At 38.5% G+C, this 65,007-nt stretch overlaps 2 protein-coding genes across 5 annotated transcripts; one reads left to right on the top strand and one right to left on the bottom strand.

Moving 5' to 3' along the window:
- Positions 1 to 5,797: 5,797 nt before the first annotated feature.
- Positions 5,798 to 15,752, bottom strand: commd6 (COMM domain containing 6). 3 transcript variants are annotated; one of them, XM_012956969.2, is made up of 8 exons: positions 15,664 to 15,752; positions 15,138 to 15,257; positions 14,444 to 14,502; positions 12,704 to 12,769; positions 11,778 to 11,854; positions 9,347 to 9,506; positions 7,935 to 8,087; positions 6,391 to 6,848 (listed from the first exon to the last, which is right to left on the bottom strand). In XM_012956969.2, the coding sequence occupies exons 2-8, from the start codon at positions 15,187 to 15,189 to the stop codon at positions 6,798 to 6,800; spliced, it is 618 nt and encodes a 205-aa protein (XP_012812423.1). In that variant the 5' UTR covers positions 15,190 to 15,257; positions 15,664 to 15,752; the 3' UTR covers positions 6,391 to 6,797.
- uchl3 (ubiquitin C-terminal hydrolase L3) lies at positions 15,520 to 47,972 on the top strand. 2 transcript variants are annotated; one of them, NM_001017120.2, is made up of 9 exons: positions 15,520 to 15,874; positions 15,962 to 15,973; positions 21,737 to 21,865; positions 24,927 to 25,083; positions 27,650 to 27,735; positions 28,189 to 28,236; positions 43,300 to 43,375; positions 46,185 to 46,243; positions 47,637 to 47,972. In NM_001017120.2, exons 1-9 carry the CDS (start codon positions 15,833 to 15,835, stop codon positions 47,718 to 47,720), a joined length of 693 nt encoding a protein of 230 aa, NP_001017120.1. In that variant the 5' UTR covers positions 15,520 to 15,832; the 3' UTR covers positions 47,721 to 47,972. The 2 variants fall into 2 exon arrangements, with proteins under 2 accessions (NP_001017120.1, XP_031751859.1); XM_031895999.1 differs by lacking the exons at positions 15,520 to 15,874; positions 15,962 to 15,973 and adding an exon at positions 15,975 to 16,054 and having other exon boundaries at positions 47,637 to 47,874.
- The last annotated feature ends 17,035 nt before the right edge of the window (positions 47,973 to 65,007 follow it).

The following is a 65,007-nucleotide window of genomic DNA, read 5'->3' as shown; positions in this document are numbered from 1 at the left end:
ATAATATATGCTTCTCTTGCCCTCTAGATAGTATACTGTGAAAAAGACAAAATACTGTATTTTTGTCTTACATAATTATTTCCATTATTTAAAGAATATGGAGCACCAATTACCTGAGTTGTTAGGGGGCATATGATACGCTATCTACTTCTAATCACTGGGTTATAGCTATCTGTACAGCAGACATTAAAATATATTCATATAGCTGAATGCAAAGGCCTGCTTAAAAACCTGCAGGAGGCAAGGGAAAGTAATGGGATACCAAAACTAATCTTGTTCACTAAACTATGTACATTGTTTCAGGCAGGCACACATTAAATCAGAGGGATCTGGGTTCAAGGGTCAGAGGCAAAAGGTGACAGAGAAGACAGATGGAACCAGATTGAAGGGACAAGGTTGGGGTAGACAGAAAAGGTACAGAAACCTTTCAAAACCTGACTCTAAAGATTTTGACAAAGCCCTGGGGTTGTCTAAGACTAGCCACTTAATTATCCTGACTGAGCAAGTTGGTTATAACCTAGCTCCTTTAACTAGCGCATTTGGTCACCTTCAAAGGTGATGTTCACCTGAGCAGCCCCTGTCACAAAAAAACATTCTTGTAATTCGTCTTCATTACATAAAATGTTTAGTCTTAAAGCTACAGACCAGGATCAGTGTTGCTGACAGGCTCTCTCTTCTCTGCACTCTGCTCTCAGCAGGGGATTTCCCAGACAAGTACTTCATCTGTGATACAGTTGGCTGGCAAGATTCAGTGAAGCCAATCAACGAAATGGAAATGAAGCAGGAGAAGGAAGGCATGGGCATTAACTAGTTCACAACTTCCTGTTTTGGGCAGAATGCAAGTAGGAGTCCATCCCTTCAGAAGAAAGAGGAAAGAGCCTGTCAGCAGCACTGATCCTGGTCTATAGCTTCAAACTAAATATTTTAAATAATAAAGAGGAATTACAAAAATAAGTTAATATCCCCTTAGTGTCCCATTCCTAGCAACTTTGAAACTGGTCTTCATCATTTCTTTTTTTTTTTTTTTTAATTATTTGCGTTTCTTCTACATTTCCCAGCTTTCAAATGGGGGTAACTGACCCCATCAGCCAAACAACTATTGCTCTGTGAGGTTACCCTTTTATTTCTATTGTTACTTTTTATTCCTTATCTTTCTATTCAGCCCTTCTCCTATTCATATTCCAGCTAGTCTCTCGTTCTATCCACTGCCTGGTTGCTAAGAAAAACAAGGCCCTAGCAACCAGACAGCTGCTGAAATTCCATATTGGAAAGCTGTAGAGCATAAAGCTAAATATCAGAAAAACCATAAAACAAAAATTAAAACCAGTTGCAATTGTCTTAGAATATCAATATCTAGTTCAAACTTAAAGTTAATTTAAAGGTGAACAACACCTTTAGGGTAATAAGCAAGGCTGTCCTGTCACACAGCATCCCACACTTCATTCTGACAATTGCTGGTGACAGTTTGCTAGCATTCTTTATACCACCCTAGCCTGAATTCATTAGAGCATTAATTCAACAAATATACACCAAAAAACACACAATAAAGTATTACACCACCGCCATTCTAAACTCCCCATCTGTGTTATTCAGATAAAGTCTTCCAGTGTCCTGTGCTTGGGTTCTCTAGCTCACTGTGCACATACCTACCTTTTTATTCTTCATTGGCAGTAGAATGTGGTAAGATTGTTGGCAGCTGTATTCTTACTGAGACAAATCATGAACATTTGTTTCCAGGCCGTACCATATGGAACTTTTAAGACAATTCAGGGCACAAATCCCAGCTACAATTTGTATTAATACTTTGCACTGCTGTATACATAGCTGGAACTGCTGTTTCTTGTGTTCTACTGTGTCAGTCTAAAATGCAAACATCTAAAAAATTATATATTTATACTTTTTATGTAAAGGGAAGACTGTCAAGCAAAATATCCTGACTCTCCTTTTGTATCCATCAGGTTTGGAAACCAGGTTTCTTGCATGACAAAAGCCTACACACCTTCCTAAACTTGCCTCAGTTTACAGCAGAAAAAAAAAGTTTTATTTCACAATTTCATTTGGTTTTATCCAGTTCTGCTGCATCTTTCTCATTATGTGTCACAGATTTGAGTTTCTTGGTGACACTCTATTAAAACACACTAAGGGGCAGATTTATCAATTTGTTAGTTTGGAACTTAATACAAAAAATTCACCCGAGTTTGAGTAAAAGCTTATTAATCAAATGGTGAGCTCTAGCTTTCACCCACTGAAAATCCCATAGAAAGTGTTCATACCAACATGTTCATGTTAGTGCATTTTGATTGTATATAGTTATTACTTTAGAGGTTTTCTAAATTTCAGTATCATTCAAATAATCTGATCAAGTTCTCATTACACAGCAGTACATAAGGCTTATGTTCTTTTCACTGTTTATACTGTATCAGTTTTTCCCTGTGTACTGTAGGCAAACAGACAGAGAGATTCATGTTCAGAGGAAATAAACATTATAGCATAAGGCAAAGATGGAACCCCTATGATTAGGTGTCTAAGGGATTATGGTATTCCAATAAAGCTAATTTTCAATAAACAGTAACAATGGAACCCCCTTTGAATATTTTTTTCCAAAGATCTCTGCTGAGTTGTCTGAATGGAATGCAATGAAGCGTGCTCATTGGCTAATGGGGTCCATGTAGCATTTAACAATGTGATTGCGCTCAGTGACCCCTGTTTTATTTCCACTGATAGCCCTTAAATACAACAATGCGACATAAAGGGGTGAATGCAATGGTAGCCTTGCAGTTGGTTCAAAGGGTTTAATACAGAACTGATTATACATGACATCTTGGACTATGACCTCTTTTTTGAGTATAACATTTACTCTTCTGAAATTCAGCAGGATATGTTATTAAATTATATCAGACAAGTGAAAAACAGAATGGTGTGGCATACAAACACAGGACCATTCTGCTGTATGTAGCTTGTAATACCGAATCTTACGATCTGTATAACAATATAGAGAAGCTTTAAACATTCTGCTACAATGTCAGATTGTGGCCCTGCTCAGGGAAATGGTTTGGACAAGCACAATTTCAGGTTAAGTGCTACTGCCTAGTGCTTCTAAATGTTATGCTTGGCCTCAGATTTGCTACATTCCAATTTGCTATATTGTTGGAATATTTGTATCAATAAAAAAAAAATTCACCTGAGAGGGCAACTGTATATAACCATTTAATAAGCTATACTATTATTACTCCGATCGTGTAATCTTGTACTTTTTCTCTGAATGTGTATTCTGTTCAAAACAGCACAATATTGACATAAATGCCTGGTTGTAAAATACACAAAAGAAGGCCTGTTGTTGGGTGCATTCATGCTTATCATGTGATTCATGTGACCTCCACTTTTTTTTTCTTCAAAGTTTCAGATATTAACTCTTTGCAAGCCAGAAACCATTAATACTGAACTTCCCCTTGTCATTTACAAGTAATTTTATTTATCCACCTGAATTAAAAGATGTGCTCTGTATGCAGAAGAAAGAGTCTGTGCTTTACAGCCTCACAGGCAGCAGCATAGAGGCAAAACAGTGTTCAATATTTTGTAATATATATCCATATTAGCTTTCTATGTTCCACTTTTTTATGAGGTGTACAGTAGATTACTATGTGTTACAGCTCCTGGGCAAACTTAGTGCCTTTTATTACATAACCTCAATTACATTTTAAGAGAAAGTATAGTTCTTGACAGAACTGGCTGTAAGTTACCCATTCTGCAAAAATGTAGCTCCCCGTAATAGTGTGTGCTACTGTCAGTTTCAGATCTACTTTTCCTATATAAGTGCTTTTGAGCTAGAAAGCATCACATTATGTTTTCCTCAGCCAGCAGCTCCCAATACTAAAATACTTTTGATGAGCTCTGTGTCTAGCTTTTTGGTGTCCCTTGCCTTGTCTCTTTGAAGCAAGGTGTTGCCCAATCCAGCCTGATTTATAAACAATCATAGTTTTATCAATTCACATGGTAACTATAACTGTGAGAGTTATATATCACAGGAAAGCATGTGCTCTACTAAACTACAGTTTATCATCCTAAATTATATCAGGTAGTGTTTGCAGAGAATGATACATAAAGCATTGATAAAGCATTTGAAAATATGGGCACATAAAAACAACCAGCCTTGTACAAATGTTCTAGGTCAGTGCTGTCTAACTACAGTGGTACCGAGGGCTGTCATTTTTCTGGCCTACATGGTGAAGGGCTGCTAATGGAAGTCATGTACTTTGAAGGATTAGTTTTGAAGGCCAGTTAATCTCAGTACTGATACCATATCAATCTTACACAAAGGTGGGGAACCACCAGTTGGACAGCAATTTTCTTGGTATATCAGTCAGCCCTAAATCTTAAAGAATGGCTCCAAAATAAAGCTAAGAGTGTTAAATTAAACTAATGATAGGAAGCAGTAAGAGGTCATTACTAAGACTATCATAATTGTGGATGTGAGACAGAAGTGGACAAGAACATAAATTGAATGATCTTAATTAGAAGTTATAAATCCCATAAATCTAATAAATCCAATACATCCTATAAACCCTCTCACAGAGATGGAGACTTTTCCAGTTGTGTACTCTGCATAACACAATAATTTATGAGGGAAGCGTACTGTTCTTAACTCTTAGCAACTGAATACAACTTCATTAGTTGTAGTATTAGGTGTAGTTGTAGTTATAGTTTTTACTGTATGTATACTTCCTTATTGGGATATATCAATTTATTATAGTAAAAATATTGCTCTATATTTTTGGTGAAGCAAAATTTCTTAATGATACAGCTTGACTATGTTCAATCAATCCTTAGATGGATGCGACCCCTAGGATCTCAGTAGTGTCAGTTTATACGCGTTTTGCACGTTTGAACTTACGCGTGATTAGTATACGCGTATAAATATATGTATACATAACAAATTTCTTAAGCAACAATATTAAATTATATCATATTTTATCATATGTTGACCAATACTGAATGTATAAGTTTTCAACGGCTGTTATTATTTGTACTGCAGATTATTTTTCTGCATAATGTAAATATTAATGTTTGAAAATATTTTAATGCCTAGGCTAGCATTACATCTGCTCTTTGCTATAAGTTGTGTACATGCCCACAGGCACAGTAGCCACTTTAAAATTCCAAAATAGTTTGGATCTGATTGGATGTCATCCTTATGCTTAATTTGCTTGTCTGTCTGGTTCCAGTTCCTGACTTATTTTGACTTTGTTTGTGTAGTTCCTACTGGCACTTCATTTTGGCTTCCTTCAGTTTTGTTACTCACTGTCCAGCTGTCAGGCCTGATCTCACTCACTTTACAGCCACTTGTCCTGACCTAGACTAAACTTACTTCAAGGCACTCCTGCTACAGGTGTCCTCTGTGGGAAGAGGTGAAAAAGCAGACAATCCCAGCATTGTACTCTAGCAAATCACTATGACAGCACGTTTTCATTTGATAACCCTGATGGAAGTCCTGATCCAATAAGTGAAGCTCTTTGAGATATCTGTAAGACCTGTGAGTGCGGACTCTCTCTACAGCTACTCATATATATATATATATATCTATATTATCCATCTGTCATCCATCTGTCATCCATCTGTCACACACACACACGCACGCACGCACGCACATTTTCCCACACATAATACTGATGGATTGTTTATTTACATTGTATATTTATGTGACTGCATATAAAAGAAATATCTGAAACATTTGTGGTTTAAAGAAACCATTTCCTTTTAAAAGATTCTTGATGTAAAATAATTACTCAAATTCAACCACTTTTTTTTTTTTTAAAGAAACGGCTTTTCATAGGAGTTTATAACCACACAAGCCTTATTAACTTAAACATCAGTACCCAACTAAACTTAGGGTTAAACATAATCACAATACTTGTAACAACCTGTTGAATTAATCTTAAAGAGATTGTTCCTCCATTTACTAACGTTAAGAGTTGAATTGTCATATATACAGGTAAAAACAAAGGCGGCCGATCAAAATTTTCAGTCCTGCCTTATAGACGAGACGACCAATATCCTAGGCTTTTACTAATATTGGTCGCCTCATCTCCCACCATACATGCACCGCTTTTTTTGTATGATATTGGTGCATGTATGGCCACCTTTAGGCATCTACACATGCTTAATTGATTCTCCCAGTATGCTTGCCTTATAAATACACCACAGCTTGCCATGCATGTGCATGTATTTTAAAATGGTTGATTTAAAAGCCAAATGTGTTTTAGTTCTATGCACCAAGTTGGGTATGGCACCCACGATTTACCCATGTACAGATACCACAAGAGTTTTGCTGGTAAAGTACATTTAAAACCATAAGAATATAATACCGGTTAAAGAATAACCTTAACAATATAATTTGAGTACACTGTTAAAGGAATTTATTGAGACACTTGTTAATAAAGAAATAATTTCAAGCAACTCCCCACCGTTAGGATGCAGAGAATAGTGGGACACGCATAGCTGTCCTATAGCTCAGCGGTTTCAAGACAATCCAAACCACAGCTTTCTTTCTCTGTACATATACAGGCTACTACAGAAATTATTAATATTTGCTGCTTCTTCAGATCAGTGGAGCTTACAGCTGGTAACCAACCAGTGTCCAACACTTGTTTTTGCAGTTTATGATGAATTCAGAAATTGCTATCTAAAGTTGCCAGTATAAGAATATAATAGCTCTCTTTAGGATCGAGGCACTTCGGCAGAGAAATAGCAAACTGGATTGGAAAAGGCAGGAACCTCCGTTTGCCGCCTTGCTGTCAAGTTCATACTGTTTCAAGAACAGAAGACATTTCTTTGACTTGCTTGTGGAAGTTCTGAAATGAAGAGGAAGGACAAATGAGTCCATAGATACAATTCAAACATTGTGTCCCAAGATCAACCCTTGCCTAATACTATCTTAATATTAGTAATCTTTGGCTCTAAAGCTGTTGCACAACAGAGGTAGGTTCTTATTGGTGTGTTGCAAGATGTTGTCTAGAAACAGCAGGAGAGCCTTATAATGCTCTTACCTTTCAAATACTTTTGTAATACGCTCTAAAATTTACCACCTTTATTGCTTATTTTTTTTTCTCGAACCCTTAAGGTGTATAAAGTCCTTGTCTTTGCCCTAAAACAATCATTTAAAAGTTTTTTTCCCCCATTAAACATACTTTTCCTTTGTTTTATAAACAGGGTAATCTGTTCAGAGCTCCCTATGTACCTTTGAGCTAGCTAACAAACCACTCCCATCTCTAAGCAGCTGCTTTTGAAGGGCTCATTATCAGAAGGCTGGTAATTAAAATGTAGTTTTACCAGTCCCTCCTGTGCTCTGCCAAACCAGGAAGTGACAGGAAGTACTGAAGTGAAACTGGTTTCATTTAGTTTAGTGCCAGAACAAAAAACAGACATTTTTTAAAGCAGTATGCAAAAAGTATGTTCAGTAAATGCCCAGTTCACTCAGATTATGTTTAAAGGTCTATACTGTTTCCTTAAATATTCTACAAAGAAAAAGGTGTGCAGCAAAATTTGGGCTGGAGATAATATATGCCGCTTTATTGTACAGTCTTTTTTCATTGGAATGAAGTAAAATGAACTAAAATGTTAATTTTATGTGAAACAGGTCTGTATACTTTAAAGGAAAACTAAACCTTAAAAATGAATATGGCTAAAAATGCCATATTTTATATACCAAACTTAGTGCACCAGCCTAAAGGTTTTATCTCTGTGGCAGTAATGATCCAGGTCTTCAAGGTTGTCACAGGAGCTCTCAATTTTGGATTTTGGTAGAAGTGTTAGTGACACTTACATGCTCAGTGAGCTCTGGGCAGCTGATAAGAAGCCAAGCTTAGGGGCCTTGCAAATTATTGAGCAGAACATGAGGTTTGTCTGTCATATAAATATAAAAATGGATTTGTACACACCTGAAACTCTGGAATAGTCAACTCGAAAACCTTGCTTGTAATCTGGCCAGAATAATCTGCAACTTTTAACTCTATGGTGACGTAAGGATGGTTCAGGGAGCGACAACTATCAGAACTCACAGCCATTCCAATTTTCCACTGGAAGTCTACAAGCTGCAAAACACATTAGATCATAAATGAATGCTTATATATTTTATAGATCTAGGTTATAGGCTATATATGTAGGTTTTAGGTGCTCAGTCAGTGTGGTGCATGAGATAACTACAGGTGCAGAAAGACACATTCTCCTCCTGTTTCAGCTGGTGGAGAAGCACCTGAACCCCCAGACACTTCTCTTTCATGTAAATAGGAAATGCATGACAGCAGAAGCACTAGTGCTTTACAGTCCTAAATCACTGATAAGAGAATTTTCGGGCTACAAAATGCCAGACTGGCACTGTTGTGCTTTTCTCATTCCAGTTATTTGGAGGCAGCACTAGCAGTTTAAGGCACTTCTCTGAAGGGTGAACTAATGCCCTTGAAGAATTGCCCTTTATGCAAAATGAACACAATATGAAATTAAAGACGATTCTTATGGTTATCTAATGTGTTAAATTAGAGAGTTTAGCTTAACAGAACAGCCAACTCTAAATGACTGACTAGAGCGGTGAATGTGTTGGAATCATGGTTGTCAATGATACTAGATAATTTCTGAGCCTTAGTGGTACAGTATTTTGCATTTAAGCTATTTCATCATGTACAATCCACAGGAAAAAAAGCTTTAGATGTTACGTATGGTATACTAAAAAAGTGCTGCAAACATAACATTTTGAACTTTATTACAGACATAGCACAATTTAGTTTAAAGAAGCTGGCTGTCAGTTGTCTAAAGGGTACCTGAAGAATACAAGCCAATAGATCTAATGCCCTATGCTGAACTGGAAGAATTATCCCAGTTACACTTTTTTTTGTAATTCCATGAATTATTTTATTGTGGAAGACGTTTTAAAAGCCGATTATGAACAATGCCTTTAAGAGGGGCTTGGATGATTTATTGGACTAGTATATCCAAGGCTATTGTGATACTAAAATCTACAATTTGCACTGATGTCGGTATACATGGTTTATGTATGCAAGTGTATAGATAGGTTGAACTTGATGGACTTCGGTCTTTTTTTCAACCCAACTTATAACTATGCATCTATGTCTGTGTAAAAAAAAAAAAAAATTATATTTCTGGAAGTTCAGAGTCATAGTTCAGAGGTTTACATACCTTTTCTACATAAGCCCAGCTGAATGAGCCTACGTCAAAAAGATGGGCGAGTGAGAGAGCAAATAACTCATACATAGTCTACCAAACAAGGACACGTGTGCTATATAAATAACGAATACTAAGAATTAAAACACAAAGTCAAAGTTAGTGTTTTGTTTACCTCTCCAGATGGTAGCAGATCTCTACTCTTTTCAAGCTCAGACAAGCGCTTTCCCTCTTCATTCCATACATGTCGAATGACTTGCAGAATCTGCTTTGGTAGTTTGCTGATTAACCGGCTCAGCAGCTCCTCACAAGTCACTTTATACTTTGCTGCTGTGCTGTTAATTTGATAGGGACATAATACTTTATTCTAATATGCAAAGTCAATATTCTTTAAGAAAAAACATATACAGATATAACGTTCTATGATTAGACTACAAAATGTTGAAACAGAATTAAAGACAACAAAAATGATGTTTCCCGTAAATATCAATTTTAGTACAGGTATGGGATCCCTTATCCGGAAACCCGTTATCCAGAAAGCTCCGAGTTACGGAATGCCCGTCTCCCACAGACTCCATTTTAATCAAATAATTCAGAATTTTAAAACTGATTTCCTTTTTCTCTGTAGTAATAAAACAGTACCTTGTAATTGATCCCAACTAAGATATAAATAATCCTTATTGGATGCAAAACAATCCCATAGGGTTTAATAAATGTTTTATTGATTCTTTAGTAGACTTAATTTATAGAGATCCAAATTACGGAAAGACCCCTTATCCGGAATACCCTTGGTCCCGAGCATTCTGGATAACGGCTCCTATACCGGTGTGATGCAGGCAGTGGTCTGTTTCATTTTGTTTTGGAATTGTGTATCTTTTTGTTTAGCAGCCTTCCAATTACAATGTAAATAACTAGTTTTAAGGCTTACTTTCTGTATACACTAAGCAGCAGTTGAAGTTAAAACCAGTATAGAAAATGAATAAGATAAGATAAACAGGTCAATCTATAACATACTAAATTGTCTACTAAATTGTCCTACTGCACAAAATAGTTTTTATATATGTATAATTAAAGTGACCCATACGGTTTGCACTTTTCTGAACTAAGAGGGACAACTCTATGTGTCACATTAATAAGCTAAAGGGTGTTTGCCACTGAACCGACCCTTTTAAAAACATATACAGGTATGGGACCTGTTGTCCAGAATGCTCAGGACCTTGGGTTTTCCAGTTAAGGAATCGTTACATATTTTGGATCTCCATTTGTTAACTCTACTAAAAAAAAAAAAAAAAAAATAAAAAATAAAATGATGAATAACTTAAACATGAAATAAACCCAAAAGGATTGTTTTTCCTCCAATAAGGATTAATTATATCCTGGTTGCGGTTAAGTACAAGATTCTGCTTTATTTATTTTAGAGAAAAAGTATAGTTTTTTTTTCAAATTGAATTATTTGATTAAAATAAAGTTTATGTAAGATGGCCTTCCCCTAATTCGAACATTTCTGGATAACGGGTTTCTGGATAATGGATCCCATACCTCTACATCATTGTCCATTTCAGTTCTTTGCAATGCTTATTTTGGTGTTGTAAAGAAAAATGATTCATAACCATAACACTGACATTACTAGGAAAATTCTCATTCATCAGCTATTATCCATAACAAAAAGGATATTGGCCATTCTTAAACTACATGTGCAAAAGGGACCTCTACATATATTTCTTTTGCAAAAGTGTAACATAAGATTCAGTGTTTTTTCTACATTGCAAAGGCTTAAATCTGGTGAAACTTGTTTGTGAAAATCAGCCCATCATTGCAGTGACTTGTTATTAATGTTGCAATAATAATCACTCAAAACCCACTGGTAGGATGTATTTTATGCCTCACAGACAGAAAATCCTGCCCAACATGTCTGCTGGTATTATGACCCAAGGATTGCACAATGCAATTAAGATAATATGATGCAAGGGAGTTGAGGAGCACATTTAGGCTAATAGCCCATGGGGTTGTTTTCTCCACTTTGTAGATACACTGGCATATATATGCCAGCAGAGAAAATGACACATGTGCCATTAGCTTTAAGGTTATTGTGGAAATGCTACAGATCTGGGCAAACAGCTGCAACAAACAATAAAAAAAAGGAGTATACATTCACTGGCCATGCTCATTAATCATTACTGTCTCATTAAGTGCAGAGATTACACAGCCACCAAGCTCAGCCTAGTCTATCACAAAGAAGCACAAAATAGCAACAAATGAAATAAATCAATGACATATGAAAATAAAAAATAAAATGTGAACCATAATTTAAAGTGAAATATTGTGGTCTGGTTTCAATTATTGCAGCAATACCTCCCAATCATACTGCCCACACATCAGGTAGGAAAACAAACGGGTCAAATGGACCCTGCCCTATTTTTTTTCAATTGGTTTTTATCAAAAGTGATGCTTTTCAATACACCCAAGTAGTATAAATATAGGCTGAACCGATTTAACACATTGATAAACTAGTTTTTAGCACGTAAATAAAGCCAATTGCATTTTGCATGTATTTACAGAATGTAACTGCACAACAAGTAGTTTTTGACAGAAAAGTAAAATACCACCTAAAAAGCGTGGTTATCCATCTAATGATTTTTCTAAGTTCATCCTCACTTATTGGAACACCAGCTGCTTGAAAACTCTGTAAAACAAAGTAAATAAGTAAATAATATGGAAATAAGATAAGTGAAGGCAGCTGCACAATAAGGCTGGGTGTACATGGGGAGTTGGCTCTGCCTGCATTTTTTTAGGCTAAAGCTGGCCATACACGCACCGATAATATTGTACGAAACCTCGTTTCGTACGATATTCGGTGCGTGTACGGCAAGTCAGCGAGTCGACAGATATATCGCAGGAAGCTGCTGATATCGGTCGACTCGCCGATCGGGCCAGTTAAAAGATTTTGATCAGGCGCCATAGAAGGCGCCTGACCAAAATCTGCCTTCAGCGCTGAATCGGCAGAAGGAGGTAGAAATCCTATTGTTTCTACCTCCTTATCTTCCTGTTTCAGCCCTGAAGGTTAGTGGCGGATCTGACGATCTTTCGTGCGACCGATGGTCGCTCGAAAGATTGTCAGATCGCCACGTGTGTGGCCACCTTAAGAGAAACAAATCTGCTCCTTTTTTCCAGCTCTGTTGATCTGCTTTCACTTGTGTGCGGTGCACAAGCTTTTGTGTTTTTCAGGTCGCATTCAGCTCCACTGTGTATGCCTGCACACAACAGGAAAGCTGTACTTTTTAATTGCAAGAGTCAAGATTCCAGATGCAGGGGCAAGATGCAAAGTGCAATCATGGGCAAATTGCGCCAATATTGCACATTGCACCATAGCACCTTATAGAAACTTATATTATAAGACAAAAAGAAGTTTTATATTAAAGGAATATTGCAAAAACAAGTATTATCGGATTACATTTTGTACAAAGAAAAATGGAGACGTGCCACTCTAGTAAATTTCATTTCATAACAAAGCATAAAAAAATTGTGTGCCTACCTGAAAAATCGCCTGACAGTCTACACCGGATCTCTGCCTTTGAAGGTGCTGAACACTTTGCTGGCACTTTATCATTATAAAGATAAAAAATAAATAGGTCACAAAAAAATGATACATTTATATAAATATGCCCATCTTTCTTTATTAAGCAGGAGTTGGTCAGAATGTAGATCTGATCAGCACACAGGCAGAAATAATAATACGACACTTTTTTAAGCCTACCCCCAAAGAAACAAAAGCATGCATTGCAACTTTTTAATGTTTATAATTACTATTAGTTACACTTGTATAATTGGATTTGTAAACTTTCTAAAATATCAATATTTTGATACATAAAATGTATCAAACATTCTTAACATGGTATTGTTAGGATACCCAAGGACATCCCATATCGAAATATATTCTCTGTAATGTACCGTATATCAACAAGAAAAAAAAATAGACAGGCACAGGGGACAGGAAAAATCAAATGTCAAATTAAAAACATGCAAGAGTGCCATCTTGTGTTCATAAGACTTACTGAAGGCTAGATAACCTCTCAGTCACAATTTAAACTGTTCTAGAACTGTATCCAGGAGCAAAATTACTTCTCAAAGGTCAGAGAAATCCGTGTTCCCAATACAGCCACAATAGGAATTTTGAGAGCTACCACATGCTTGAAACCTTAATGGTTTTGTGAGTTCAGGATTTATGTACTGTTGTCTTAAAGAATTGGCAGAAAGCAGGGAAACACAGGAATGTTGTTCCAGCTGCACTAAAAGGTGACTATAGACACTGCTTACCAATAAGAGCAATGACACATGGGCTACTTCAGGCCCTTTCCAGTCTACTTAAACATGGCACCAAAGAATTTGAATCAGACCCCATAGAGTTAAATAAAAATTACATGACAAGCACTCATGTCAGTAAGCTGCAAACTCATACAGATGCTTTTAAAGGCTACAACCACCTAACAAGCACTGACACAAACACTTGTCATGTGCTTAACGAGAGTCTATAGATGGTAACTGTTAAACTGAAGAAGCTGCTTGGATGAGTAGTGAAACATCTTCAATGATTACTTAACAAGTCCAGTTGCTTTAGATTTATTTATTCTAGATATACCATGACCTGGATGAATGAAAATCTTCATAGTTAGATTTGGTGCACCATATGATGCCTGTATAGAAAATGAATATAATTGTTTTTTGCAGATTTATTTTGCAGCAAGAAGTTTATTTCAGAAAAAGTAGGATTGAGTCTGACTGACTGAATAAGTCAAAGTGATCTTATGGTTGTCCCCTCCTTCTTGGCTGTAAATATGTATATTAGTATTAAAGTTATAGGTCTGATGTATGAGCAGTTAATTACCTTTGGTCTGATAACATTTCAAGGTTATGCATTTATGTTACTGCACATAAAAAGGGCTAAGACACACAGGGCTACTAGTAGCAGCTACTTGTTGTGGCTAATAAAACAGACAATGCTGATGATTTACTGATAATTATCTCTACATGTGTTTAGCAGATGGAATTCTCAGCATTGTCTATGGCAGGGGATTTTCTGGAGTTTAGTAGCTGTGACAAGTAGCTGCTACTAAGTAGCTCTGTGTGTCTTCACCCTAATGTAAAGTAGTTAGACTTCCTATGAATGACTACGTGGACTCACTGATTTTCATATAAAAGGCTTTCTTGATAAGAGTATTCTGGTAAATCTTCACATAGCTTATAACAGAAATAAAATCAAGGTGGTCAGACATACCAGTTCAGCAAAGAGATCCGGTGGTACTATTTTAATCAAATCATCAGTCTTCTCAAAACCTGAAAGCAACAAAAATACAACCATATTTATATGCACTAGCACATAGCCACCAACATATTGCCAATTATGCCATATTTAGCTCGGTAAAGAGATCAGGCGGCACTATTTTAATCAAGTAATCAGCTGAGCTTTCATGCCCCAAAACTCTCATATTCCTTAGCTCTTCTAAAATTTCTATTTTTTCCATACCAAGGCCTAAACAAAAATAGATTTAAATAATAAAAGATTTGTTTCTATTCAGAAATCTAACTCGATTTGAAAGGTAATTTGTGTGAATAAAGGTGTTGTATCACAACTACAGAATAAATGAATGGGTTCGACAACCTCTTACTATTTTCCTTTCCCACTGTTTATTCAGTATTTTTGCATCTTCATTAATGTCAATAATTGTTCAAACATAAAAAGTTAGATCTCTAGTAATCAGCCTACAGTTATTAAAACCCTTGAGATTACAGGTCCCATATAGCTGGGCTGAAGCCTTCTGTGCAATCACTGTAGCCTACCCCCCATATCAGTGCAGCTATACATATCGTACAGCAGATAAACAGGTAACATGCTGGGTAAAACAATAAATAATCATTTATACAATAAATAAATGGACTAGCAAAACAAACCCACACTCCCCGCTTCTTACCGAAGGCTTCCAGCTCTCTATCAAACATCCCTGCCTCTAAGTGAGCAGCCATTCAGTCCCGGCAGCTGAGGAGCGCTTCCGCACGATCACGTGATCCGTGAGTAGCAAAACAAGCGCCATCTGTATTGTGGGCAAAGCCATTTATCAATTTCCACATGAAGTAATAGTCGATCTTCCACCTCGACTCCCCGGCATATTACGACTTACAATTTTCATCTCCCACTAGCGCCGATGTGTGGAAGAGGTTGAGGTTATAGGCCACCAAGAGATAACGAAGCAGAAGTTAAAATGCCTGTACATTACTTCTGTCACTGGGCTCTCCCTTTTGCCCTTTTTTTATCGCACGCGTTGCACACTATGACTCTGGAAGGTTCCAATTTGGAGCCGGTAGTGGGGAGGTCTTAGGTGTCTGCGACCACAGTAGTAACCGCTTAAAACGAAAATGTTATTCTTTTACATTTTCGAATGTTTATTCTGAGAATATATGGTATGCTCTGCTCCCCTTATAAGTAATAACAAAACTCACTCATAACATGAAACTCGCAGCTCCTGTTCTCCCCCTGTCTGCAAGTTGGCTCGCCCGCAGGTCAAGTTTAGCAGACGGAAGACTGGCTGCTTGTGTCAGATCTGGGTTACAGCCTGAGCGCTTATAGTAACATCTATAGACCTATACAGCCCTATAGCTCCAAGCCATCATGCAATCCCTGCGCTGGCTGCCCTTGGAAGCCAATCCCGATGTAAGTGATGCCATTCAGTGTGACTGTTTATTACACATTCATTTGCTTGAACCGACCATTGACATGTTCTCTTCTTATTCTTTGCAGTTAATGAACCAGGTGAGTGCGCTTTGGGTATCTACGAAGAGCCCACTTACAGTTTACACTGCTGGAGTATATAGGCAGGTTTGAAGCAAGATTGTAAGTATATTCTCCTTGGCTGGAAGCCAGATGGTTTCAGCTGGCATTTGCTTATGTCCATTTATATATACCACTGCAGACCCACAATCCAATATGATTTTTAAAATATTCAGCCAGGGCCATATTTGCCAGTGTTTTCACTCATGCCTAGGTTTTTGGACCGGTCTCCTCACTGTATTACAGGCTGCCCATGCCCAAATGCCCATTGGGTTCTACGTGAGAACTGACAGTTTTCTACTTATAACTAATACTAATATGCAGTTTCCAGTTTAATACCCTCTATTTGTAGAGGACAGAATTCCTTTTACAAGGCAACATTTAGTCAAATAAGGGATAGTTGGCTTTATGTTTTTGCCAACATGTTTAGTGATAAAAATTGTTTTAAAAGTAGAATGTTTTATACAAGTTGTTTGATTCCAAACTGCATGAATATCAGATTTATGTTTAGATACATCTAACTGGTCAAACTGTAGTACAAATATGCTTTAGTTGATTGCCCAAAAGGCAAAAAAGGTTTTCTGATCACTTTCATGAAAATATGTATCCAGGTCATCGCTAACCAAAAACTATGTGGGCTTAAATATCTGCAATGACATTTATAAAGATAACGGCCATCCTTCTGTGTTGCCATATTTTACACTTATCAAACCAGCTGAAATTGTTGGTAACAAATCTTCCTTAAGGCATATTCATAAAAAAATAAAGTGAAAATGTCACAGCTGTCTATTCTGTTGTGTAAGATTTTTTTAGGGTCACAAGTATCAAAATATGAATAAAGCAAATTCTATTTTTACACGTTGATAAGTATTCCATTAAAAAATCCTGTACAATTGAACAGAGAGCTGGAGAATTTTCCCTCTGGTAAACTTTGATCAACTCTCTTTCCACTCTTTCATAAAGACACCCCCTTATGCAGCCAACTTTAAGGTATCATCCAGTTTTACAGTGTAATATTTAAAGATTAAGTCCGCAAAATAATCAAAAATATTAAAAATATAAAGCTTTATTGTAATCCATTAAAAAGTCATACCCCATGTATGTAGCCTAACGCGTTTCATGCTAATCTAGCACTTAATCATAGGCTCACCGAAGCTCTGTTTATATAACTATATATACATGGTGAAACATACACCCACTACTACAAACATTTCATCCAGTTAACTCCATCAGGTACAAAATCGGTTATACAGAAGTTAAGATAACATATCACAGGGTTATATAGTAAAAATACATATGTTTCAGAGTAAAAAAATATATATTTTCACACAAAGCAAGTAACATCAAAAGTACAATTCAAACTTAAAGGAATATGTGTGTGTAAATAAAAGAATCCAATATACTTCTCGCTTGTGGAGGGTCTCCTACCAGTTTTTACCTGTTCTATCACTTGTACTGAAAAAAATCTTTTATCACTATTATTGCACTCTGCAAAATGTCTTGTGACATTGCTCTTGCATTCATAATTAGTATTACTAATTTGACCCATGTGTTCTCTTACTCTGTCTTTCAGGGCTCGCATTGTGCACCCCACTTATTGTTTTTACAATACATGGGTTTTAGTTTAACAGTTGACCACAATGATTGGTTTTAAGCTCAAGTGGGTGTATGTTTCACCATGTATATGTAGTTGTATAAACAGAACTTTGGTGAGCCTATGATTAAGTGCTAGATAAGCTTGAAATGTGTTAGGCTACATACATGGGGTATGACTTTTTAATGGATTACAATAAAGCTTTACATTTTTAATGTTTTTTATTTTTTTGCGGACTAAATCTTTAAATATTACATTGTTTCCCTCTTTTGGTCACTAGAGGGTTTTGTCTGCAATGTGAATAATATCAACTTGATTTTTTTACTTAAATTTTTCTTTTCCTAGTTTGGCTATTTTTTTTTTTTTTTTTTGCATCATCCAGTTTAAAACACAGTTGTTGCTGCTGAAGTAAAACTTAAATTTTTGCTAGCAACTGTGTGTCTGTGGATAGTAAGACTAATAATTCATCAGCTTTTGTAGGACTGTGGGTTTGGTATCACTTCACAATTTGTTGTAAAAATGTAATGCAAATTAGAATTGGATACACAAAAAATATTGTTGCATTTAAGTTATAGCTTTTGTGTTGACAACGGATCAGAGAGGTCCCAAAACATTGTCTTCATTTGTGTGAGGTGTGAGTCAATAAATCTTACTTTTTTCACCACATATAACTTCACTGCAATATGTTTGCACGTCAAACTACAAAACGTTAACAATTTGTCTAGAGCATACCATGCTTCTGTTAATCTGCAAGTTAGAATTGTGTCACGGGATGACCATCTTGCCATTTTGCAGGCCCAGACTGGGATACAAAATAGGCCCTGGCATTTCAAGTACACAGAGAGCCAAACAGCCAACCACCAGCCCAATACAAGTGACTGGCATTTGCCACCAGCCCCTCTGGCATTTGCCAAAATCCATATATTGCCTGTCTGGGCCTGCAATGTTGTCACTGAAACACAACTTCCAGCACAGTATGACTGTAATGGTCAGAGCTGCTATTTAGCAGCAGAGCAAGATTATGCTAGTTTTGGTAACCTAGTAATACAATGTCCTCTATTGCCAGGTAATTTACTCTTCCTAGTAAAGCAACTACAGTAGAGTATAGATTTTTGCAGCCCTTCTGGCGTCTGCCAGAATCAATAGATGGCCAGTGCAGGCCTGGTGACAGGCTAATATTTACTTTAACATGTAAGAGAACCAATGCTTCGTTAGTGGAGCATATTCAGGATGTATCTTGTGAACTTAAACTTATACTATATCGTGACATAGTAACATTAGTAGGGTATATTGGCTCTTTTAGTTTTATGCTAGAATACTTTGGATGATAGTATACAGGTATAGTACTTGACAATCAGGTAATTCCACAATGGGTGTAACTTAGAGTTGCAATTGAATTATGGAGATCAGCATAGTTCTCACACAACTAATGATTCCTGTATACAAATTATATCCTTGGCTTGCATTCTGAGATAGGTAGTTTGATAGAATCTGTGGGAAAAGTCATGCAGACAAGGTCCCCTTAAAAAAAAAAAAAAAAATCATTTTATACTACATAATGCAAATTGCTATAAGCAATGCATTTAAGCATTCCTGTTAATTTATGAGCATACACTTTATATTTATTTATATATACATAAACACAACCCAGAGGTGCACACCAAACAATGTAATACACATAAAATAAGCCAAAAAAGTTCTGTATTCTACAGGACAAATAACTAAAGGTAAAATGTGTACAGAGCAACAAAAATAGTACCGCACTCAACTGGCTCAGTTATTGAAACATTGGAATTTGTTTTGTTTGTTTAGTGCGGTAAATTATTATTTTTTTTTTTTATATGTATAGCTGAATTCACATCATAAACAACAAAAAAAGCCTGGATACATCCAATAAGTAATTAATATAGAAGCATAAAATAACAACTAATAACATGTTTGCACATGTGTGTGTATGCATGTACAGGTATGGGACCTATTATCCAGAATGCTCGGGACCTCGGATTTTCCAGATAAGGAATCTTTCTGTAATTTGGATCTCTACTTTAATTCTGCTAAAAAATAATTTAAATATTGAATAAACCCAAATAGGATTGTTTTTCCTCCAATAAGGATAAATTATATCTTAGTTGGGATCAAATACAAGGTACTGTTTTATTATTACAGAGAAAAAGAAAATCATTTTCAAAAATTAGAATTATTTGCTTATAATTTAGTCTATGGGAGCACCATTCAGTAATTTGGAACTTTCTGGATAACGGGTTCTATATATATATATTGGAAAGGATCAGCACTCTCTTTGTGATTAAATTATGACTGGTGTTTTAGTCAAATTCATAGCATTTCTCAAAGATAATAAAACTGTGACAATATGTTAAGTTATTAACCTTCCCCCTTGTGTGAATTTGGTATTTAATGACATAAAATGTCCATGATTATCCCATAAGTCCTTTCAGTCAGGATCTTCAAGTCATTTTCTTATGAAGTGCAAAATTTAAATTTCACCACTAGGTGTCACCACATATAGAGAACAGTGTTCTTAAAATTTTAACCGTAAAAGTGATAAATTACTGAATTCACATGCTACATAATGATTTAATCAGATATTTATTACTTTTCATCAGTAAAAAGTCCATTTAACCCTTTTAGTGTAACAAGCTCATGGAACCAGAAACTTTCATGTTTGTGCAAAAGCTTTTACAGATCTCCTTCTTTTGACCACCTAGACACATAATTCATCAGCAAGCATTTAATGGTTGCTGGATCATATTGTGCTTCCTGTCAGTGATTTGCCGCTAGCTGAACTATGTCCTGTTTCTTGGGATCTACCTTTCTATCTGGCCCTAGCCATTGTTATCCTCTTAATCAATTGCCTTACTGTTTTTTTATATATATATAATGTATTGGACCCCTTATTGCATTATCAAGTTCCGAATTATGGAAAGGCCATCTCCCATAGACTCCATATTAATCAAATAATTCACATTTTTAAAATTGGTACCTTGTACTTGATCCCAACTAAGATATAAATAATCCTTACTGAAAGGCAAAACAATCCTTTTGAGTTTAATTACTGTTTATTTATTGTTTAAATATTTTTTTTTAGTAGACCCCTTATCTGGAGAACCCCAGGTCCCGAGCATTCTGGATAATGGGTCCCATACCTGTATATAATGCACAGGAGTGGCCTGGCGTTTGATGGTATTGTTTTGAAGTTTAATTGCTATTTTTTTCTTTCATTAAAATCAAAAACATCTTTAAAACTGAAGTAACTATAGAGTTAGGTTAAAAATTAGGATAATAAACGATTATAAGCAACATTTAACCAGTTATTATGCTGTCACAAGATTCTTTCTGAAAAATGATGAAAGGTTTTAATTCTGTTAGCATTGTTGCCACAGAAATATTAATAAAGAAGAGCTTTTATTGAGGCAGCATTATCAATTATGAGATTTAAAAGCAGTAACACTTTTATATGGGCTTTCTAATTGAGTAAATCAAAGGCACACCCGTGTGTGTAATGCTGCCTTAGAATTAATTGCTATGTACAAACCTAAAATAAAATCTAAGACGGATATAACAATATTGAGATTGAGGTAAAATGCAACACTCTGACATACTAGAAAGCACTATATATCTGTACACTTACTAGCCAAAGAGACAAGGTTTTCAACCACACCGTTACATAACTAAAATTGTTACTGCAATAAACTTTCAATTCAGTTTGTTCCTTAAAAATGTTACTTCTATAGGTATTTTTTCTGCCTCACCATAGAGCAGGCTACAGTGACATTAGTGGTATTAAGCATACACTTGAAATATTCACTGAATGTTCACACTGAAGTTTTTGCAAGTTCCTCTGTACATTCATATTAGTTGTTACTAGATTCAACCAAAGCAAATACAGCAAAAAGATTTTCATGACCAATTGGCATGTGTGAAGAATTAGCAGCCAATGCTGCCATGTATGGTAGGAAACAAATTCATCAGTTCGTTATCAGATTTGCAGGGAGCATGAACAGTTGGAAAACACTAGCATAGATAAAGGGTCCAAGTTGAGTATCATTCTGTCTCTGGCTTTGCAACTTCACATTTGATTGCATTTGTGTAAATGAAACTTTTTTAACAATATATATATATATTTCTTTCAGTTTCTCAAACAGTTAGGTGTTGGCTCAAGCTGGCAGTTCGTAGATGTCTATGGCTTGGACCCTGAACTTCTTAGCATGATCCCCAGACCAGTGTGTGCTGTTTTACTACTCTTCCCAGTGACAGAAAAGGTAAAGGGGTTTTAATTGTTACCAGCAGTATAAATAGTTTATGCTGATTTATGTTCTTCTGATTGTATGTACAGTGCTTTGCTAAAGTTATGCACACTTTTGTCATTGTTATCTAAATGTCATATTCTATTCAGAACTATATTTTTAGGCATGGAAACTCAGTGTTGTTGTTTTTTTTTTTCTTAGGGCTCTGGCACACGGGGAAATTAGTCGCCCGCGACAAAACTCCCTGTTCGCGGGCGACTAATCTCCCTGAGTTGCCATGACCCGCCATCCCACCGGCGAACATGTAAGTCGCCGGCGGGATGGCACACATGGAGGCGCGATTAGTTTTTGTCTTGAAGGACAAGGAAGGGATTTATGACTGAAGGGTGGCAATTGGTGAGTTGCCCCCTTATTTTATATCATTACTAACCTCACACCTCTGGGCAGTGCTCCTTTGTTGAAAAATGTTGACCCTTGCAGCTGGCCTAGAGTAGTAGAGTAAATTTTTGTTTTTTTACCTCCTATATTTTGATTTTACTCTCCCGCCCAGGGCAGCTGCAAGGAATTGCAGTGACAGGAGGCAAGGTGGTTGAACAGCGCTCACTATATAAATACCCTGGGTCAATGTATTTGAGTGAAGAGAAACACCAGCCTGTGGTGTGAGGTTAGTGATTATACACACTGGCATCATCCCCAGTGATACCCACGGCACCTCACTGAAGCGCTGAATGTAGATGGAATTCTGCATGTTTTGTCTCTTCTGTGTTCAGTGGGTACTGTCACTCTAGAATAGAATGGGATGTGCTAACTCATGTGCCTAACTCATGCCTATTAGCATTCTAAGAATTAAGACTTAAGAATTCTTAAAGGCAGTGACTCACATATAATGATGGGCCTTGATGTGGCACATGAGTTTAGATATTTTGGCCAAAGTGAGATATACCTCACTTTTTTAACAGTTGTTTTTTAAGGAAGAAAAAGTGTGCTGGCAATCAATCTCCTTCTTTTTGTGCACAATCTTGCTCATGCAGTGAAGTATGGAGATGGAGGTTTAAAGCCGTGTTGCTGCTTTAAATAGCAATTTAAGGTTTGCCCCCCATCCTATTTTTTTATATGGTACAGCAATTAAAGACTTTCCTGCAACAGTTACACTCTGCTAAAATTTTATAGGAAGCCATTTTCTCTCTTTATTTATTTATTTTCATACCAATTGCAATTCATTCACCCCCCCCCCCCCCGCTCCACCTGTGCTTTACACCAGCTGCAGGAAGTGGCCAATCGTCTGTATCCAATGCCATAGGAATAGAAAAATAGGAAATTGCTTGGTAATTCCATATTCATACATAATTTCTTTCTGCATTTTAGCCTTTTCTGCTACATAATTATCCACTAATAAATCATACAATTAATGTAAATGCCTGACTGAAGTGATTTCATTCACTATAGTTCTGGGTGTTTAGAACTGTAGAAAAGCTTTGTGTAATTAGCATCATAATTACCATTTAGATTACACTGCTGTTTCAGTTCTGTGGGTCCTATCTTTCAAAATTAACTCCTTTTTATTGGGGTCAAAAATGTGTCAGAACAGTTGATACAATATTTAGCATGCTTCTATAATTCCAGCAATATTTAACGCTTTGCCATTTTTTCAAAGGAATATACAGCATTGTCAGATTTTTGCTATTTCAAGGTAAAACCGTAGTATTTTAACAAAATTAAAAAAATATATATAAGATCAGAAATGCCTTTTCTCTCTTTGCCGGGATATGGGATTGCCCAGGATCCTCCGTGAAGATGAAGAAATGCCAGGGCTTTTAGCTACAAGAGAGCAATAAGGACATATATTGTGCAGTATTTCTATATATTCAGATATAGTCTGTACACCAAAATGTGTCAGGAAAACAGAGAGAATGTGTTTTATAGAAAACCACCAAGTCAGGAATTCAAAAACATGGTTTGGGGACACTGAGAGCAACATCCAAGGGGGTTGGTGAGCAACATGTTGCTCATGAGCCACTGGTTGGGGATCGCTGGCCTAGAGCAAGAATTTTCACATTGAATGCACCATCGTAGAAAGGCATCAGACTGAATAAAATCTAGGTGCGTATATCACAGTTCTCTCCCAGTCTGATAGCATGATTAGTGTCTTCTGTGCTATGCCCAAAAAACTCTTTTATTTAAATAAATAAAATAGGGTTGTACTTACAAACCATCCATGTTATAAAAGGCACTAAATAAAACACCAGTTCCCCAAAGGTCCAGGTCTCTGTGGGCAGATTAAGCTTTTAAAGGCTGATGTTCTTCTCTCCCATGCGTCTGGCCTTTAAAATCTTAATCTGCTTGCAGAGACTTGTATTTAGATTTTTGTTTAGCAGCTCTTTAGTTTTGAATATCAGCAGCTGTCTTCTTGCTAAATAGTAAAAAATAGTACAGGGATGGGGTCCATTATGCCAAAACCCGTTATCCAGAAAGCTCTAAATTACATCTCCCATAGACGCCATGGGTTTTCATTTTCCTCAGTAATAATAAAACAGTAACTTGTATTTGATCCAAACTAAGATTCATCCTTACTGGAGGCAAAATAATCCTATTGGCTTTAATTAACATTAAAATTATTTTTTAGAACAGGTTTAGAGACCCAGATATGGAAAGATCCCTAATCTGGAAAACACTAGGTCCTGAGCATTCTGGATAATAGATCCCATACCTATATTACCAATACAATTGTCATTCCACAGATCAATAGTTTTTTTTGGCTGCCAGAATCTGTGACCTTCATCTGAAAGCCAGAAAGAGGGTGAAGAGGTTATATGAATGAAATAATTCACAGGTGCACAACCTTGTTAGTATCATTTCCTTGATCATTTATGAAGATTTTATTAAACAAGACTATTTTGTGATGCTAGATACATTTCTTTGCTAAGAAAAGACTGTGGTAAATGATAAAAATGTTTATACAGTGCATGTTTGTATAGATAATCTGAGATCCATTCAAAGTTGGGCATTTGTATGTACTTTTGTTCATTTTGGTGTTGTAGGAGCCACTAAATGTTGGTGTTTGTTTTGTATTTACCAGTATGAAACATTCAGGGCAGAAGAAGAAGAAAAAATCAAATCCCATGGGCAAAAATTGGATTCTTCAGTTTACTTCATGAAACAAACCATAAGAAACGCCTGTGGTACAATTGGCCTTATTCACACAGTAGCAAACAACAGGGAGAAGCTGGATTTTGGTAACTATGTAAACTTTCCATTTCATTATAATTTTTTTTTGTCTATTGCAGCAGTAGTAGTAGAGGTTTTTTTTTTTTTTTTTGCAAAAAACAGAATTGTGCCATAAAAGGCCTGATTTTTCCTTTCATGGTTAAGTGATGTATGGTATACATTGATAAGAAGGAGAGTTAAAATCACTGGGAGGTGCCAACTGGTAGGTAGCAGAATTCCTTTCACAAAAAAATAGAGACTTTCATGAAAATTTGTAGCATCCCCTGGACATTCTATGCATTTAATCCTTCCTATTTTCTCTGGAGAAAGGGTATGTTGAGAAAAACAAAAAGTCGTTTCTGTTTGCACCGTTATAAAATGAGCTGCAGAATTTTCTTCATGAGATGAAAGCTGGCTTGGAGACTGATGATCTATATCCCAGCACCTTATATACCTAATTGTAAGCAATCTATAAACTCTAGTTTGGAGCCAAATACATATTGTTTTTTTTATCAAAAATATATCATAGACTCCTACACATTAGTGACAAATGGATATATATTATATCAAAAGTTGCTGCAGTGGAACATTGTGAATGAAAAACTGTATTCCAACTTATATTAAATCACAATGTTCCACTGCAGCAACTTTTGATATAATATATATCCATTTGTACAGTTAAAGCACTAACACCAAAAAAATTAAAGTGTTATTAAAATATGATGTGCTGTTGTTTTGTACTGGTGTGTTCCCTACAGGAACACAACTATAGTTTATAGAAATAAACTGCTGTGTAGCCATGGGGGCAGACATTCAAGCTGAAAAAAAGGAGAAAAGGCACAGGTTAAATAGCAGATAACAGCATGTAGACAGCTATGTAACAGCTATGTATAAAATAATGGGGCTTTATATGTTATCTGCTAAGTAACCTGTGCCTTTCATTGCTACACAGCTATGTTTATATAAACTACTGAGGCAAACACATCAGTTGTACCAGTGCAGGGCAACAGTGCATTATATTGTAATTGTGTTGCTTTAAGAAATAGGTTTATTCCCAGAGTGTCCCCTCCCATAGAATAGTTGTTTTTATGATCACGTACAATAAGCACTTTAATACATATGGTGAAACACTTCATGCAAAATTGCAATTCCAACTTGCAGCCAAAGTTGAAAATGTAACGGGACTATTTGTTGTATTAAATTATTATAACTGCTTATTATTGCATAATCTATGGATGCAACCAGACATTTTGTTCCTTCTTTGCAGCTTCCTAGTTTCATACCTCTGTTATCTGGTAGGTAAAGAAGGAAGCCAAGAAGGCATTAGTTACAGATATGTTTTAATCTCCTGCCTTTAATGAAATGCTAGTACAACTCCCTTGTTTGCATGTCGAGTACAATCTGTAGAAGTATTAAGCATAATATTTAAAGGAAATGGTAAAAGTAAGAGGTGGACATAGATGGGCCAATAAAAGCTCCCGACAGTCAGCAGCTTTTCCCCATCCCGATGGCCTTCATCTAGGGAATGTGATCTAATGGATGAAAGATCTGATTATTGTTATTATTCAGGAAAGAGCTGCTCGTTTGGCGTCTTCCATAAACAAGTGGATCTTTCGATGTATGGTCAGCTTTATTCACTTGATCTGACTTGCAGGGAAGGAACAAACCTTTTGGATGTCCTTAAAGATTTTTCATAGGGCTGCAAGCTTTCACTTGTACAGGCATATTTAACTGTAAATATAAAAGAAGGCCCTTTTATAGATTCTATATTGTGTAATATTTTAAGTTTCTAGAGTAAAGAAACAGATACCATGCAATCTGTTGTGCATCACAGGTCAAAATAGATGAAACCCCCTAGAAACATGTATGCATTATTAAAGAACTGTCTTCATCTGTACTTCAACTGTACTTAAAATCAAAAACAACATAGCCTTTTCTGTTCCAGGCTGTAAGAATAAGAAAACTAATAGTTTAACAAAGCATAAAAATAAATTATAAAGACAAGTTGCAAAAATAGGTCCATCTTTAGCAGAATTAAGTGTGAATGGTAGTAGTCTAATAATGCATGACTGATTTCTAGCTTTGTTCCATTATGCTTCTATACAGCGTTAACCCCCCAGTGAGGATGTACACCTGTTACAGATGTACAGTTTCCAGGATCCCTGGAGTATGGTCAGTGTTGGTGTTTGGTTTTGCAAAATCACTGTCACTGATATTTGCCTGATAATGCAACTAAGCTGTCACTGATGTCTACATAGTAACTGCAGCACCAACACTTGCCATATAGTGTCAGCATCCTCACAGTGTATTCTTTTCTTCCCCAGGACCAAAAAGATCATTCATTTCCCTCCACTGCAGAGAAATCTGCAATCTCCTCTCTAGGACATTCCATGAATATTGGTCAAAGCATGTTTTCTATGTGTATGTGCCTTTTGTAATGTTTGTGTATTTAACAAAGAAACATGACTACTTAATTGCAACCTTAGTGCAATTGGGATGATTCTGCCTGCCCTGAGGAATACTAATAAAATAATGCCAGTTAAAATAAATTATATAGCAATTTTATACTGTTACTCAATTTTTTTTTGCTTCTAGAATGTGACTCTGCTTTAAAGAAGTTTCTTGAAGAGTCTGTTTCCCTGAGTCCAGAAGAAAGAGCCAGATTCCTAGAAAAAGATGAGGTTGGTTAAACTGGCACCAATGGGCACATTATCATAGCTTGCTCATGTACTAATAGCTTCTGTTTTTTACTTCACAGAAGATAAAAACCATAGGCCCATTCCCTGTTTCTTAATATGCATAATTTTATTCACAAGGTTTTATTTATACCTGTAGTTTTTATATATGGCACCAGCAGCATAACTTGACAGTGCCGGGTCCCCCTGCAACAGGTGCAAGTGGGTACTCCAGGTACCTTCCAACCAGTAACATAAATCAAAAGAGAGATCACTTGCAGATCAATAACTGATAGTGGTGTCTGTCTAAAACACATGGAATAAACACACTAACACTCTTCACAACTTTTCTGGGGGAATGGGTACTGGGTTGTGTTACCCAGTCCCTTACTCAGGTGTATGGCACCCTGTATATTTTATGCCATGACACTGTTAATTTTTGTCATGTTTTTATCTTAGAGTATACGTGTTACACATGAGAACACTGCCCAGGAAGGACAGTCTGAGGTATGGCCCTCTTTGTTATATAGATATTTTTACATATACATTGATAAATGTATTTTTGTGTTAATATTGCTTGCAATTATACGTTTAAGTGTTAAAAATGAATATGAATATAACAATTAAAATGGTTTTTAGTAGGGAGCTTTCTTTGCTAGCTGTTGTGTTGTATAACATCTATGTATATGCAGTGGGCCCTTTTTGCTCTCAGAAGATCTTCATTGTGTCCAGTATCAGGGCTTTAATTTTCATGAAGGCTCCTCTCCTTTGGCACCCCCCCCCAGTCATTGTAATCACTTACCTGATACCCCAGGCTGGTGCTCCTGAGTAGAAAGCTGCATCGACCTGGGGTACATGCAAGCAAGTGATCCTCTTCCACCCTTTTTCTTTCTTCAAAATCCCAGAGCTGACACATATGTAATAGAATGAAAAAGTCACTTTCTGTTAAAGTTTACAGCTGGTCTCTCTACTGCACATGCGCAGCCAGTTAACTAGCTTAACTTGGTGAGAACCCTATTATTGGGCAGGACCTGTTCACTTTCTTCTATGTATGTTGCAATGTAGGCAAATGAGTGATTGTGTTTGATGAGCTGCATTTGTTTATTTTATACAATATTCTGATCTACTGTTCAAAATGTAAGTGCAAATGTAGATTGTGGAGGAAACAGACAGGATGTAAGAATAGCATTCCTTCCCCTTTACTTATGCATTACTTAAGTTTTGTTTTATTCAGATATGCTTATGATTAAGTGTAAAATGCATGAAACACATCAGGCAATTTGTATTTCTATTTTTTAATGGATAAAATAAAATCTAGTTTTCAGTAACTTCCGGTTGCATGCTTGGTGTGGGAGAACTCTAATTTCTATGGACCATTATTTGCTTTTATGTCAGGCTAAATAGTTAATGTAGGTACAAGGTGTGAAAATAATCAACTGTGCAGAGATTTCTCAAGGGCTTTTATTTGTGGGTGTAGAGGGGCAGCCTGCCCAGACAGATACTGTATGAACATGCACTTTGAAAGAGGCTGGAATTTGTCTTCTGCCCACAGCTATAATCTTTGTATGTTTAAACTATGTTTATTAATGGCATAACAAAGGGCATAGCTCATTGTGGACAACCAAACATTTCTTTTCCATTGCAGCATGTGACTTTGGGTGGCCATGTTACTTTTAGTGTTTGAGGGCCAGTTTACCCCCTTGTTCAACATGAGTTTAAAGAATAGAGTTTGTAATTAAATATTTTTGCTTGTTGTTTTAAGCATCGCAAACCATAAAAAATTCAGCATGTGGCGTCTAAAAATGCAATGGGAATGCCATAAAATGCAACTTTTAAAACTCATCTCAAATATGTCTCAAACGCATATAAAAAAACCCTGTGTAATGGTAATCTTTTTATCTACTTTGCAAGAGCCAAACATGGAAGAGTTCAAATTTCCCCTGCTTGTCCTGTTTTGTTCAAGAAATAAAAAAAAACCAAAGCTATTTATTGATTAAAATAATAGGGCTTGTAATTAACAAACTTTTTTGGTAGTTATTGATTTCATTTTACACAAGAACAGGGCTTCATGAGCGCACTCTACTCTTCATCCTATGCACAAAAGCAGTCCTGACTGCTAAACATTTATGCATCTTGGACTGCACTTAACGTAACTAAATGAGCTCTCTTGTCTGTTAAAGGGAAGCTGATTCACCTGTAATTCTTCTGCTATTGGCGATTACTATGGTGTAATAGACATAACCATGTGCATAGTTTTGTGCCCAGTACTCCTAAATTGACATTTGCTAAAGGGTTCACCTAAAATTAGAAAGATAAATACAGTCGTGACCTAAGCATATTTTACTGTGTCCTTCCCCAGTCAACTTAAGTCTGGTTACAAAGGTCACTAACCCTAACACATGAAGAGGTAAAACATAAATGTTTTTTTTTAAAGACTTTGGTGACTGTCCAGTATACATGGGCAATATGGAATGCTGACCAGTATGGAACTATTTGTATAATCAGGTAATGCTCTGTTTCATGGAAGTATTGTACAGGCAACAGAGTTTATGTCATCACCTCTCACTTTGCACATTGTGTTCGTGACAGATGGGGAGATTAGTCGCCCACGACAAATCTCCCTTATCGCCAGCGACTAATCTCCCCGATATGCCATCCCCCACCTGCGAGAATGTAAATCTCCAGTGAGATGGTATACACGGCGCCGCGATCGAAGAGAGGAAACTTCTGCGATTACGGCGTTGTGTATGCGATCCCACTGGCGATTTACATTCTCCCCGTGTGCCACAGCCCTAAGGGTAAAGACACACAGAACTACTAGTAGTAGCTACTTGTCATAGCTACTAAAATTGACAATGCTGATCATTTACTGATAATTGTCTCTACATGTGTGTGTTTTTGCAGAGGCAATTCTCAGTATTGTCTATGGCAGGGTATTTTCTGGCTTTTTGTAGCCATTAAAAAGTAGTTGCTACTAATAGTGTCTTCACCCTTAATGCAATGTACAGTTTTCTATACACAGTATGTGGGGCTATATATCAAAAATATGCTATATATCATGCATACACATACCAGCCTGTTATTAAGAGACTGTCAAGCTGCACTGATTGATGACAGCATATTTTGCTTTGTATATATGCATGTATACTTTGAGGAAATACTATTTTAATTTTAAAAGTAAGGGGGCTGGAGTGTCTCCTATTAAGAAGCATTCCCATACTGGGTGCTGGTATGGGAATGCTAAGGAGGAGTTGCTGAGAGGCTATGGTTTCTCACAGTGAGGAAATAGCATTTTAGCGTTGCACAGAAAGAAGAATGCAGGGGCAGCATGAGGGTCATGTCATAGATGCAAAGTCACATTACAGCTCCATGCTGCTTGTTGTGTGCCATTTGGTGTCTGTTCACATGCTTGACCCTGAGGCTGAAGGGAGCCTGATGAGAACCACAGATTGTGTGTATCTGTTTTTCCTACATGTTTGCTCAGTAAAAACATTGGGTTTTGTATTTTGCATTGTTATCAATTAATCACTGAAGCAATTAAAGTAAAGCACTGGCATCATACTTTCTGTTGAACCAACCCGGTGGGATTAATGATTATGGTTATTTATGTTTGTATCTATTTAATATTCCTTGGCCCCGGTTGGCTTATTTAGATGTAAAAACCCACACTTTATTCCAGGTGATCCAAGCCAAAGGGCAAATTCCACAAGTCAGTTCTTCTGAAAAGCTCTGCTGGCAAACAGCAATGCTGTGGCTTTTGTACTCCTATAAAGTGCTGTACCTGAAAATCCAGTTTCAGATGTGAATTGTCACATTGTGTAGGATCATTTGGTACTTTCTGTCTCCAGCATCACATGGTCCCAATGTGCTTGGGTCTGTGGCTTCTCTTTGTGCTATGGGTACAAAAGACCCTTTCAGAAAACTGTGTGTGCCTATTCCCTGATCCATGCTATATAAATACACATAATGCATAATAATAATGGCAAGCAATACTTACTTTCTATAGTGATCGCTAATGGATAACAGTACAGGCAGGAAGACAGATATACATTGTATCTATCCACGTGAGGCATTGCATAGGAACTGAAGCTCTGAGGATCTAATGGAGTGCTATGCAACTTTTTACTTAAGTGCCAGATCATATTACAATGATCATACAAAGTCTCTAAAACCCTTAAACAGACATGAAAATTTCTTAGAGGGCCACATACAGCCTCATTTAATAAATGATGCTGTTAAAGCATGGATAGCCAGCTAGTTCATTTCTTCATTTGATTTTAGCTCAAAAGAAATATGTACAGGAATGGGATCCCTTATCCGGAAACCTGTTATATAGAAAGCCCCGAATTACGGAAAGCCTGTCTCCCATAGACTCCATTTTAATCAAAGTATTCAGAATTTTAAAACTGATTTTTTTTCTCTGTAGCAATAAAACAGTACCTTGTAATTGATCCCAACTAAGATATAAATAATCCTTATTGGATGCAAAACAATCCTATTGGGTTTAATTAATGTTTTATTGATTTTTTTTTAGTAGACTAAAGGTATGGAGATCCAAATTATGGAAAGACCCCTTATGCCGAACACCCTTGGTCCCTAGCATTCTAGATAACGGGTCCTGTACCTGTACTACTAAACCAACATTATCCAACATTAGCAGAAATTGAGGTTACATCCGTTAAGCTGATGCCACAGTGCCAGTTAATAATCGACTCCCATGCACTAGTTTATCTTTATGGTGTGCATGTTGTTAATATAGTCTATATACTGTGAGTTTATTCCTAAGCTTAGGTAATGGAAAATGTGCTGTGAGCAGAAGAGAAAATGGGAAGCTTCTGAAGGCATTATCCATGGCTCTTTTTGGAGCTTCATATCTTCATTATAAGGTGCTGTGGTGGCCTTGGGCTTGTACAAAAGGCCAAAACATAAAGTATAGCATTTCTAGCCTAATTCTTTGTTGAGATTTAGTCCTTCTTTCAGTATGTCCTAAAACACCAATTCGCTAAAAAAAATGTATTTGGCGAAAGTAGACATTTAAATTGTTTTTACCACTAGTCCTGCTAAAGCAAGCCAATTCATGTTGATTACATCTATTTATCAGTAAGTCTTTACTTTCCATACAAGGCAACCCCCAATAAGCATATTACCTCAGAATATAAGCCTATTTTTACCTAACTCAGAAGGACTGGCAATTCTTTTAAATATCCCAAGGTTTCCTTGTAGCTCTTTAATCCAGCTGAGAGATTTCATTGCGTACAACAGATTGTTCCAATTTTGTATTTTTGTATTGAAATATTGAGGTATAGGGCTTTATATAAATGTGTTGAAAATCTTATTGTGTTCCACATCTTTTTTTAAAGTTTTTATTTTCAATTTGTCTTGAACAGAACTAATGAGAATGGCAGTTCAGGGAGCAGTACATTAGTTTGATTAAGTAGAAGTATACAACAATATTAAATTGAAAATACATTTTGCCATGTCAAGATTGGTGCCAAGGAAGGTGTAACAGCATCGCTATCACAGCTATCACATTGTGATAGATCAAATTGATCTTTGGGCACTCTGTGGGTAAGCTCCTGGGCTGCCTACTAGAGGTAAAAGGGCTAGTATAGATGAACTATAAAGGATGTAGGGATTGGGTGTTTTCCCCTAGTTCTAGTTCCCATTTTTCTTTTAATTGTGCTGTAGGGTCCAGTTTTAAGTTGATGAGGAGTTTATATAATATGAATAGTGCCCTGGCTGGGGCTGTTTTAGGGGACCAGATTTGCTCAATGGGCATAGTTTCCTGTCTGTGGGTGTTGGATGGGAAATAGAAGAGGAGTAGGTGGTCTATTTGTAATTTACTTAAACCTATCTATGTCAGTTATTGGGCAGATTTGTATTATCTCTTCTAAGGGACCAGCCCTTACAGTTATCGAGGTAAAATCCAGCAGTGAAGTTAGGATTGCCTAGTATTGGTATGTGGCATGAGGGTTGGTTGATCCAATGAACAGTTTTAAAGGAGAAGGAAAGGTACAATTACTGGGGGTTGCCAAAATGTTAGGCACCCCCAGTGATAGTAATCGCTTACCTTATACCCCAGGCTCCTTTTAGGAGAAAACCGCACCAGCCTGGGTAGCTGCGTGACATCGATCCTCTTCCTTCTTCTGTCATGTGAATGTGAAGTAGAGTGAAAAGCTGAACTTTAACAAGAAAGTCAGCATTTGCACCCTACTGCGCATTCGCTGGCTCCGGGACTTGGAATACAGAAGAGGATCACTGTTTTGAATGTGGGCTTCAAGAGCTTCTGCTGGTATTTCCCTTTCTGATGGTATAGAGCAGGGGTGTCAAACTCAATCACATAAGGGGGCCGAAATCTAAAACACAGGCTAAGTCGCGGGCCAAATTTTTTATTAATATACTTAGTAAGATACTAATGGGTATATTTATCACAATGTGTAAAAAGAGTAAGACATTACCGGTGATGTTGCTCATAGCAGCCAATAGATGCTTTGCTACTGTTGAAATCTGATTATTGATTGGATTCCTTGGGCAACATTACTGGTAATGCTTCACTCCACTTTTTACACAGCATGATAAATATACCCCTTAGTCTTAGTTACTATATGAGGAAAATGGAAATTTGGAGGCCTTGTATTTGACATATATGCTATAGAGATACAGTAGCTTCCTATAATAGGTGTGGCATTTAGGAGTTTAGTTCTTTGTAGTATGAGATAGTTAGGCCATCTGGGCCAGGGGATTTCCCAGATTTAGTGTGTTTGAGGGCAAAGAAGAATTCATCCTTTCTTTAGAATTGAGTCTAAAGGTCCCCATACACGGGCCGACTATAGCTGCCGATATCGGTCCCTTGGACCGATTCGGCAGCTAATCGGCCCGTGTATGGGCACTCCCGACTAGCCTGCCCGACCGATATCTGGCCTCAAATCGGCCAGATCTCGATCGGGCAGGTTAGAAAATCTGGTCGGATCGGGGACCACATCGGCTCGTTGATGCGGTCCCCGAACCGACTGCCCCATTGCCGCAATATAATCCGATCGTTTGGCCCCAGGGCCAAACAATCGGATTATTTTTTTTTAAAGCAGCTGGCTCCCCGATATCGCCCACCCGTAGGTGGGGATATCGGGGGAAGATCCGCTCGCTTGGCGATCTCGCCAAGCGAGCGGATCTTACAGTGTATGGGGACCTTAAGATTGTTTTGACTTCCTCTATGATCCTAGGTAAATTAGCTTTTTGAATGTATTGCTGACATAATTGTGTGTGTGCCACTGAAGTGTTGTAGAGTTTTAGAATCTGGTATAGTTGGATATAAAGCTGTGTGAAAATTTCCGCAATGTCCTTGGTGGTTATCACCATGTCTCCTCTTGGTTTTCCAGGTTTAGTGATATGGTTCCTAAGTAGTTTTTTTCCTGAGGGCAGACACAAGGAGATAACTATGTTTATTGCTGTGTTCGAAAAACAAACGTTTGCTTAGTTCTATTGCTCTATTATGGTGAGAGGAATGTAGGGCCAGTAAGGGCTCTGGCACACAAGGAGATTTGTCGCTGGCGATTTTTAAAAGAGCGATTTGGCGACAAGACGCCAATGCTAAACCAATGGAAATAGCCAGCATCAAAACATACGAGGCTACTTCAAGTCGCCTGCTGTTTCAAATCGCACACAGACCCTTTTCTGAGCAACTTGAGTAAACATGTGGGAGGGGTAACTGTTGAGTGGTACCATGGGTAGCAGATCGCCTGGAGCTCAACTCGCATGAAATCTCTTCGTGTGTATTGTCGTGGCGACTTGTCGCCAAAGCGCCGGGGGGGGTAAAAACGCAGGCGACAAATCTCCTCGTGTGCCAGAGCCCTAATTGTTGCCTGGCTAAGGTTAAGGTGTCTAGCATAAAGTTGAAGCATGCTTGCTTGTGTTGAGTTTCTATTGATTGTATTATAGTTATGAAACTTTGGAGTTTGTCGACTTGCTCAACTTTCTTTTTAGATGCATGTTTAATTAACTCCCCTCAATGACGCATTTGTGTGCCATCCATATAGTCCAGTTTTGTTTTCTATGAAGTAGTGCTGTATAGTTTGAATTATTTCCTTAATAACAGTTGCATCACGGAGAAGGGATTCATTTAGTTTCCATTGGGGTTTTTTTTTGGGGTGGGCCATGTCTATTAAGGGCATATAATTGGGCCATAGTCAGACCAAGAAATGATATATGTTTGAGCTTTTTTCAGGTGAGTGATTTCAGTGTGGCTGATCACAATGTAGTGTTGTCTGCTGTATACCTGTTGGGCCGGTGAAAAACATGTATAGTTTCAGCCTGTGGGGTGGACGAAGTGACAGTGTGGCTTCATAATTGTATTTTAAGGGACTCAATTTTTTTATGTGGTATACTGGAGTGTTCTGTTGAGGAGTCTATGGTGGGTTCTAAAGTGAAGTTAAAATCACCCGCTAATATTAACTACGTATTATTAATATAATATAATAATGTTACTGCATTAATATAAATTTAGTATTGGTACCTATACTGGTAATTTTAGTTATCTTTATGTATATGTGCATTTGCATGGACCATTTAATATGTCCAGTTTCAATGACACTCATTTACAAATAATGGTGCAAAACTGTACTGTAGTAGTGCATAGCAGCTAATCAGATGTTTGTTTTCATGTCCTAACTGGTAGAGTAGGTAGATTGATTCATACTAAAACTTGATTGGTTGCTATTAACAACTGCACTTGAACAAGTTAGTCCTAATGTGTTTAATAGAATGCAATTATGGTAATCCAATTTCTAAGGAGACTACAGATCCCTAGGTAGTACTACCGATGGCAATGGCTAAATCGAGGCACCAGCTACACACATCTATACCCTTTTCCATTTAAAATGCAAGGTCTCCTATGTGCAACAAGTCCCATGTTCCTTTTCACAATGCCTTTTAGATTTGTTTGGTGTTTCCTTGAACACAGTGATTGATGACAAGCAGCTATGTGAAAATCCAATCATCCTCTACAAAAGAAACATAATTAGCACATTGTATTGGCCTTTGCTGTTTGAAATACAAGGCAGATATTTTATAATATCTTTTCTTTTATTTTAAACTTTTTTTTACTTTGTCTTCTTCAAAAACATGTTAGCGTTATTTAATGGGATACGAAGTATACAGTGACCCAATCAATTAGGTTTCAGTCTGGAAAAAGAAAAAGCGTTCGCTGACATGCCTGCCTGTTTGAGCTGCGAAAATCCTGTCATTGGAACACCAGAGGGAATTTCTGAGAAGAAAAAAAAACAGGTTTTGTGCTTTTTGGGGATTATTTCTGTAGTTCAGGGTTTTCTGATTAGCATATGTAGAGCTAGGGAAGCAAAGCCACAAGAAAGGCCTTTTTTCTTTTAACTACATGGATTATAAAATAGATGGAATTTATTATGTACCTCTTGCATTGAAGCATCTGCATGTGTTCAAGAGAAAGGAACACTGGTAGCATTATAGGAGCTCTTGCGGCAGAACTTTTTGGCATTCTCTTAACTATTTATATATGTTGTAACTGAGCCCATAACTTTAAAATATCACTGTTTATCAAAAGAAAAAAACAAAACAGATCAGCAGGAAGCTGAGGCATTTGAATGAAAAGCCCCACTCTAGAGTTTAGGCACTCCTGGTTTTAGTAGTCCAAAGCTCGAACCTCGAGCATTCTTAAAACGTCCCTTTAAGTATTTGCATTCTTTTATATAACCCACTTAGTGTTAGTGGACCATGTCCGCAATTATATATCAGTTGCTGTTAGTGATGAGCAAAATTATCATAGGCGTATATTTATTAAAGACTGAAGTTACAGCTTGTTAAAGGGAAATTACGCCACTTTCCTTTCATTTCTATAGCATTTTTAAAGGCATATTTATCAAAGAGTGAACTTTCACTTTCACTCTTAAATACTCTTTTAAAAGATGAATAGAAAGTGGTGTATTGTAGCGAACTGTAACTTTACACTTTGATAAATATACCCCATAGACCCCAATTAGTGAATAAAAGTCATTAATGCAATGCGTTATTTACCTCGCATTGCATTAATTCTCGCATAGAAATAATACTAACTCACGATTCACAAACACATATGAAGCATTAAACGCGCTAAATATCGCATTCGTATGTGCGAATATTAACACCTACTTGGGGCAGGCGGTACTTAAAGAAAATTGCAGTTCGTGAGCTTTTGGCAACACAACATGGACTTTGCAGTGGGATTTTTTTCAAGTATGTGTTGGCCCTAGAGTCATGCATCCTCCAGTTTGCAGGGAAATGGTAATTTTCAGAACAGTAGTTTTCCGAAAACAATGGTTACGTGCGTAAAATTGTGCGCTAATATAGCAAGTGGCGAAATATATCGCAGTCGGCGGGAATTAATGCAAGATAAACGCTCATCGCGAGTTAAATAACGCAAAGAACATTGCGTCTTAATTATGACGCATGTCCTTTTAGTGAATTGAGCGTTGTCGCAAAAAATAAGAAGCAATAAAATTTTTAACGCATGCTATAAATAGCGCTTGTTTTAACGCACTCTAGTGAATCAACTCCTTTTGCTATTCTTTTTTTTTTTCTTAATGGGTCCCCCAAGGATATTATTAGGTGGAGGGACAGTACATTTGTGTACCAATTTTTCCATTCCCTCCTCCTAATACTGTGGAGATGCCAGGTTTGCCTGACTGCAAGCAGTGCACTATGTGAAAATGTAACCCTACTTTAGAAGTTAGCACCAATAAAGGGTTGTAGTTGAAAGAGTTAATGGAACTGCTCTTCTTAACATTCCAATTTATTTGACTTCTCTGATCAGAGCGGCTGGTAACAGTCATAAAAGGAGTGGGGACAGCATGTTACCAGCTGCTGAGAAACCCAGGTCTCATGTTAACAAGCTTCTTGTCTTCCACTCCTGGATTTATTGGCTGAAGGGAGGACATAATACAGGCTTTTCCTCCTTTCTACATGCACTGATATTATGTGAGCTCACACAGCCACTGCTCATCCACATCACTTCAAAGATTCAAATGACTTGTATCCAAAATACAGCTGGCACACCATGAGCTGTTTGGCAGGCTTTGCTTATAAGGGCAATTAATTTATACTGATTAAAGGAGAACTAAAGCCTAACTAAAAAAGTAGGCAAGAAATGTTGTACATTATATTCTGCGCTTCTATACCAGCCCAAGGCAACCACAGCCCTTTAGCAGGGAACGATCTGACCCTCTGAAGATGCCCCAGTAGCTCCCCATCTTCTTTCCTGCTGATTCACTGCACATGCTCAGTGCTGCTGTCACTTACCTGAACTTATGGACTGACAACCTACTGTGTATATATATATATATATATATAGAATATAAATGTCACAATAATATTACAGATTAGTAATTCATTCAGATTCACATTACATGGCAGCTATAAAACAGTGCAATTAGCATCAGAATTTAATTATCAGCCCTGTAGCCAACCTAATTTTCTGCTTTATAATTTGCAACAACCCCTAAGAGTAGCTTCCCAACAGCTGCTCAGAACACACTGAACATGTGAGTGTTGAAGACACTTTCCAAAATGGGGAGCTGCTGTGATAAATATAAAGACTTGGATCATTGCTGCTATTGAGATACTGGAAATTCATGTCATTGTGACAAGTGAGTGACCATTTATTTCTTTACTGCTCTGGCTCACCGCTGTTTTTAACTCCATCGCTCTATGTAGCGTATAGTCTGTTTAGTGAGTTTGCTATAAAGTTCTCTATGAAGTTCTTTTATTTTCATAAATATGTGGCTACATTTATGGCTTTTGTCTAATGTGGAAATAACTACCAAGAATGTTTTGAACTTTTTCTTTGCACTGTTAAAGGATATCCAATTGTTATTCCAGTTCAAGATGCAGAACCCCTATTATACGCTGTATTTGTTTTATAAATGCAAATACAATGCAGTGTTTTATGATTTTATAAAGCAGTGGGTCAACTTACTGGATATGCCATTCATAAAAATTGGTAATTTTAGTAACAAAATAGGTTCTTTCTTTAGAATTCCTACTGCTTTGCAAACAAAAATTTCCTTACACTGAATATGGTGGTGCTATGGAACCACCTTCCTGGCTCTGCATATGTTAATCACTGCAATACATAATGGTGTTCAAATAAGGACGAGATGGCATGTACTGTAGTTGGGACCAAACTCTGCAGTCCTGGTCTGTTTTTAAACCCAGCAGGTAAGCTATAGCCTATAGGGCATTCCATGAAAATGAAGGATTCCTGGTACATGCTGCCAGCTTCTTCCAGCACATCCCTGTGTGTTAATTTCTTAAGAAATTGTGCATATAACCACTGCAATAATTAACATGTTCTTTCCAGTGTTTGCCATTGGTTAGTTTACTCTTTCCTGCCCTTGTGGCACCAAAGTAGATGGAGGTTAGATGTGAGGCCAAAGCTGGTGTTTGACTTGATAAATGCTGAGACTGGGCTCTTGGGAGTCCTTCTTTAAATGTTTGTTTGGGTCACAGTAGGCGATATCTGGAGATTTTCTGTCTTTAATTATGAGTTTTACATTATCTCAATGGTTATATTTGCAGTAAGCAGCTTGTAATGTTTAGGCTTTTTGTTGCACCAGTACATGTCAACACACCGCGTGGAACTGTGTTTTATGTATACTATAAACCAAGTGGTAACCACAGATAAGTAGGACGAGCTATAGTGGCACACCTGTCTAACCAAAGTTAGCCGTGTGAATAGCACCTACATCCTGCCATGCACGGTGGCAGTGATACAGTGGTGACTATAGGTGGACAGAATGCATAAAGGAAATGACACCACAGAACCTAACCACTTATGACCATAGTGCTGTAGCTTCCATGGGAGTAAAAAGTATGCAGGCAGTAGAATTCTAGTCTTTTATAGAAGAGCTATTGCTGACCTGCAGGTCTAAAAATTTGAGGGGGCCCAGTGTGATAAGTGTTTGTATGGCAAGAGCGCAAATAACAGGACTTAAATAGAATGTCCCTTAATAATATTTCTGAATAAGAAAATACTCTTGCAATAACTAACATTTTTGTAGCCCTCAAAATGCCATACTTCATGGTCACATTTGTATTTGCTATAAACTTATTTGGAAGGCAAGAGCTTTTTTTCTTACTCAGAAACACATTCCTTGGGCACAGCTATCCTTCTTTCACAGCAACCTCAGAAGAAAATATGCATTAGCGGGGAATTTTTAACATTAACCCCTCTATGAAATTTTGAATGAAACAAGATGTTAAACCATTTAGTTTGGTGGTAGGAGTTGGTTTTATACAACATAGCAGGACAGTGTGTTGGTTTTCATACTTTTGGCAGACAGTGTCAAATATCTTTTTGAAGACCATTCTGCTTCTTCATTGAAAACAATGAAGACCAGTATTTTTGCACAATAGTGTTAAAAACTTACACTTGGAAAAGGGGGAATGCATACTACCCTATCTTATTTCTCCTACACCTACAGTGTGAAAACCCACACTTACTTAACTTTTTGCCAAAAGGCTCCGGCTCCAGACTGGCTCTCAATATTTGAGCTCCAGGTTCCAAAATGCTATTCAGGCTCTTTTTTTTTTTTTTTTGCCAGCTTCTTTATAGCAGAAGAGATATCTATTTACATACATTTCCTTATCTGTATTTAAAACTTACCAAAAGAGTAGCTCCAGAACCCTAGTCTCAAGTTCCAGCAACGTGCCACATGGTGTTTTACTGCTGTGCCTGCTTCAGTTCTTCTCTGGGGTATTGTCTACCCCTGCAGAACTGATTGGGTAGATTCTGGAGCTGGCTGTTGGCTCTTGAACTGGAACTTCTCACACTCTCTGCTCTGTCAATTTGTCCGTATTTTGTAAGTTTTTATTCTGTCTGTATTCAGAATTAGAAACCTCTTCATCTGACTTAGTGACCAACATTGTTATTAGCCATGCTGTCAACAATATTGTCAGGTAGTTGCTATGATTTTGCCCTTTCTGTTTAATCATATTTTATGTATTTGCCACTCAAAATGTTTTTTTAACAGAGTGATCTGTGATTTCATTGGAACACAGATAATCTGTCCAGGCTGGGAGTTTGATTAGTAAACTGTTCCCTTAAGTGCATTGATGAACCTTGTGGTTTACTCAGTTAGATAATCTGAACCAGCAATCCCCAACCAGTGGCTCATGAGCAACATTGCTCACCAACCCCTTGGATGTTGCTCTCACTGCCCCCAAACCAGGTAGTTATTTTTTAATTCCTGACTTAGTGGCAAGTTTTGCTTGAATAAAAACATGATTTACTAGCAAATAAAGCCCCCTGTAAGCTGAAGTGTGCATAGAGGCTGCCTAATAGCCAATCTTAGCCCTTATTTGGCACCTCCATGAACTTTTATGATTCTTGTGTTACTCTCCAAGTCTTTTTATATTTGGCTGTGACTCACAAGTAACGAGGGTTGGGGACCCCTGATCTGAATATTGGCCTTTTCCTTTAGCCAAGGGTCTCATATGCTACTTGAAGCCAGTTTAAGTATTTGGAGGAAGACAATTGTCTAGGCTAGTCATAGAACAGTACAAAAATTATTTGTTTTTGCATTGCCAATCCTAACAGGGCTCCTTGGCCAGAAAATTCTCTTCAACAACTTGACTGTTAATATGCTGAACAATAACTAAAGTATATTTTAATATGATATCCCTTCAAAGTAAAAACGATAAAGCAAGCAGCATGGTTTTCACACAAAAGCAAATATTGATAGAACTGTTTTATTCCATGAATGGGAGAGTATGAAACCCTCAGCTAATTAGTGTAGCATTTGTCATACAGATTGGCCTCCTGCTATCTGCCACCCCTTAACATTCCTAGAGGCTTCTTGTTTATATGGACTGGCCCTCGCTAATGCATAAAACATCTGTGGTCACGCTCTGTCTCCTAGCTGTAGGAGAGAATAACTTCTGTGTACATAACTAAACTGCTCTTTCATTTTACTTTGCCATTAGCATGATAAGAATGTCTCTGCTTATTTTAGTGTTTGTGTATTTTATAGACATCCACTGTTTGTAGAGCTCATCTGGTGACAATAATTTATTTCAGTAGCATATTCTTCCTAGCGTGACAAAGCTCTGTGCAAAGCATACATACTATAAATGCTAATGTAGCAGCATAACCAATGCACGTTACAGTAAGAGAGAAAATCAAGATACTGTCCAGTCCAGAAGCACTAAAAGTTTTCTGTTGGTCTAATACTGCTGTAGTCATGTGCAGATGTTAAAGGACCATTAGCACCAGCCTTACAAAATATTTTTAGGGGAAGTGAAATCTTGCGCTGTCCCCTTAAGAGCAGGGTGAATGTTCCTATTGGAATTAATCAAACAAAACTCTGTTCTAGTGGCAGTTTTTTGGGGCCTTTCAAAAAAACCATACATAGAAGCAGTAATTTGTGTGCCCAAATACTGCATTCTGCCATTCTGGAACATTATATTATAAGGTTATAGCCATTAAACACTCTTTGAAATCTGTGTACACTTATATCTATGTGAGAGAGCTCTCTTTGTTAATGTGTTTTTTTTGTTGTTTCATTACAGGCACCGAGTTTAGATGATAAAGTAGATTTACACTTCGTTGCATTTGCTCATATAAAAGGACATCTCTATGAGCTAGGTAATGCATTTTTATATTATTATATCTGTTTAATTTGTTGGAGAAATGCAACAAGTGGCATTCGAGCAAAAGAACAAAAAAAAAATAGCATATGCAAATAGCAATTATTAGCCCCAGTTATGCGTTTCCACACTTATCATCATTCATATCTAGGAGAGCTTGGCCTTTGTTAAGTCGGTTAATGTTAAAGGGGCAGATTCAGAGACATTTAGAACAATGAAGCCCAGTGCACGGCTCATAGCTTTTTAAATGGTTCATATAAGGCTAAACCGTTTTATCCAGAAAGCTCTGAATTATGGGAAGGCCATTTTTAAAAGTGAATTATTTTTTTTCTATAATACAGGTATAGGACCCATTATCCAGAATGCTAGGGACCAAGGGTATTCCGGATAAGGGGTCTTTCTGTAATGTGGATCTTAATACCTTAAGTCTACTAAAAAATCAATAAAACATTAATTAAACCCAATAGGATTTTTATATCTTAGTTGGGATCAATTAGAAGGTACTGTTTTATTTCTACATAGAAAAAGGAAATCCGTTTTAAAATTCTGAATTATTTGATTAAAATGGAGTCTATGGGAGACAGGCTTTCTGTAATTCGGAGATTTCTGGATAACTGGTTTCCGGATAAGGGGTCCCATACCTGTACTAAAACAGTACCTTATACTTAAACTAAGATATAATTATTACATATTGGAGGCAAAACAATCCTATTGGGTTTAAATTATTTTTTTAGTAGACGTGGAGGCAAATTTATTATAATATTTGTCATTTTTTTTTAACTTCAAATAAACTCATTTCCACAAATGTCAGACATTTATCAAAAATCTGCAATGAAAAAGCACATGTGGGAAAAAGTTGCAGAATCTTCAACTTTTTCGAATTGTTGCAATTGATAACTGTAACTTTGAATTGGCACACAAAAGCTAGTGTCAAAAACCCGAAAACCTCTAAAGATTCAAAGCAAAGAAAGAGATCTTCCAGGGAAGGGAAGGGACATCTGCCATTGACTTCTGTGCAGTCTCACCAAGTATTTGATTTAGAGTATTTTTTTCACTTTCAAAATTGTTACAGTTATGTCGCATAGTAAATCTTGGAAAAGTCGCAACATTTAGCGCTAAAAAATCTGACCGATCATAAACTGTCCCCTTAAGGTATGGATATCCAAATTATGGAAAGATTTGAGCATTCTGAAAAACAGGTCCCTTACCTGTTTAGTGCTTTGCTATTTTTCACACTAATGCTGAATTTTTTTTTTAACATTCTTTTTATTGCTTTTATCAGTATATAAGGTTGGGGATACAGAAGGAAAAAAGGGAGGGGGAGGGAGAGGGGCTACAGCCATAGTTGAGTTTTCCATACTATCATTCAATAACATACAAGAATGATCGCATATATAGTTCAAGGTAAATCAAACAGGTGAGTATCCAGCCAGCCTCCCCAGACTCTGTCAAATTACTAATGCTGAATTTTTATGGGCAAACAAGGCTAAATAACTTTTAAATTGACAAAATGCAGGAAGCCATAGAAGTTATGGGACAAAAACAAAAAGCAACTTGCCTGATCTGTAATGAACTAAGATCATTTTTCAACGTGAAGCAGCTGTTAGGCTAATGTCACCTCAGCCGTCACTCTGTGCAGATTTAACTACCCAAAACATTCATAAATTTGAGAGAAAAAAAAGACATTTTAAATCAGTAAAGGATAAAGGACTTAAATGGGCATACTATTGATTATATATAAATTCTGAAAACAACAGCTGTTATATATACATTTTCTTTCTTAATATAACAAAAGTAGCTCAGTGCCTGACAAATGTTATTTTCAAATGTGGTTGTTTGGTAAAAAAAAGCAAGCATTCAGTCACAGTTCGTGGCAATTTGTAGCAGAGGGACCAGTGAATTCACATTCAAATTAAGATCTATGACAAAAATGTATGTAAGAATAGCTTTATTTATAAACTGCTATTAGGATATGCAGAGCTATAATTTTACAATGTAGAAAAGTACACACAGGAATGACAACATTACAGGTAAAGGATCTGTTATCTGGAAACTCATTATTAAAATTACGGTAAAGCCAGCTCCCATAGACTACATTTTAATCAAATAATTCAATTGTTAAAAATCATTTTTCTTTTCTCCGTAAGAATAAAACAGTACCTTTAACTTGATCACAACTAAGATATAATTAATCTTTTTTGGAAGCAAAACAAATCCTTTTGGCTTTAATGTTTATATGTATTTTAGTTGACTAAACATAAGGTCTTATACATGTATAGTAAATAATATTAAGCAAATGAGTATAAATATCAAGCGATATTCAAGTGATGTTGTAAAAGACACAGTAGGAAGGAAGTCTCTGCCCCATAGAGCTTATAATCTAAGTTAAAAAATGCATTTGAATATGTGTCATGTAATACTGGTATAAAAATAGAGTTACTTTGAACCTAACTTATCAACAATTTGCATGCAAAGCAGGGATGCACTAAATCCACTATTTTAGGATCTGAACCAAATTAGCATTCTGCCAAACTGAATGCTAATTTGCATTTGTAAACTAGGATAAGAAACGGTTAAAGAGAACCACAAATTTTCAACTTCCATGTCTATCTGACAAAAAGTCACATGATTTTAAGGATTTGGTTCGGGCAGAGGCATGGATTTGTCCGAATCTGAATCCTGCTGAGAATTCTGGATTTGGTGCATCTCTAATTCAAAGGTGTTTTGTACAGTTACAATTTTATTTTACAGGGTCAGTGTTCAGTTATATAAGATGATAACATTATAACCTTATATGTACTTTACAGACGGACGCAAACCTTTCCCCGTAAACCACGGACAAACAACCGAAGAAACAATGTTTGAGGTATGGCTAAAATTCAGCAAATGATTAGTATGGTGGTGTAGTGGTTCGCTTTTTGAATGAAATGCAGCCACTGCCATTGAGAGCAGTTATTGTTTTGTTCAGCTTCCATTACTTTTAATGATATCGATACGTGAGAAATGGGCACATAGTTTCATATGGTATAACTCTACACTATAATACAGATGGACTGTGAGAAATTATTTTGTTTGTATTTACTTGTTCTGTTTAATCCAAGGTATCTGTAAAATCAGTGCACTGCTATAAAAGTCCCACTGTAAGGTTTTATGGTTCAGGGTTGGCAATGCTGCGCCGTTTGTTTACTGGTACAGCAAGATCTCTTAGATAGTTAAACCCAATAAGGGTAAAATGCCCCAAAAAACTTATTGTGGGAGGCTACCTGTTTACCTATCCATAAAAGTTGTAAAATCAGAATAATTTATTCCAACTTTTATAAGTAGCAGCAGCAGCAGCAAAGTGTATATATATATGTATATGTATAAGCCTTTTGGTCAGTATTGGCTAAATGTCTCCTAAATCAGGAACAGCATTGCTGTTTTGCACATGTAATCCATCAGATTTACTAGGGGTAGACATATTTTTCAGTATGGACATTAACTAATTAAAGAGATCATCCACCTGTAGCCTTTTAATAGAGCTTTTAGTCCTTCTTGAAATATGATACCAGAAACATATCCAATTCATTAGGATATAAGAATAGTTACAATAAAAATCCAAATAAAATGAAATGTTTGGAGACTTCCATGTTTAAAAATATGACCGGAAGCATCTATTCTCTTTCTCCTGCACCACCAGAAGAAGCCACAATTTGAAAAGAATTTCAGTTTATTTTAATAAACCGTACTTCTTTAAAATTTTTTGCTATTTCATTTTTAGTTTTGCTGAGGTGCCTTTTGTCTTCACTTTAGATAAGAAGTTAATCCAAACTAGTTTGGTTGGTTGTTAATTTGTAGTTCTTTATTTATCCTCCCTGATGTGGGTTTAATAGTGAAGATTAAAATTCACATAATAGGTGAAAGCACATTTATGTGGTGGCTATAAAAAATTAATATGATCCAGTTTTGTGTTGAGTTACTTCATCCAGTTCCTGTCAGCTCAAGCCTTGGCATGTAGTAAATTTATGTTGGCAAACCAAGCTGAATGTGGATACAATCAAGCCCTTACATTATCTAAACTAGCAAGTCACAAGTCTCCATTGGGTATTTTAGAGCACAGATTGAGAATGTGGAAAAACTAAAGGAATTTTTTGTGGTACTTTTGTGGTTTTCTTTTCTAGAAAACTACTGGTAAATCATTTCTTGGTATTGTTTAATAATGTTTTTCTTCTTTTGGTGGTCAGACAAGCATTAATTATATGTTTATGGTCTTATCCTAGGATGCCATAGAAGTTTGCAGAAATTTTATGCTGCGTGACCCAGATGAATTACGGTTTACCGTGATTGCTTTCTCCAAAGCCTAATTAGTCTTGAGCTACTGTATGCCTGAAACTGCACTTTTGGACGTCCCCATAAAAGCCAAGTGTTAAAAACCTTTTTTTTATATACTGACACCATCACCATGTGCAAATTTCAGAGTACTGTACATTAATAAAAATTGTTACTAAGTCTCTGACACCTTGCTGTGTATTCACTTTGTGACTTGCGGAACTTGTGAGCAAAGTAAGCCATCTCGGTGGGCTATTATCCCACATGTAATAAACCATTTAACAGACCTCTTTAGAAAGCAAGCTCTTGTGCCTGTGTTTGTTAGTAAACTACTATCCTCCTTATGGGCTTGAAAATGTCCACTTGCTTTAAAGGGGAAGAAACTGTAAATCAGGATTTAGCTTACACCAGGGGTCCCCAACCACCGGGCCGTGGGCTGTGTTACAATGGGCAGCCTCTGATCCCTGCTTACAAAAAGGCGTTCGGAAGATGTGCTGCGTATGACAAGATGATATGCCAATGCGTATAGCACTGATGCGTATGACTCGTCGACACGCATAACACCAGTCAGTGAGTCATATGTGTCATACAGTGATTGCTTTGCATGCTTATTACCACCCCCCCCCCCCCCCAGTAATTGAAATGTACGCCCCGCCCCCCCACTGGTCCGTGGGAAATTTTTCTTAATTAAGAACAGTCCCTGGCGCAAAAAAAGGTTGGGGACCTCTGAGGTATAGCATATTTATACTAGGCAGTTGGAGAAGGGACCATTCACTGGCAGATAATCTGCAAAGAGACAAACCAGAAGATTAAATCTGTCTATGTATGGGCCTTCTGCAGCAGATATCTAGCAGAAAATTGGCTTGATATCGGTTGGGCAGGTTTGAAAGTCTTTGTTGGACGAAAACTGCATAGGGCCCCATTATGATTCGATTCTTGGCCTGGAGGGCAACAGATCAGATCAACCTGATTTGGCTAGCATATAGGTGGCCAATTTGGGTAAAGATGTGTTCATTCACGAGTGGATCTTAACGGGTATGGCCAGCTTAAGTCTTTGCCGATCTGTAATTGCACCCAGAAGCAAAACTGATCATATCAGGGACTGCAGACCAGAAGGAAAACCCTAAGAGACACACATAAAAAATGCCCTTAATGCCAGTTCTGCTTGCTCCGCTATCCGCACTGATAAAGCTGATTTAGGCAAGAAAATGACTTCACTTATTTAAACCCATGATTAATGTTGGATCCACCCCCTCTTTTGGGAGCTGGAAAAAAAGATACAAAAGCAAAACAAATATGTCCAAAAACAAAGTATTTTTTTCTTCCCAGTGTTTGTGTGAAAGAACAGCATCCCATTTTAGACTTTTTATCCCACCATTTGTCTGGACCCCCTACTGCAGATTCCAGACTGAACATTGAAGCAACGTGGTGCACCCGTTTCTAGATTATGGTGCTGATTTCAAGACACTATAACTACACCCCACCCCACCCCCAATTTTTTTTTTTTTTTTTTTAATGAGCTCATTCAGTTGGTCTTAATAAAACCTCAGGCTCCCATCAATTTCTCCTCCAGTCTGTTACTGAAACTACTGCTGGGTGGAGGATGTGAACCTGGGCCTCCCTGGCCTCCAGAAGAGCACCCAATCTTCTTTTGATGGGAGGGTGTGCAAACTGTACACAGATTTGGCTGCAATGAGATCCCCAATTACATCTTTTGCAGGACCTGGTGCAATCGCATTGACTATATCCCCAGAAGTTATGCTAAAAAATATACACAAGTGCAAATAGCCATATATATATATATGTATGGTATAAAGTTCTAAAGCTTTCCTGTTACAGGAACAACTAGAAGAGCTGGAGAGGATTTATTATGTCCTGTGCAACAAAGCGTCTCTACGTCCAGTCTGTGCCATCATTATTAAAGGTAAGGTAAGTAACAAAAATGTAAAGTGCAGCAAGAGGATTTACCCACTAAGGTAAGTAACAAAAATGTAAAGTGCAGCAAGAGGATTTACCCACTAAGGTAAGTAACAAAAATGTAAAGTGCAGCAAGAGGATTTACCCACTAAGGTAAGTGACCTAAATGTAAAGTGCAGCAAGAGGATTTACCCACTAAGGTAAGTGGGTGGGGGGCTGTGTGTGGGTGAGGGTGGGTGTGTGGTCGATAGGGTGGCTGCGTGTGTGGGTGACAGGGTGGGTGCGTGTGTGTGAGGGTGCGTTTGTCGATGCAAGTTTGGGTGCTTGTGTGGGTGGGTGGGTGCGTGTGTTAGGGTGGATGCGTGTGTGAGTGGGTGGGAGCGTGTGTGGGTGAGAGGATGGATGGGTGGGTGCGTGTGTTGGTGGGCGTATGGGTGCCTGTGTGTGTGAGAGGGTGGGTGGGTTGGTGTGTGGGTGGCTGAGTGGGTGCCTGTATGGGTGAGAGGGTGGGGGGGTACGTGCGTCTGTGGGTGAGAGGGTGGGTGCAAACGTGTGTGGATAAGAGGGTGGGTGCGTGTGTGGGTGAGAGGGTGCATGTGTGGATGAGAGGGAGGGTGGGTGCATGTGTGGGTGAGAGGGAGGGTGGGTGCATGTGTGGGTGAGAGGGTGGGTGGGTGCATGTGTGGGTGAGAGGGAGGGTGGGTGCATGTGTGGGTGGGTGGTTGCGTGTGTGGATGAGAGGGTAGGTGGGTGTGGGTGGGGGGCTGTGTGTGGGTGAGTGTGTGGTTGATAGGGTGGCTGCGTGTGTGGGTGACAGGGTGGGTGCGTGTGTGTGTGTGAAGGTGCGTTTGTTGATGCGAGATTGGGTGCTTGTGTGGGTGGGTGCGTGTGTGAGGGTGGGTGCGTGAGTGAGAGGGTGGGTGGGTGGGAGCATGTGTGAGAGGATGGATGGGTGGGTGTGTTGGTGGGCGAATGGGTGCCTGTGTGGGTGAGAGGGTGGGTGGGTGGGTGGTTGGTGGGTGGGTGGCTGAGTGGGTGCCTGTATAGGTGAGAGGGTGGGTACTTGCGTCTGTGGGTAAGAGGGTGGGTGCATGTGTGGATGAGAGGGAGGGTGGGTGCATGTGTGGGTGAGAGGGAGGGTGGGTGCATGTGTGGGTGAGAGGGAGGGTGGGTGCATGTGTGGGTGGGTGGCTGCGTGTGTGGATGAGAGGGTAGGTGGGTGCGTGTGGGTGGGGGGCTGTGTGTGGGTGAGGGTGGGTGTTTGGTTGATAGGGTGGATGGGTGCGTATAAGATAAGGTGGCTGCGTGTGTGGGTGACAGGGTGGGTGCGTGTGTGTGAGGGTGCGTTTGTCGATGTGAGATTGGGTGCTTGTGTGGGTGGGTGTGTGAGGGTGGGTGCTTGTGGGTAGGTGGGTGCTTGTGGGTGAGAGGGTAGGTGGGTGCGTGTGTAGATGAGAGGGTAGGTGGGTGCGTGTGTGGATGAGAGGGTGGGTGAGTGCGTGTGTGGGCAGGTGCGTGTGTGGATGAGAGGTTGGATGCTTGTGTGGGTGGGTGCATGTGTGAGGGTGGATTGGTGCGTGTGTGGGTGAGAGGATGGATGGGTGGGTGTGTGTGAGAGGGTGGTTATGTGTGTGGTTGAGAGGGTGGGTGCGTGGGTGGGTCGGTGCGTGTGTTGGTGGGTGAATGGTAGCCTGTGTGGGTGAGAGGGTGGTGGGTGCTTGTGTGAGAGGGTGGGTGGGTTCGTGGGTGGGTGGGTGCGTGTGTGGGTGAGAGGGTAGGTGGGTGCTTTTGTGGGTGGGTGCTTGTGTGAGAGGGTGGGTGCTTGTGTGAGAGGGTGGGTGCTTGTGTGAGAGGGTGGGTGCTTGTGTGAGAGGGTGGAGGGGTGACGGTGGAGGGGTGCGTGTGGGTGAGGATGGGTGTGTGGTTGAGAGGGTGGGTGGGTACGTATGTGATAGGGTGGGTGCGTGTGGATGAGGGTGTGTGTGAGGGTGGGTGCGCTTGCGGATGAGAGGTTTGGTGTGTGTGTGTGGGTAAGAGGGTGAGTGCGTGTGAGAGGGTGGGTGAGTGCGTGTGAGAGGGTGAGTGCGTGTGAGAGGGTGAGTGCGTGTGAGAGGGTGGGTGGGTGAGTGCGTGTGAGAGGGTGGGTGCCTGTGTGGGTGAGAGGGAGGGTGGGTGCATGTGTGAGTGGGAGGGAACAGTGAGGAATAATATCTATGGGTAATGGTACATGTAGGGTTTCTCTTTAGGCACAGTTCAGCTGACAGCATTTTTTTCTTATATTTTTGCTGTGACTGCACAATTGTGTGGAAAATCACAGCAAAAAAAATCACAAATTGCAGGGAATTTTTATTAGCTGACGATGTTTACATCTGTTTTTATTAACTGGCCAAATATATTTGCATGACTGATCTTATATTTAATAGCTGTCAAATGCTTGTTCTGTTACCTGCCTGTGCTTCCTTCTGTAGGAACCTTTAGAATACAGTCAGAATATCTTCTTCTATGTGCAGCCACAACAACAGCCACCGCAGCTGTATTTGACCAACTACAACATGAGGTGTCAAATGCCAACTCTAAACCAATTAACCCACTTGGCGCCCCCTAATCGATGCTGCGGGGCAAGGTAGGGTGGGTGCCATCTTTAGCTGTTCAGTATGGCTTGTTAGTGGTATAACTAGAGGGCTATCTAGCACAGTGTACTGTTGGCTTCTCTTTGTAACCCCAACAGAGACATATTGGCCACATTTTATTTTCAATTCAAGCATGAATGTCACAGGTTTCTGCTCAAATGTCCCTCTCAGTTCCCTGGGCCCTGGTTCAAGTGCAACCCGGTAAGGATGCCGGATGCGGAGGAGGGCGTAGAACACCTCTTCTATCCTCCAAGCGCAGGCCACTCCCCCAGTTATTTTTTTATTAAAGATTTGGCAGCGAGCCAGATGCAGCCATCAAAAGAGCCACATCTGGTTCACGAGCCATAGGTTCCCTAGCCCTGTGCTAGAGGGAGCATATGAGAGCATAAGGTATAGCAGAGGTCCCCAACCACCGGGTCACGGACCAGTGCCGGGCCGTGGGCTGTGTTATAATGGGCCGCCTCTGATCCCTGCTTACAAAGTGTAAATCATTTTTTGCCTTAAAAGAAAACATAAATTATTATTAGTGCTTTAAAAGTTATTTGTAAAAGAAATTGCTATAAAAAGCTGCATTTGCTGAACTCCTGGTTGTTACTTTTTAAATAATGTTACAAGTGCCAGGCTCCTCCAGCAAGAGAGGTCTGTCAGTCTGCTGGTTTGTGCTACATGTGCGTGTTACATGTCAGGTTTATCAAAATTTGTGTGAAAAAATAAATCACACACAGTGGCATTTTGAAAATGTCAGATGGGTTAATCACAATCTTAAAGTCATGTCAAAAAACTTAAATTGCATTTTTCCATTCATTTTCAAGCAAGCTTAGACTTCCCATTGACCCATTAAGTCAGCATTGCTGTCAAAACAGTATTGTAAATAAATGACCACCTATGTATCCTTTACCTTAGCTTGAATGCTCTGAACTCCCGGAAGCAAAGAGCAGCTGTGGCTCCTCTTTATTTCCTCATCTTCCAATGCACTTGCAGATCATATGTCATCTTGAGATGGTACATGGACCCTGCTATGTTTAATGTAATTTAATGTACCCGTTTAGCTGTGTTTTAGGGAATAAAAAAAAAATCCCCAGTATAAATATTCCTGTTAGGACACTTGTTATGTGTCCTTGTTATGTGATTTAGATGTATAAAAAAACTCACAACCATTATACTATATTCTTCCACTTTACAGAGTGCTGGAAAGGCCCCATCTAGAATATGCTGTGGAGTTTTATTCTCCAGTACTGAAATGGGATATTATTGAGAGAGAGGCTGCAGCACGGCATGGAAAGTCTCAGTCATAAAGAAAGACTGGCCAAGGTCTGTTCAGCGCCGGATTTGTTCTTTCGGCGCCCCTAGGCCACCCCCGTTGGGCGCCCCCCCCGTGTGCGCATGCGCGAATGCGGAACCACCGCCCCCATGTGCGCATGCGCGAACGCGGAACCACCGCCCCCGCAAGCATTTAAAGTCAGATATGGAGCAGTTGGGAGAGGTCCCCATTGCTCCGTAAGGGAGGCAAACTTACACATTTTATTGCGGCGGGGCGGCATGCCGCCCCTAAATTTTTGCCGCCCTAGGCCCGGGCCTTTGTGGCCCCGCCACAAATCCGGCCCTGGGTCTGTTTACTCTAAAGATGAGATACTGTATGTTAAAGAGCCCCACACAACACAAAAACCCTTATTATACCTATCACTGTAATGTTTCTTCACTATTCAGTATGAATAAATACCATTTTATGTGCTGAAATCCATCTGCAAAACAGTTCTATTTCTGCATCATTTAAAATCCTGGCAGGAGAGGAGGGCCTAAAACATTGATACAACAAATTGTAACATCTCCACAGCTTACAGACAGCATGCAGGAACTACATAGCTCACAATGCATTGCACTGCAATGCTCCTTATTGACATCATGTGTGTAGGAGATTATCGGATTTGGAGGATGCAGGCCGAAGGCAGGCTGAGGACGGTCATAACTACTGTTACATTTTTTTGAGTTTCAAACTAGTCAGCCAGATCAGCAGAGAGCTGTGAAGTTGTACTGGCTGATACATTAGATCAGTGCTGTCCAACTTCTACGGTGCCGAGGGCCGGAATTTCTCTAGCATACATGGTGGAGGGCCGCTAATGGAAGCCAGTTTTGACCACTCCCCTTTTTGAAACCACACCCACTTCAAACCACACCTATTTTATCACAATGGTGGTAGCACAGCAAAATCCCAAATGCTTGGTCCTTACTGTGGGGATATCAACCATCATTCATATGTGAAAGAATTATGTCATATTAAGATATACCCTTAAATTCCATATGCCTCCTCCCCCCCTGTGGATAGCAGAGCAACCCCCAGTACATAATTACACACCTTTGGGACCATTTAATGGCTATTTCCAACTGCTAACAAACTCCCACAACAAACCCCTGCCAGGTTCACCTCCCACAAGCAGCATAGGGCAAGCAGAGTATGGCACACACAGGCAGCACTCTGCCTGTCCTATGCTGTCTGTGTGTGCCATACTCTGCCTGCCCTACCCTGCCTGTGTGTGCCATACTCTGCCTGCCCTACCCTGCCTGTGTGTGCCATACTCTACCTGCCCTATGCTGGCTGTATGTGCCATACTCTGCCTGCCCTATGCTGGCTGTATGTGCCATACTCTGCCTACAGTACCTATGTCTGAGGTGTGAAGAAGTGAACAATGGGGGTGATTACAGCCTGAGCCTGAGGTGTGAACACTGCAGGGGTAGAACAATGCAGAGATTAAATGGTGTGAAAAACACAGGGGATTACATTTTTAAACAATACAGAGGGATTACAGCCTGAATCTGAGGTGAGAACCATGCAGGGGGCCAGTTAATCACAGTACTGATACCATTTAATGCTTACTCAAAGGTAAGCCATCAAAGCAGCCAGACAGGTGGGGGGCCACACAGAGGGGGGTCGCGGGCCGCCGCCAGTTGGACAGCACTGCATTAGATTGCTTCAAGGAGTTGGATGGCTTTTTAGCAAGTGAGGAATTACATGGACAGGTCCAATTGTCATCTTGCAAGCAGTTAGAATAACAGTCCGTATAATGATGGGGCAGTATTGAGTGCTTCTATGCTAATAAAATTACTCACGTGTCTTCAGTATAATGTTTTATGGGATTGTGTCCCTGTGCTGTAGTTTGCCCTCCATAGTTGTTTTATTGTGCAAAAATGTACCCACCACCTTTCCAGACTATAATGATGTATACAGGGTAAATGTTGGTACATCATGTTCTATATCTATGAAGTGCAGCACTGCAACAAGAGGTGGTGGTCAAAACACCACATATGCAGTAGCCCTTAACAGGGTTGGACTGCAGAGGCTTACTGGGGCTAACCCCCCACAGGGCCCCCAACCGCACATCCCCTAACCCCCCTCAGTGGCCCCCGCCATCTGCCCGATGTCCTCCCATGAGCACAAAACATACTTTCAATGTGTCAGGGTAGGGACACCAGCGGCTGGGGGAATGGGATCGGGTCTGGGCCGCCGGGGCCCACCGGGTTTTTCCTGGTGGCCCAGTCCAACCCTGGCCCTTAAAATGCTCTCAGTTGCACAATACATTCTGCATCTCATCACCAGACAGTGGAATGGGAGAATGAAGCAAAAAAAAAAAAAAAAAGGTTTATATCAACAGACAATGAATTTTGCAAAGTTTGATCATGAAAACATCTTTATATTTATGAAACTGGCTCTTTATAAAGTAGCACTGTAAATAAAGATGTCTGTGTATGTGGTTACATTCCAGATAGAAATGAACTGTTTATTTTTTTTCATCCACCATCAATTTGAAATGACTTGCGGCTATACATTTTATTTATTGACATTCTTTCCACTGTGGTTTGTTGGAGAGTTAGGTTTGATGCTATACAGAACCAAGAATATGGAAACCTTGCAGAAAACCACTGCATGTTTGTGTTGTGCTAGAAATAGCGAACAACTTGGGTCCATATCTTTGCTCAATAGGAGAAGTTAACTCAGTTGCAGATGCAGTTGAAATTGTCTTTCATTTTCTCAGTAAAGTATGCAGAAAACTTTTTGCCAGGTGTCATGGATATAATGTGGGATATATTGTTAGCAACAACTAGTGCACCAGCGGCTTGTCATGCCATCTCCTCTGCTAATAATAATATTTCCTAGAACATTCACTGCCTTTCAAGTATCAAAATTCTTGTTCATAGACATATAATGTACTTTAATTGTAGCACTATTAGCTCAGTACAAGGAATGGTTCATTATCTTGGTAAATTCAGTAATCATTATTATTTCTTAAGGCCCTAAGGACAAGATTGCTGAAAGATTGTAGTGTTTAAAGAGGAGTTGGGTATTCCTTAAACAGTCTGCCTTCTCTTGGCACTGAATAATAAGCATGTGAAGCCAGAGTATGTTATTTGCTTCTCATATAGCTGTCTATGGGTTTAATTACATGTTTGTTCTGCACACTGCTTAGAATGGTTTTCTGGTTCAGGTTTAGAAAAACACATATTTGTTCATAATACTATGCACATATATTTTTGTTGGCGTTGGTGAAATATGCATTTACTGTATAGACGAAGTAATACTAGAAATGTAATACTTGTTAAAAGCCACAGTGGAATGTTTTCATTATTAAGAAACAAGCTTTTGGTAGGCAGTCACTGAGTAGGATTGCCACTAATACTGGCCTTCATGTGTGTTATTAGAACATTAATGTAGTTTGATAAATGATTTTTAGTTATTTTTAAAAAGTTGGTTTGATGTGTTTTTCTGCTCTGAAATACATATATGCATTTGCAGACAGGTGGCTTCCATTCATATCAGTTACAGGATGTACATGGGGCACTGGCAGAGAAACACATTATGTGCTTTGACTTGAGTCTCAAGAAAAAGAATCACAAAAGAAAGACTTTGATAAGGAGAGCTGACTATAGTCAGGACTAGCAATGCAGTGAATAACAAAGGACAGAGCGATACTGCTTTCAATAACAATTACATTAACAAATAACTAAAAAAAAATACAAAAGTTTCAGTTATGATTTTAAGTTAAGTTTCAGCTTCTGGCACAGTGGTTAGCATTGCTATCTTCCATTACTGGGGTTTAATACCAGCTAGGCACTATCTGCAAGTAGTTTGTATGTTCTCCTGTGCTTGTGCTAGTTTCCTCTGGGGTAGTCTAGCTTCCTTTCACACTTCAAAAGTACATATGTACATTTATTTGCTCCAGATGTTTGGGCTTTAGAAATAAAGGGTGATGATAATAAAAAAACAACCCCAAACCCTCTAATAAAAAGTATCATGAACATAAATGTTCAAGATAAAATGAATTGGTCAAGGAAAGAATTTGGAAAGAAAGAAGACTGACGTACCCAACAGCCAGTCCTACTAGAGTGGAAAACCTATATAGGAAACACTGTGAATGAGTTTTGAGAGGTAAGAAGGTTTTAGAATTCTGTACTCTGTATGTTTCATGTATTGCACCTGCAGAACTTACTTTTGTGATATATATGTATATGGAAAGATATTCTTTTTGAGTTTGTGGTAGGTAGGCAACACCTAAATAGAAGTGTAACAAAGAGCAGCTGCAGTCTGTGTAATGATTTAATTATACCAACTTAAGCAATAATTATTTCTAATTGTTAATGCTTCCTTTTAAACACTCTTCTCCCTAGAAGAAGAGGCTATACAGTAGAGATATTTTCAATAGCTGCACTACCAATCTGCCTGTTTCCCTGATGCCAGCCAATCCGACTCTTCCTTTACTTTGTTTAGTCATACAGTACTTACAATGACTTGTGTACAAAACTGAAAGCATGGCCTCTAAATGCTGAATGGCCTCTAAAGAACTTGAATTAGCTTTAGGGCAAAGACAGACCAGGCCAAGACGCGGCGACTTGTATATTAACCTATGGAAGCTAAATTGTGGCACCTAATCACTCCGTGTGTCTTTTCCCTAAATGTTAATAATCTCTTTGTTTAGGTACAGACCCAAGTACAATACAATGCTGGTCCATTTCCTATCACCAAAGCAAGCCATGGCCATACTCGCCTAGCTCTTATTCCCAGTTATCTCACTGTTCCACAAATATTTAAGAAGTTAGTCTGTATTTTGGAAGCTAGGTAAAAGTGATCTCTAATGTCTAACCTTGGAGTAAAAACCTGACCTTAGGTTTTATTACAGATTAGATACTAGGGAATATGCTGCAATTTATGGCATCTAACCCTTTGAACCTTTGGTGTACTGAAAAATGAATATAGAAGACAATTCCCCAGAAATATATATTGTGACAGTATTATACCCTGTAGAGGACATTAATGTACTTTTATCATAGGGTCAAGTAAAAGTACCCATGTACTTTTACTTGACCCTATGATAAAATAAATATGTTCCAGTAAAAGGAATGTTGTTACACATTTTCCCAACATTAAAACATTATTATGAAACCAAATTCAAATACCTGTGTAGGTTTGAGATGAGCATTTGTATGTACAGTATGTATAAATAACTGTACATAATGTAGAACTCACAGGGAGGGAAAGCATAATAAATAATGAAGAACAAGCATAGTAATAAATAAGTATAAATATACAGAAATTAAGTGTTATGTGCTAAAATACACAGTTGGACAGAGGTACCGGCCCATAGAGTTTAGAATCTAAGCATAGGGGATGCAGTGCAAGGAATATGAGCCTGTATTAGATTAGTGGAGCACAATGTATTTATAGTATATTTGTATTATTAACATATTTATAAAGCGCCAACATGTTCTGCAACTGTACAATATTTGGAGCTGTTAGTGGAAGCCCAGCCTGGGTTTGCAGGATAACCTTTGCTTAGGAAATGCAGATGATAGCACTGAAAAGGGGTAGATTCAGCAACCACAATCATTCTTGTAAGTTCTGCAAGTCCCATTTTTTTAAGCAAGGTGCAGATTTTTATAAATTCATTGAAAAGTAGATTTTCAGTTTAAGGGGACCTGTCACCCAGACATATAAAGCTGTATAATAGAAGTCCTTTTGAAACTAAACATGAAACCCAAATTCTTTTTTCTATTAAAATATCCATAACTGTTATATAGGTATTTAAAAATCTCATATTTTGCCTGCCCCACCTCAATGCCTCAGGCACAGCAATCATTTTCACTTTGCATTCAGTCTCAGGAATAGTTTCAGTGTCCATTTAAACACTAGATACATACTGAGAATGTAGCAGCGACAAAGTAAGCACGTCGCAAAGTCAGAGCTTTTGTCTGTGCATAGTGGGGACAACATTGGGACATGTGCATCAAGCAGTGAGACTAGGGATGCAGCAAAGGATGCACTCATGACTCACCTCCAAGTCTTGCCATCTAATGAGCTATTGTTAACAACCTCTGAACAGTCTGGAATCTCCCCAAAACCTTGAACTCCTCAGAACCTTGAACTTTTAACTTGTGGAAGGAAAAGCTAGAAAAAGTGCTTGGACCCATACGTTTCAAATAAGAAGTTTATTAAGGATCATAAAATCTTTGCCCCAGCTTCTTTAAAGGAATAAAAAAAAAAGTTATTCTTTAAGTTGCGAGGCTTTATCTCTCCTTCGGCCTGCAAACAGTTTGTATCGCTCCTGTGCTTGAAATACATTTTGATGAAGTCCTAACATTGTCCATCAACATTGTCCATCAAGCCAGTCCTTCAAGTGCAGTGTGCAATTTCCAATGCAGTCTTCATGTTTTTTTACACACAATGCATCATTTCCGCCTGTAATTCCAGTATTATTGTGTCCACCAATGTGTTCAATAGGAATACAGTTGCAAAGTATTGACTACATAGTAACAGAATATTTACCTTAAAACAAAAAGTAAAAATAGATGAAAATTAATACCATGCATTTATTAAAAATTCCAAATGGAACTACTCCTGATGATGATTCTAGGGATGCAGAAACGTTTGTAGTCCGTTAGTACCTGTACTGTCCTAAGTGAAGATTCAGACAGTCGAAGCACAATAGAAAACTTGAATCTGACTTCTGATGTTTAAACATCTAACAAACCTTAACACTATAATGTGGGACCTTTTAGATAAATATGTAGAATGAGAAACTCAAATACAGTATCTGATGGTGCATATTTTGTTGTCTACAACTTCTTCAGTGGTTTCTTATATATTCCCTCTGATCTTTCCATAAAAAATAAAATCTTTCTTCAACTATTACATACTTAAGTTGTTGAAAATGCTAATTTTCATTAAGCTCTGTTTTTGCACCACTGACATGAACATGTAGAGTTCTGTTTACAGAAACTAGCCCTCAGAAGCAACCTGTTGCCTATTTTGTTAGCTGCAAAAATGTTAGCTGAAAATGATACCTCATGTATTCCCATGGCTCTCAGATTAGTCCTTTAACATTCCAGAGCAGTTCTGTGAGGAGGCCTGACCAAATGCCTTGTAACACAAGTGATTGCAGTTAAGGAGAGCAGAACTAAGCAGCATCAAAGAAAGTTTCAAATGCTTCTAATTTTCTCTAATTGTTTGGGTGGCCCTTTCATGCCTTCATTTGTGTTCTTCTCACCCAGCAATTATCCCAGCTTATTGCCCATTGCCCATTGATGTCAGAATGGCACAGATCTATAGCACTAAGGGGGTTTAAAGAGCGCAACACTGGCCAAAGAGTAGACATTGAAGCTACCTCTAACTTGTGCGCATTAATAACACAAAAGTTAGGGGGCCAGAATAGAATGTCTTTGTGTTTCCACCAGCCCACCCTATGAATACAGCACTGCTATGTGTTCATTGGAGGACTGCAGATTTTGTGCTCCATTCTGGAGCTCAGAGATGTGCGCCCACGGTGCACTGTACAGGGCAGGGTGCAAATTAAAAAAATCATAGTGGCTTGCACCCACTTTTCTGCACTTTGCAGCGTGCTCTTTTGTAAATGATGCCTTAGGGCTCATTTTAAAATGGCCCAGGCTGCAAGTTCTAGAGTACTAAGTGATGCAAAGAAGTGTGCCTTGGTGCTCATTTACTAGGTATTTTTTATCCAGGGTTTCAGTGCATTCTGCCCGCCAGTGTTCCCTAATTTAGGGGTGGGAGGGTGGATGACTATATGCGTCCCCCAGCCTGTCCCTCATAAATTAATTGCATTCTGGTTGCCACTGGTTACAGCCAAGGTGCAAATTAGCCCAGGGTTTATTAATAACCCCATGGTGTTGTCTCTAGTATTCTTGTTTTATTATTGCTAAAACATTTGCTGTTAGCCTTTCCTTTCCCCTTCCAGCTTTGGTAAAGATGTATTACGTGCAGGTCTTTGCAAAGACAAATCTAAGAAAAGGAAAAATACCCCTACATTTTTTAAAACCTATGCCTATTCACTTTTAATAGTATCACAACCTTCATGCCCTTGTAATATACAGTACCTGGAGCCTCCCACAACCATGTATCCCTCTTCTCTTGACACCATCAAGCAACAATTTAGGCTAATGTCAGACGAGGCGCCTGGCCATACACCTCCTACCTGTGCCTGCACTGGAATGAATGAGATACGCTCTGGTGCAGGCTTTTTTTTATGCGTATTTCGGCTACATGTGCCTGCACCCGAGCATATTTCATTCATTCGGGTGCATGCACAGGTAGGAAGCGGAGGGCACTATTTTCGGCCGAAAATATACGCCTGACGCCTCATCTGACATTAGCCTAAAAACCTGCTCAGTCTTTCAACACAAACTGGTTTTACAGAGCTGTGTTTTACAATGCATAAAATACCACATCATATGATTATTTCAGTTTGTACAACAAAACATCAGGATTTATGAAAATGTGTCTTACACTTGCAATATCGCAAATATTCAGAGCCATTTGGATCAGATTACATTCTATGTTTCTATAAATTACCACAGCTTCCTCCTTGCTACAGTCCACAACACAATTCTCAACAACTTAGGTTTCACCTCTTGATCTGCTGCATTCCTTGATCTATCAGAAGCAGGATGTATAACTGTAACTATCCTCCCCGATTGCTTCACATGGATGCTATTAATCTGCTTTAGCAATATCTAACTTAGATCTAGTTATAACAGCAGTAATAAACAAAGAATTGTTTTTCTTTATATCTTTAACCTTATCTTGGCTAAAAAGGCCTTTCCCAGATTAGTGATGTTAAAACAGGGGTCAGGGGACCCTGATGGGCCCTTGCTAAGTAAAGGAGGAAGGGAGATGGTGTTGTGGAACTACAGTTCTTTGCTGCTGTGTAGAAATAGAAGGACACCAAAGGTTCTTGCAAACAAAACAACAAAGGGTTTATTTGAGACACTCCACAGGGTGAATACTCCCAAGCAAATGAGGTAGTTGATTGTGACACATACACTAATAAGCAGTGCAGAGTTCTCTGAGACCATTGTGGAGACGGCTTGGTAGGTTTTATGGTTCACCTTTAGGCTTTCTTGCAATATGCCCTACAGCAGAAATGGATCAGGAAGTAAATATAACCCAAATCCCTTGTCAGTACTGCAGTCTCTTCACTTTAGGCTAGCAGTGCCTAAGGGAAAGCTACCTCCACCTATCAATTCTTAGATGGAGCACAAAACTGCTCTTTATAGCTATGCCTAACTATCTTGCGTTCCTAGAACATACTCCTTACACAGCTAGTCCTGTAACTGACTTTGTTCACAAAGTCTCTGCTCCCAGACTTTCACTAGAAGGGCTGTCCCTCTAGAGCAGAACTTTTACTGGTGCTTGTTGGCACCAGGCTCCCCAGACACATCCACCTGGAGACAGGATGAAAGACCAAAGAGGAGTCCCTATATATCCATCAAATTAAAATGAAAGCCTTTAGTATTAAAATAGGGAAATATCAAAGGCAAATAATAGAGAATCTAGTCTTCCCTAATGGGATGGTGTGTAAAAAATGCTCCCCTCCCACAGGTGAAACATGCCCAAATGGTCAAAGTTTGGCTAACTGCTTCTAGATCAAAACAAAGCCAAAATGGCAATGAATTCAAATGGCAGGGTGTATTTCTGTAAGGCCACTTGCACGCTCACTTGCAGATATGCAGAGACTCATCTAATGCATGCCAGTAGTTGCTGCTTGCTGCTTCATCTGTGTGTATTGTGTGTTATCACAAGAGCTTTTAAGACCATCCCCACATTAATGGGGGCAACACAGCAAAAACCCAGTGGTTGGTGCTCACTGAAGGGATATCACCCTTCATTCATATGTGAAAGAATTATATTATGTCATATTAAGACATACACTTAAATCCATATGCCTCCTCCTCCTCTGTGGATAGAGCATATAATTACACACCTTAGGGACCATATAATGACTATTTCCAAATGCTAACAAACTCCCAGAACAAACCCCTGCCAGGTTCACCTCCCACAGGCAGCATAGGGCAGGGAGAGTAAGGCACACACAGGCAACATAACAAAAAGCAGAGTATGGCACACACAGGCAACATAAGAAAAGGCAGAGTATGGCACACACAGGCAACATAAGAAAAGGCAGAGTATGGCACACAGGGGCAGCATAGGGAAGGCAGAGTATGGCACACACAGGCAGAATAAGGAAAGGCAGAATATGGCACACACAGGCAGCATAGGGGAGGCATAGAGCAGGCAGCGTACTGCCTGCCCTACCCTGCCTATGTGTGCCATACTTTGCCTGCCCTATGCTGCCTGTGTCTGCCATACTCTGCCTGCCCTATGCTGCCTGTGTGTGCCATACTATGCCTGCCCTACCCTATCTATGTGTGAACAGGTGAACAATGGGGGTGATTACAGCCTGAGGTGTGACCAATGCAGGGGGTAAACAATTAAGGCATTAAAAGGTGTGAACAGAACAGGGGATTACATGATTAAACAATACAGGGGGATTACAGCCTGAATCTGAGGTGTGAGTAATGCAGGGAGCCAGTTAATCTCAGTACTGATACCATTTAAAGCTTCCACAAAGGTAAGCTATCAAAGCGGCCAGACAGGTGGGGGGCCGCGGGCCACCAGTTGGACAGCCCTGCTCTACGGATTTCAATGAAATCTAACACTTTCTCTGCTTTATTTACATTTCCTTAATTTCATCTTTGTTTGGAAAAGTTTAAAATGCATATATATATATATATATATAGAGAAAGGTCCCGATGGGGATCGAAACGTAACATTGGCTGTTCATGCATTTTTTAATATAATCTACTATTCACAATAGATCCGGTGTTGCTGGTCTTTTTTGCAATATATATATATATATATATATATATATATTTTTTTTTTTTTTTTTAAATGGAGAGCAATTATTTGAATGGCCTGAGGCAAACAAGGTTGAGTAGGGAGAATGGCCTGAGGCAAACAAGGTTGAGTAGGGATGTTACAAGAAGAAAATTGTAGCTATTGTATAAAGTGCAGAGGGAGATACAGGTGCTTGACAAAAAAAAAGGCTGGTTTTAAGGAGAATTTGTAGTGCTTACTAAGGGTTTAAATGTAATTATGAGGGCTAAAGTTTAAGCACTGGGTGAGGTAGATGTGAATAGTCTGCACTGGGGTCATGTAATCTTACAGCAATATACTGTGTGTGTGTGTGTATAGATTATATATATATATATATATATATATATATATATATATATATATATAGTATAAAAAAAATTCTTGTGAAAAAGCAAAACATATATTCAAAGTAGCATAAACAGCCAACGTAACGTTTCGGCTGTTTATGCTACTTTGAATATATGTTTTGATTTTTCACAAGAAATCTTGGAGTTGCTGGTCTTTTTTATACTATTGGAACCCTTTACCGAGCACCCGAGGTATGTTATGTAGCGGTGTGCC

The sequence above is a fragment of the Xenopus tropicalis genome, chromosome 2, assembly GCF_000004195.4.
Source record: "Xenopus tropicalis strain Nigerian chromosome 2, UCB_Xtro_10.0, whole genome shotgun sequence".
In the NCBI taxonomy this organism is placed as follows: Eukaryota; Metazoa; Chordata; class Amphibia; order Anura; family Pipidae; genus Xenopus; species Xenopus tropicalis.
This window is presented reverse-complemented; position numbering and strand designations above follow the sequence as displayed.

Bases quoted from the DNA above. Each gene is read 5' to 3' on its own strand.
- commd6 (XM_012956969.2), bottom strand. From the start codon at position 15,189: ATGGCTGCTCACTTAGAGGCAGGGATGTTTGATAGAGAGCTGGAAGCC. The intron at 14,503-15,137 runs GTAAGAAGCGGG...TGTTGCTTTCAG, and splicing joins TAGAGAGCTGGAAGCCTTCG to GTTTTGAGAAGACTGATGAT. The intron at 11,855-12,703 runs GTAGGCACACAA...TTTGTTTTACAG, and splicing joins ACTGTCAGGCGATTTTTCAG to AGTTTTCAAGCAGCTGGTGT.
- uchl3 (NM_001017120.2), top strand. From the start codon at position 15,833: ATGCAATCCCTGCGCTGGCTGCCCTTGGAAGCCAATCCCGAT. The intron at 21,866-24,926 runs GTAAAGGGGTTT...TGTATTTACCAG, and splicing joins TCTTCCCAGTGACAGAAAAG to TATGAAACATTCAGGGCAGA. The intron at 46,244-47,636 runs GTATGGCTAAAA...GTCTTATCCTAG, and splicing joins CCGAAGAAACAATGTTTGAG to GATGCCATAGAAGTTTGCAG.